Here is a 70,899-nt window from a genome sequence, read left to right as displayed (position 1 = left end):
CAAACTGACCCAGTATCTAAAAGAACACAGGCCAATTCCATTTCCGCACATGCGCACTGTGTTCAGATTTGGTATGTACCAAAAGCGCACGGTGTTGGTATAGAGCTGTCCTTCGCCTTATCGCTCCTTTCTGAGCAGTTCCAGTGTATCACATATCTCATATTATTGATCAGAAGACACTCGACCCACCTGCGAACCTCTTCCGCATGATTACTCCAAATTCACAAAAGCATCTAATATAGCGGCAGGCACTGGCATCCTTAATAACAGGTCAGCAGGCGTGTGCGCCGGAGCCGCGATTCAATATCTGCCGCATCGGGAACCGCTCTCGGGAGCTGACTACATTGGAGTGCAGTTGTCCGTGCACGGATGCCACGGAACGATTGTTTTTATTTCCTAGTAGTTCGTGGCTGGTGGGTGTTGAATACCGTCCTTCGTCTGCCTTCTTGGCTGTGTGGTCCGTAGAATGTCATGACTCAGCAGTCGGCACCTGTCGGCGTCTCGTGCAACTGTTGCATTTCAGGAATGTTTCGTGAGCTGGTCCCTCCCATGGTGTGGGAGCTCTGTGGACAGCTAATTATGAACAGGGATGCGATATACGGGCGGCGGTCAGCCAACGTGCCGTGTGTGCAGAGGACGAGGTGGCCCGGGGAGCCACACATGCCCCGCGCAGCCGCTGACATGACTGACACATGGATGACGCTTTCTGACGTACGGGTGACACATGGGTGACACTCGGCTGACACGCTCGCTGTCACAATGGACGCACTGGGATATGCCGTTTGACACGATAACATGTCGCGTGGCAGAAAACGTGAGCAAAGCTTTCATATAAATATTGAAAGCAGGGATGCGGAGCCGTGGAAATTTCAGACGGCTCCGGCTCCGGCTGCGACTCCGGAGAAAAAACAGCTCCGGCTCCGGCTCCGGATGAAATGCCATGGCGGCTCCGGCTCCTGCTCCGGCTCCGAGTAAAATAGTCTGGGTCCGGCGGCTGCTCCGGCTCCGACTCAGTACATCCCTATGCGATCAATTAAATACGGGTGGAAGAAAAAGGTGATTGGATTGATACACGTTGCTTCTGTATTTGCATAACAAGGCTATATTCGCAACAGCACAAGCAATCAGCGAACAGGGTATATAAGCACGTGGCGGAATATAATGTATAGGTATCTTTTTCAGAAAGAAACACTCGCAGTCCACTGCTTTGGGTTCAAAACGATGGCCGTCACCTGATGACCGGTCCTCCGGTTCTGGGGATGTGCAGTATGTAGACGTTGGGATGGAGGAGCAGACAGGAGGTGGATTACGTACTGTGGGACACTGGGAACACGTATTCAGCTTTTTCACTCACGTGTGGCGTACCACATGGTTTACTGCCTTGTACTGTCAAACCGAACTATAGTAGGTCAATAAATTTTTCCTCTTAAAAAACCATGTCGCCCCCTTTGACGGCTCCGGCTTCGGACTACATATATTGTTTCACGGCTCCGGCTCCGGCGCCGGCTTCGAGCAAAATGTGCCGGCTCCGGCAGCTCCGGCTCCAGCTCCGGCTCCGGCTCCGCACCTCTGAATTTGAAAGTGTTTTTATCCAAGTATTCGTCATTGGATAAAAAAAAGCTCGAGCCTCTCCGTTCGTCCGTCCGCGGTAGTTCGGTTTGTTCGTCATGTTCCCTCTGGTCCCCCGGCGCCTCAAACAGGTGTGAGCCGCCGCGCACCGCCGCTGATCGGTGCTGGCTACTGGCAGCTCGACTGGCAGCTCGTGCGTCATAGAGCTTTAGGATCCGTCAGGCAGAAACTGAGAGGAAACTGCCGGATTGGTTACTGGTGGTTGGTGCGGGAGATTTAAATAAGGAATAAAGTCGCGTATTTGAAGACATGTCAAAGTTTTTTAAGCCAAAAAGTTATCCCTTTAGTAAATGGCATGTTGGGCATGTTGAAAAAAACAGGCATTTAATTAGCAAACCTCATACAATACACCAACACTATTCAATGTTTGACACCGTAAATCAGCCGATTCAAGCTCCATCATGCTAAAACACTGCTTCGGACTGTATTTTGCAGTCATGCAGCGAGACATATCGTTTCTATGTGCATCTGACCATGAGACAGGCATGTGCCTTGCTTACAAATAGAGCTATAGCGTGCGTGAAACTGCAGGTTACATCCCAAGACCACCAGCATGAGCACAGGAATCTGAGGAAAAACATGCAACATGACCCACTATAGGGTGACCAGGGCGTTTCTGATTTCGCGGAAGTTAGTCCGCCGCCAACACGTGAGCTTTCAGACGCAGTGATTGTTCATCTCTCTGTCCGTGTATCTGTCTGTCTGTCTGTCTTACTGTGTGTCTGTCTGTCTGTCTGTCTCTTTGTCTATCTGTCTGTCTGTCTGTCTGTCTGTCTGTCTGTCTGTTCGTCTCTCTGTCTGTCTGTCTGTCTTCCCGCCTGTTCTGTCTTTCCGCCTGTTCTGTCAATCTACCTGTACGTCTGTCTGCCATAGCGTATGTTCAGCGTGGACGGGAAGAAGCAGCACCTGATCACACTTCCCACTCTTCTATCCATCAGCCCGTGACGATGAATCGGCGCTCGCACGCGGATAGACCATAGACTGAGGATGTGAATTGTGAGCGGGATGCACCATACAGTGAGCATTTACCACTGCTCTTTTAATTATAACACTGAGCTCGCCGAGCCGCCATGTTGGCGAGCTCTCGTGCGCCGGCTGTGGAGATTTCCCGGCACTGCCGGCCCTATACCGGTCTCATTGGCCAGTTGCGCCGCACGAGGGCCAGATCATCCAGCTCCCGGGAATCAGGCCGGTGCGCCGCGCTGGCACGTGGGGTGACGGGTCCGCGGGAGCAGAGGGGGCTGCATGACTGGCCCGCATACACTGGCTCCCAGTGCCGAGCATTTACAGAGCACACGAAGTATTGCACGTAGCTTTAAACATGCAATTCACATTTAATTACATCATAAACTTTTGAGTCGACGCGATACTGCAGATTTTTGCTCTCATTACATTCAGCGTTTTCCATTGACTTCATATTTATCCCGAAATCCCCGTGTTTCGAACCGGATGTCTGCTTTGATTGTTCTGAAGGATTTAAGATAATAAACATAGCGTGATTATGGATGCGAACAGTCGTTTCAACCATGAGTGCAAAATGCATTATGCTAGACCTTACCATGCTTAAACATATGGGTCTAAACTCTAACGAAAAGCTGCGATCTCAACAAATTGAAAGAAACATAGAGGCGGCATGAAAACCAATATCTGCTGATTGAATGGACATTTTTGCACATGGCCCACTTGTTATCTTCCGGGGGCTTACAAACATACCAGATAAGGCAAGGATCTTTTTCTGCTGGCAGGTATAGGTATGTATTGATTGTGATTAAGGCCAGGAATGAAAGCAGGGATAGTTTGCCATATAATGGTGCCGTTGAACTTGAGCTGTATTCAGTTGAAGCAAATAACTTATGCCACCATTTCCTTTGCCGCTTTTCACGCCTCCATTTGCGAGGAGAAATTGTTTGTGTCCTAACGACAGGCTGTTGATAAGCTGTCAGAGTTAAATCTCTTCTATAAACTCGGCAGACTAAGCACATTAAGTTGATTGTGTTGATCTGCAAAGTCAAATTAAATGAAGCAACTGGATATGGTATTGGCCAATAGGCGAAAATTATTGCATTCTATTGTACGAATATGCGGGTCACATCGGCTGGGGGATCCGCTAGCTTCGTCGGTCAAAAGAAGATCGTGTATGCACTGCCTGCACAGTGCACTTGGTTTGGAGTCAGTCTTGGAGGCTGCTGGCAAACTCAAGCTGGCCTTGAAATATGTCCCTGTTTGATGGACCCTTTCGTTCATATGGTCTGGTGAAAGATTTTGCGAACATTTAATTTAGCTTATCTTTTATCTTCCTTATCACTTAATTCTTTATTCGTTTTTCTTGTAAAATACGCTTAACTCATATGTGTTCGCATTTCATTGTTTTAATTTAATCCAATTTGTTTCACCAAAAAAATAGAGGTAACATAGGCCAATTTTTCTTCCACTTACTCCGATGGTCCCGCTGCCATGACTCGAGGTTAGCAGCACTCGCGGTCTGCCTGCCCCTTTGAGAGGGTGCCGGTGGCAGGGACTTTTAGCCAGCATCGCTGCCGCGCTTTTTATAACAGCCCGACCTGCCATCGCCAACGGGTGATAAATACAAACGATCGTCCGGCGCCGACAAAAAATCGCGCTTATTTGTATTTAGCTATTTCGGATATTTTAAAGAAATTTCGGTTCATTGTTTTGATTGGAAGGATTCGCGAGGTCAGAGTCTGCGCTGAACAGACCTTGTTGCACAGGCCCTGACATCCACGGTCCGATCGAAATTCCGGTTTGTGATAATTCAGAATTGGCAAAGTTCAGGGTGGTTACCTAGTCGGATACGTCTGTGTCAGTCGCTGGTCATATAAGCTGGTATTTTAGCTGATATTTGCGCCAGTATGAACCCCCGGCCGTCCGACGACACGCCGAAGGGTCGCCGGCCACCCACCGACTGTGCCGCCTCAGTCACCTGTGGCGCACCGCTCGGAAAGGAGCCGACAGAGAGCGGGCGGGGAGCGGGCGGAGAACGGACGGAGAGCGGTCCAGGTCGCAGTTAGTGGCTTGGAGCAACTGGAGCTGGAGCAGGACCGACCAGAGCACACAGGTCAGTGCGCCGTTTGGTTAAAGGTAGTGTGCCAGCTTTCCTGGACCGTATGGAGTTAATGGCCCAGATAAGGAGAACCGGATTTTTAGAACTTATCCATACCTTCAAAACTCATGGAAACGTCTTAAATTCTTCAAATTTTGAGTACCCTAGTGCGAAATTCGCCCCGACGGGTTGTCGGTCGTACCCCAACCACATTTCACACCACTATGAACAGTAAATGCACACACTGAAATCGCTATTACCGATAGGCTCATCCAATCAAGTTTCGATAAACCCGTTCATCATCATCTCCTGCGGTTTCGAACACGCCTGTTAGGTGGTGCGGTAGACCGCGCCCAAAGCCAGGGCCCCGGTAACGTGAGGTAGCCGAGTCGGGGCAGCGTGCGCTGACCCAAGCCGGGGCCGCGCGTCCTCCCGGTGTCATGTGATAGCCCGGGGCTGCCCGCGGGGATGCGGTAGACCGCGCCCAAAGCCGCGGCCCCGGCTTGGGTCAGCGCACGCTGCCCCGACTCGGCTACCTCACGTTACCGGGGCCCTGGCTTTGGGCGCGGCTTCTGCTCATACTTTGTGGTGCGGTGGTGGTGCGTCGGGCCGCGCGCTCTGACTTCGGCCAAGAAAAATGCGTCAGCTGATCATTGTCATTTCTGCCACTTTCATGTGGTGAGATGGGGTCATAACTTTAGAGACGGCTGTTTCATATCAATTATTTTACATAAAATAATATTTCAAACCATAAATTAATGTTTGACAGCCAAATTAAAGAAACAATACCAATACAGGCTTACAGTTTGAATTCGACATTGTGTTGTCTACGATTAGACAGCTGATAACTCATTCCCGTACGTCTTAAGTCTATAATAACCTTTGCTTATTGTCTCATGTGCGCCGCATTCGTGATTGTTGCCGACGCCTGTTTGCAGGTCAGCCCACTACAGTTGTTATACATATCGAAAAACCGATAAACTTTTAGGCGAAAAAAAGCACTATTTTAGGCCCATTTTTGATTTTTTTGCGATATTAGGTAAAAACAGAAGCTTCTTATCCTAGGAAAAATAAAATTGGAAATCATTCGAAGGTGGCACACTACCTTTAAGGACTGATGAACATAAACGGTGTGACAGAGAAAGATATAGCGCATGATTAGGTGTTAATCAACTAACCCGCATGGCGGTCGCAACGGGAGTTTGTTGGCGACAGGTTACCAGGGGTATCGAAAATAGCAGTCTTGCGAGAAGCAAATAGCAAACGCATTGGTAAGTATAGCAAACGCATTGGTAAGTCACAAGAGAGCCGATTAATATTGCTTCGGCCATGTTACCGATACCTAAGCTTCAAACACCACCACAGATCGCGGAGAAGGTTCAAACATTGCTATTTCACATAGATTAAGGCTCCTCAGCAAAATGAGCTAGAAGGGCTCCAAAAGTACGTAGTCGGTAGCACATAAACGACTTTCGCACTAAGTATGTCAACATAGTTGACCTCTGGCAAAACCTTTGTTCTTCCCATTTCATGAAAACAATAAATTATATTTTTACTGGCGCTTTTTACAATAGCTTTTTCATCAGAAAGTTACGAGAAAAATTAACCAGGATCGCAATTCTTACGACAACAAAAAAAAACGTATCGAATGTAGCAAAACCATGTTTGCAGAGCCATACGTTACCTATTGAAAATAGCAAGGCGTTGAACGATAATTCTAAGCGGCTCATAGTTTTTTTTTTTAACGTGAGCTGCTCGAGGCAATCTGCGCGACAATAGTCGGTGTCCCAGGTTCATTGGTTTCAATTGAAAAGGTGTCATCATCAATTGAATGATATTAATCATCAATCATGATATCAATCATGAAAATGTTGATGTAAGTTTTTCATGAATGCTATCCTCCAATTCTCGTCACGTCAAATAGGCATGATATTGGCTATTGCGTAAAACTACATAGACAGATTTCAGCTTGTTTCACCCTCGTTCACTGCACCTATAGGACTATGCGACTCCCCGACTGTCACCTCGGCGACTTTGGCCGTGAGACGACGCGGCTCCAGCGCGCTCAAATCCATGTGTTTGTTGGCCGGGCTCAGTGGGCCGGGGGACGGGTGCGCCGTCTGAACAGCCCGCGGCGACTGTGGGCGGCGCTGTGCCTCTCCGACCGGCTCCGCTCTGAAGTGACAGGTCAGCAGCGATGTCCTCGACTGGCCCGGGGGCGTGGTGACGTGTCAGCTGTCTCTGGACAGCCGGAAATGACACCCTGCTGGGACGCAGAAAAAGACAGAGAAAACAACTCAGACGGCGACAGGGCAGACATCGGGGAGCAGAGATAGAGTAATATGTATACGCGTTTGTGTTTTGAGAGAGAGAGAGAGAGAGAGAGAGAGAGAGAGAGAGAGAGAGAGAGAGAGAGAGAGAGAGAGAGAGAGAGAGAGAGAGAGAGAGAGAGAGAGAGAGAGAGAGAGAGAGAGAGAGAGAGAGAGAGAGAGAGAGAGAGAGAGAGAAGGAGAGGAAGAGGGGGAGCACTCATTCACACGCATATCCATTATTGATACAAGTAAATATACCCTAGAATCAATACCCTCTAGCAAATCACGTACAACTCCTCACGGGGGGGGGGGGGGGAGAATATGCTTGATTGTCTCATCCGTTCGCACACGATACAGGTAATCTGCTTACGATTATTGGCAGAAAAGCTATTAATGTGGCTGGACTTACTTCTCCCGCGACTCATGGTGCTAGGCTGCAAGGTAACTCCCGTGTGCGGCTTTGGAGCAGGTACCCAGCCGAAAGAAGAGCACCAGGAAGGGGCTTATATTGCACACCTGACTAGTTTGTGAACAGCAATGCATGTGTAGTCAGCAAACGTGTTCGGTTTTGAACTGGTCGGTAACTTTTTGCATAACTTTCAAAGAGCACCCAACACGGTTCATTTGTTGACCGTGTCGATTAGCATATAGTAACAACCGATAGAAATGATGGAGATGCTGAGCTAAAGACATGCAAGAACATTGGAAACATGCTTTTCCCTGTTTCATCAAAATCGCAGCCAACTGTTCAGCTACCGCTGCTGTAAGTGCCTCACCAAACCACGTGTTTCACATCTGAATTGAAAAGTCGCTGTTGAATTCACTCACTTTGAGTTGCAAAGTATGCTTTCATCATTACACATATTTTGTTCCTTTAAATATTTGCCTGCTTGTATCATGGTACAAAACCGTTAATATCTATAGAGGTTATTCTTTTGTAAATGTCACTTAGAGAAATCGTTTGGATATAACTATGATCCGTTATCTCATATAATCCAGAGAAGGCAAGCAGTCAAAGATGAGGTGCTTCATTGTTATGCTGATCATTGCTCTATCAGGGAATATTGTACAGGGTATTTCTCTAATGAACAGCTCGGCTGCATACGGATTTCTTCAAGGTCGATCAATTTTTCAAGACGATGATTCAAAGGCAAAATTTGATGGCCTTATTCTAACGCCGAGAGATTATATGAAGCGGCGAAGACCAACGTTGCACGACGCCAGAATTCACCTGCGTGCTCCTAAAGTGCCAAAGATATTCAACTGCAAGGAGGGACTGCCGCCACCGACTAAGGTTCAGTTATCTGTTCACGTTTCTGAAATAAGCTTGGTAACGAATGGCGCTGTGACAATGTCTGCATATTTACGCTACTCCTGGGAAGACTACCGCCTCGCACCGCCGGAGCAAAATATGCGCGGAGAATTCATAGAAATTGCTCCAACCGTAAAGGATTCTTTGTGGCTTCCAGACTTGTACATTCCCAATGCAGCAAGCGTTATAAGTCCCGTGATATTTGTGCCATCAACAAGTTTCAGAATGTACAGAAACTATACACTGTTTGCGAATCAGTACCTTCTTCTGAAGTTGTCATGTCCATTCAATTATGCCTTGTTCCCGATGGATGTGCAAATTTGTGATGTTGCCTTGCAAAGTTTTGGAAGAAACCCGTGCGAACTAAATCTAACGTGGGCAGACAATAATCCATTGTCTTACTCCACATCGACACTATCCCAGTTCTCTTACGAAATTCACCGTGCCTCCGCGAGAGCGCACAGCAGAACCTTCCACTCGGGCAGCAAGAGTCCGCTGGAGCGCGCGCAGGTGCACATGTACGTCATCCTGAAGCGGCAGATTATGTTCTACATGATGCAGATCTACATCCCGTCCATCCTGTTCGTGGTGGTGTCATGGGTGTCGTTCCTGATCCCGGCCGAGATGGCGCAGGGCCGCATGCTGCTCACCATCACCACCATGCTCACCATGGTGTCGCTGTTCGCCGCCGGCAGCGAGTACGTCCCCAAGGCCAGCTACGTCAAGGCCATCGACGTCTGGATGTGCGTCTGCACCTTCCTCTCCTTCTTCGCCGTCGTCAACTGTCTAGTGGACGTTCGCATGGAGAGCATGATCATGGGCAACATGAGGAAGAGGGCGGCGCCCACGTTTGTCCTCACCGGCCAGGCCCGCCGGCAGACGGTAGTCGAGATCTTCCGCAAGTACGCCATCGGAGCCAAAGCCAGGGCGCCCGGGGACGGTGAGCCTCAGCACTCGGCTGAGGACGAGGATGATCTCATGGGCAAGATCCTGCGGTTCTGTCACAAGATGCAGCGAGGCGCGCTGTACGTTTACCCGATCGTGTTTATTTTGTTCAACATTGTCTACTGGACGGTGTGTTTCTCGCACATGGAAGGACCAACAGACTCGATCCACAAGGACGCGTTGGATAGTGGGATCAAAGGCACTGAGGTACCCAGATAATTACGTCATAAAGGAAGCGCTCCCATATGCCAACTGCCAACAGATTCAAGAGTCAGATAGCTTGCGTTCAAAGCGTACCTCATATCTGTTCAGATGTGTCGGCGTGGCGAAATATATGCAGAAAACAAGAATAATGCATGTGCAGCTAATAGATACTGGAGACGAATTTGTGGGTGCATGTATGTTTTGCAAACCATCAAACGGAGACTCCTAAGGATACCATTAAAGTTTTCAGATTCTTAGCGATAGTGGCACTTGCAGGTGGCACAGGAATTATCTGCATTCCGACTGTTCCTATGGGTAGTTTGCGTCAGTGCTGTGCGTCGTGATCCGTTGAAAATCACGTTCCATTCAAATGATACAGTTGTAGTGATACATCAGACGTTGGTTGCTGACTATTCACCCAACAGCCTTTCAGAGGCTTTTGATAAATGCTCACAAGGGTCGATAAGCCCAACATGTCGGTGGCAAAAATGACGCTTCATTTTTCAAATGCCGTTTTACCGGCAGCCGGTGTATTCACGGATGCGGTAAAGCCCTTATCGAACTGTTTTGGCGGTCGGGTGTTTGGCCTGGTTGCTATGCTGCCGGCCCACATTTCGTGGATAATCGCTGCCCGTTCTGTGTGACGCTGGAGCAGCTGTCCTGTCGCTGTCCGCTCGGGTATTTCTGGCCAGTGCCTTAAGCTTTCAAACCACCAGGGCGTTGGCACCGTGTTCCACCTGCCTCCAGCGAGCGCGCCTTATCTGGGCTGGTGCGAACCTGCGCGAAAACATGCTCAAGATAATGCACCTGCCGCTCTGTCTTACTAAAAAGCTCCGCCGTCCGCTTGTTTGCATAAGTAAGCGCCGTCGGCCGATCGACGCATCGGTGGCCGATCGGCGCCGGACTGGTGCCGGCAGCGACGGTATACGACCTGTGGCTGCGCCGCCGGCGGGCAGTGTGGAACGCCGGGTACAGGGCGCTTACATACTTCATCGGACTGGCTTTACCACTTGGCACTTAGAGTAATTTCTTTTCAAGCCTGGCACAGGTAGTGCAGCATTGAAACCGATGAAAACGCTGAGGACGTACACGCATCACGAACGCTCATGTTTCAAGCAAAGCCTCAGTCACATCAATTCTGCTGCATCTGCCTGTGCGACATCGACCGCAAAGGTTTTAAAGTTATGTAAAAAGTAGCAGTCTATCGATTTTATATCGATCGCTCTGCGACCCCCAAAAGCCCAGATTTGGTGAGCCCAAACGCATTACTAGACATTGGGCATTAATAGTGCAAATAGAATTCTTAGAATTCCAGAGAATGTCACCGCTTTTGCACAGCACGTCTGCTAATCTGTATCTAAATGCAAACTCAGTGTTTTATTTCAGGCCATTACAAACTTCGACATAGTCCTTAACGAAAAAAAAGAGAGAAGTAATCCAGTCCTCGTCGGCAGTCCACATAGGTATGCATATTGCATAACTCTGCTGTCCTGTTGAACTTCCCGTCTGCCCCAATAGAGTGATATATTATTGCGTTACCCAAGTTACGTTGAGCTAAGCTCCCAAAACCGGCAAGCATCGCTCAGTTGGGCCCTCGGCCGAATGGAGTTCCTCTGTCGCCTCTGTCGACGGCACAAGTGCATTACGCGTCGAGCCATTCATTCGTTAGTCGTGTAGAGCGCCCTCCTCCCATTGCACATCGTGAGTCCATCTGTCAGCCGGGATGGCCGTCCGTGCTGCCCTGCCGGCCGGCCGGCCGTCCCCGGGGACCGCTGACCCCGTCCCCGTCCCCCGGCCCTTCCCCGTCCCCTCCCCGCCGCCGCGCCGGCCGCTGCTAATGCGGCGCCGGGAAGCCGGACAGTGGCGGGCGCGCTCCGTTCATCATCCGACACAGCGCCTTCAGCGGCCGGTGCAGCTCGGCACTGACGGCTCGGCCTTAATGAGCCGGCCATACGCCGCCCTCCTCACCCCTGCCCCCACCGCCGCGCCGCCTCCTCTTCCAGTTCGTTTTTTTCCTCCGCTTCCCCCAGCCAGCGGCCATCATTCTCCTGCCTCATTCCACCGCCTTCCACCAGCGGCAAACAACTAATTCAGGGCCCCTAAACTCCGGACACAAAGCAAGCTCGTGTTCACGTGTACCGCTATTCACAGCGCGCTCTCAGTCCACCCCATAGCTCGGTACTCTTCTCACATACGGCACACCAGCAATCGGCCGAGCCCGGAAGATATACCCGCGCCGTCACCTCCCTACTCGCTCGGTGGTGTTACATTCCCATTAGCCGGTCGATCTGCTCGCGGCGTGACCGCCGCTCGATTACCATACCAATCGGTGGTCAGTTATGGATGATATCGGTCCGTACGCGGAGCCCGGCCCCGCTGAGATGGCTGGAATGCCACAGATGACAGCTTAGTCAGGGTGGTCGTGTCGCACCGATCTTCACACGGGTGCACGACTCAATGTGGCTCTTGATAACGCAACGGACAACGTTTTACGAGGGTGTGAACTTCCAATTAGAACGACGCTAAGTGCTGGACCTTAACCGAGAAATGCACAGCTTCTCACAGGTGCAGAAAGCAAAATCACTCGTCATTGTACGGAGACCTTCTGTCGCACGGAGTCCTTCCGCAGTACGGAGTCCTTCCTTCGTTCGGAGTCCTCCCGTCACCACGCAGAGTCCTCCCGCCACGGTGGGAACTATGCGGCGGTCTACTTGTGTGCCGAACGAGCGGCGGTACCCAACGGCTCACCCGCCGCTGAGCGTCATATGATCACGCTGTCTTGTACTGAAGAGAGGTCAGTTACGGGTGACCAGTAAATTGGTCACGTCAGGGAGCACAGGCACTTAACCCGCGCCGTGCTGGTGGCCTGAACTTTCCGCCGAGTGCTGGGGGGGGGGGGCGTTTTCACGCCCCCCCGTCTAACTCGGCTCCTGGGCCACGTAGCGACACGCGGTAAGCGGCAATCGAAAGAGCGTCAAAAATAAGGACGAAAACACTTCGGTCATTTTTTGGGTCAGGTCAAAGGTCAGGTCACCAGAGGTCACCAAAGGTAAAATGTTGACTATTTCAACATTTTGGAAACTGCCAACGGCTATCTCGGGAACCGATAGAGCTACAGCGCCGCGGAAAAGCGCATTCGATAGCCCTTTTACAGACCTTTCTGAGTAATGTTCTCAGATTTGACCTCAGGTCAACGGTTTAGCCTCCAGAGGGCAAAAACTCCAAAAATAGCCGTTTTTACGAAAAACGTTTTTTCGTCAATAACTTTTGACTCATAAGCGCCATTACATTACTTTTGCCAGCATCGTGTTCCTCTCGTCGAGACGCGTCGAATGAACTATTCGTTGACCTTGAAAGGTCATTTTGAAAATTTGACCTCAGGTCAAGGTCATGACCTGACCGAAAAGGGTCATGTTGCATATCAGTCGATCCGTATCGTCGAGCTGAACACATCTGACGTGTTTTCACCGCTCTAGCACGTCTCTATCAAAAGTTATAGCCAAAAAACTGCTGGCGACCAATCATGACCTGAGATGACCTCAGGGGCACACAGAGGGGTCACTGGTGCATTTTTCCTATTCAGTGTGTCATGTTTACCTATGAACCGATGTTTGAGAGCGTTTTGAACGATATTCGTCCAAAAGAGGCGCATTTCAATTTTCTCCCATTGACTTATAATGGAGATGTCGCAAAATTGACCTGACCTTAGGTCACATATATCAAAAATCCGAGATATACATTTTATACATACTGTTACTCATATCAATCGCTGAAAGTTTCAAAGTGATCGTTCAGTCGGTGTAGCTATAGCGAGCCTTTGAACTTTTTCTGAGGTAAGGTCACTTGACGTGACCTGGTGACCTGACCTTGAACGGCCTAGGTCTGAAATTTTCACAACATGTGCGGAAATGATGTAGGAACACGTGTACCAAAAACGGCGGCGCTGCGCGCCGCCGTTTTTGAGATATTCGCGAAAAACCTGAGGGGGGGGGCGTAAAAACGCCCCCCCCCCCAGCACGGCGCGGGTTAATGAGGTGTCGTTAAATGACATATGCTAGCTAGGGAAACATAATATTTCAGGGGAGCCTTTGTAAATGTCAAAAGGATATATGTGTTAGGTTTATCATTTTATGAGCGTATCCAACATTTGCCAAGTCACAAGCGATTTATATCTGTTTCAAAACGCTGAAGCCACCTATTTAACATCTAAGAAGAATTAAAAATGAACATTATTCAGGTGGCTGTCGAGCGACTCAATCAGCAGCATTAGCCGCAGCCATGTGACCTGGGCCTAAAGCTTCAGGGTCTGATTTAGTAGGGCCTTTGGGCCTTTTTTCGCTTAGTGTGGGGTAGCCTAATTGAAATCTTAAATCATGAATCACATCACCAACGCGTCCCAAAGTGGGCTTCCGTTCTTTCCTTCCCATGCCCGAGCTAAAGATGTGCCGCCGCCTAATAAACGCTGGCATCCTACGCTTTGGTCGCCTCCGCCACATTAATAAGCACAAAAATATACATACTGGTGCATATTCCGTGAAGTAGACTGCTGGCGATATGAGCAGCACGTGACGCAAGCTGGCCGTTTTTATAACTGAGGAAACGGGTGACGTAAATTATTGCCTCACAAACAGCGTTGGTTCAAAGCTCTCTCCCTAGAACGCAATATACTACTGCGCCTGAAAGTATGCTGCACCGCTAGACTCGAGAGCCAGGAGTGGTACCAAGTTCTCTCCCTAGAGGACAGTAGTGTACCACGCCTGAAGGTATGCTGCAACGCCTGGCAGCGGTGGTTCATAGTCTTCTCCCTAGATGGCAGCGTTGTACTACGCCTGAAGGTATGCTGCACCGCCTTACTCGGTAACCATGGAATAGTTCACATTTTCTCCCTAGAGGGCAGTAGTATTCCGCGCCTGAATGTATACTGCACCGCCTGACTCGAGAGAAGACAATGCGTTGCGACTTGCGAATGCACTTTCTGCGTGGTTTTCTGCGTTGGTTTTACGGCATATCATGTATTACTTGTTTTGCTTATGCAATTGAACTAATTAATGTGTTTAGCCTTCACTGCACAACGCCGCATGCACATACCTACCTGCATTTCAGTTGTGTGAGTTCATGTGAATAGCGTACCTTCCAACATTGTATGACACCAATGGCTCATGTTCCTCATAGCGGAGCTACCGCGCTCCGAAAGCCATTATTTCCATAATGATTTTGCCGAATTGGTCCGGTCTACACTTGGTCAGATGCTGTTCTCAGTTCGTATCAGGTATCATGTAGCCAGTAGCTGTAAGTCGGCCTATTGCGCGTATACGGGCGGTAGATGTAGTTAGTAGTACCCATGTGTAAGTGTCTGTGTGTACGTCGGTGTGCATTGTGCAGCGTGCCTCTAGCCCATGCTCACAAAGCTATTGTAACTGAGATGACGTCATCATTTTTTGTCTTTGTTCTGGAAGCCATACCTATACTCGTATATCATTCCTACAATATTATGGTACCTACTCTGATGATGACTGGGGAAGTTTAAAGGTAGCATTGGGTTTAAGTGTTGTAGGTATAGCATCCATTGGCGAAATAATGCGATAAACTTATTGGACCGAATAGGAGGATACCTTTATCACTGAAAACAACAGAAATGCTTTAGCCGGATGTATTAACTTGACTGTGGACTAATGAGTATACCATGCATTATTACTAACATAGATATAGTAGTAGTAGTAGTTTATTGACACAGTCTTAGGTACTAGATGGATAAAACCCAGAAGACAAGTGTCCATCAAAACAGATCATATACAAAACATATTAAAACCGTCAAACATTTCATACAGAGAACCAGCGTCCATTAAAACTATACCTAAACACCACGTTAAAATCCGTCGCGTCATACGTTCTCACATGCCAGCAAAACTCTCTGAGAGTATATGGCCAAATCCTTTGGACTACTTTTCATCAAGCTTGCCAAACTATCAAAGCTCAGCATTGTAAAATTTCTCCTAAGTGGCTCAGTGATTGGGCAGTCTAAAAGTACATGCGCCTCTGTTTGCACACCGAGCCGACAGGAGCATAGCCTCTCTTCTGTTGGGATTCTAGCCCACCTCCCTGTCTCTATTCTAAGGCGGTGTGAGCATAGCCTTAGTCGTGTAAGTGCTGTACGAGCCCGTTCTGAAACATTGTTAGTATATATCGGGTGAACCGTAAAATCAGCATTAAAATCGATGTATGTTTTTCTCCTGGAAGATTCAGACCCTGTTATTTTCATGTGTATGTTTTGAAGGCTCCGCTCGCGAATGGACCCTGGTGTTTCTTTCATAATATTACCGATATATGAGCTCGCGGCTGTGTTTGCCTGCCTGTTCAGTTGCATGGCAAAGTGAGCTGGGCTGCCTACAAAATTAGATCGGCTTGTGAGCTTCCTCAGAAAGGAAATTTGAATTTCTTGGACCACTGCTTTGCCGTCTGGGGAAGCTAACTCTGCATGTACTAAATCGTTGCAGGTTTGGCTTCTTACAGATAATAACATAGACATAGACATATGCAATATACATACGGATTAAATAAGTATGGTCACCATGGCCAGACTGGTAAAAAGATACACATTTACAGTGCGTAGCAAATAAATAACCATGTAAGACCTTACTCGCAAAAAATATCCCCAGCCGCATAGTTAGCTTTTAATCAATGCATAGCCTGACTCTCGCGGGATTGGACAACGCATGCGCTCAGCGTTTCCTGTCGGTGTTGTGCGTAGTGATGTGTCGAAAATGCGCCTGTGTACCCAACTCGCCTGTTTTGTGGACGTCGTGTCAATCTGTCACGCCTGAGTAAGAGTACCTCCCTGGACAGAGCATAGGGGGTGTTACTGAGCGGGGAGGGGAGGGGGAGGGTCGTTTGAAATTCACCACCTCATCACGGCCGCGCCTCCGAGTAGCGCGCTGATCAGGCCTGGCTCTGATGTCGGCACAGTTTGTCAACACACTTTCCGTTTCATTACTTCGTCATCTCATCTCCGTAGGCGAACTGTGAACGACGAGCGGACACATATGCAATATGCAAATGGCCGCTCCCAGGGCCACCATCTGTGGTAACCGCCCCCATTGGGCGTTCAGAGTGACTTACCGGGTGGGTGAAGGTCAAAAGGTAGACATTCATCAAATGTATGTATTTGTGTTACATGAGCTCTGTTGAACAATTTCAACAATGACTGATGACTGATATTGGCTACTTATTTAGCGTATACGTCAACATGTATCAACAGCATACAGATTTGAAATAATCAAGGGAATTTAATTGGTATCTTTAACTGGAGACCTTGTCCAAAGTGTGCCTAATTGGGAGCTTTGGCTGTCTTTTCAGAACGCTAATCCTTGACAATATCCTTTCAGAAATAAGTTATCAAGAAGGCAACGGAAGTGAATGATTTGATATGCACTGTTACGTAAGCATTAGTACATTATTCTACGGTACTCGGAGGATATTTTCGGCGAAACCCGATGCTTTTTTTCGCCGGTCACTGTGACAGACGCGTGTGTCTGTCTGTGACGCTGTTTCCGCCAGCGCCGGCGGAATCCTTACAGTGCGACTGAACCCGGCACGCGACAACAGCGCACCGCAGCCTCACGCCTACTATACCTTCCTGTCCTATAGCCCACACAGAGTACACGGCCAGCTGACAGTAACGCAGGGCAGCCCCACATCTATCACTGGCCACACAGATCACACAGCCAAAGCGACAGCAGCACACCGCAGCTCTAGACCCTCCGGATCATCTCCACACAGACCAGACTTTCTCTATTCTCTATACTGTAACAACGGAACAGCTGAACATATTCCTCCAGCCCTGCTGGTTATATTGGCGGGGGCACCACAGTTCCATCATGGAAATAGCACCAGGGGCATATATTCTCCGCTGCGTCCACAAGTACGGGTATTTCTGAGGCCGTGTGAAAAGGCGGGAAACTGGGAGATGAGCGAGTCAACATTCGACTGAACCTATGTTAAGTTGTAATACATACCTGCCTTCATCGATTAAAGAGCTTGATGTCTTTCAGAATACCCACTAATTGGTTCCATAACTCGAGAAATGTTTCACTTTGAGAAACAGATTACGTCAGGCTTTCCATCACAGAGGTGTTACGGCTTACGAACTCTTCCTAGAAGTGTTTTTGATTTAGATCAAGAATACGCTCACTTCCCGAACATGCTCACTTCTTAAGTGAGTCGTATGATCCCTTGCATTTTTTCTGAAACATTACAGCATACTAGCAGCTACTTTGATTGGAAGTGTCACTATGCGGCTGCTCAATTTCAGTTTGTTAAATGACGGTAGTAATACGAATTGGATAACAGCTAATGCTCTTGGTTCGCCCCCTCGATCTCTCCCTCTCTCTTTCCTTAGCCAGGTGGCTGACACTCTTTTGGCTCCGTTGACAGACGACTGAACTCTACCTATACCGGTGCTGGAAGAGATGGCTCACACCATCGTCCAAGCGCATAGGTCAGCGGCGCTGAGCACAGGCCGGAGCTACGTTATGACATCACAGATGACGTCACCAGGCGGCCTCTGACGTCTACTGCGTGATTTACGTGTTTGAACTGTAACAGTTTGAACTGTTTGAACTGTAACTTAGAGCGTCACTCATGCAGAACTATAAAATAGCCATAAAGAGCACAGCTGAGTGATAGTTCAGCTGTGGCAGCTTCCCGTCTAACTAAAATCCGGCCGAAAAAGTTCAGCCAGGTGGAGGGTTAGGCGTAGGAAAAGAAAGTACCCCAATTCATAACTACATATCGAGTGTAGACATGTTCGCGAACGGTATATGATTGGTGAGTATATGCAGACAGAAGTTAAAACAGAAGTGGATCCTATGTTTAAGCGTGTGGCAGCCCGACTAAAATACGGTTTATGTCAAACAGAGCTCTGTTCGGATCCCGAGCACGGCTTCCGTGACACAGCTCGGAATTGTCACCCGCTGATCGAATCAGCCACTTAAAGAACATAAATTCTGTGCTGGTTCCCGTTCGGTGCCTCCTCTCGTTCCATTAAAGTTGGAAAGCCCGAAACATCATTAAATATTTCGTTTGTTTGCAATAAATTGACGGCAGCAGACGGGCGTTCGCAACCAGCCGACCTGGCCAGAATATCAATGAAACCGTTTGCCTTGTGCCTCTGTTTTCGGATCTACCGAGAAAAGCGTTTTCGAAACAACACTAAAGAAATACATTGGACCTGATAGCAATGGGGTATTGCTGGCATCATAGACTACTGCATATCAGTAAATGAGTAATACAGTAGTCTATGCCGCCGTATATATATACTCTCCACGTGTGACCTGACCTGCTGACCCTAGCTGATCTGTGGCTTCTCTGCGTCACAGAGTCGTCCGTCGATGTGAGGTCGGCCAGCCAGTCAGTCCCGTCCCTGCATCATGGCCACCGCCGCCAACGACTCGCTCTCCGCACCGGCGCTGGAGCCGCCTCTGGAGGACGTGGCCTCGCTGAGTCTGGGCGCCCAGGTGTTCATCGGCACCTTCCTCTCGGCCATCATCATCCTGGCCGTGTCGGGCAACATCCTCGTCTGTGTGGCGGTGCTGACCGACCGCAACCTGCGCAAGATCGGCAACCTCTACATCGTGTCGCTGAGCTTCGCCGACATGACGCTGGCCTGCCTGGTGATGACGTTCGCGCTCACCAACGACCTGCTGGAGTACTGGCCGTTCGGGCCGCAGTACTGCGACACCTGGATTGCGTTCGACGTCATGTGCAGCACGGCCAGCATCCTGAACCTGTGCGCCATCTCGCTGGACCGCTACATCCACATCAAGGACCCGCTGCGCTACGGCCGGTGGATGACCAAACGTGTGGTCACGCTGAGTATCGTGGGCATCTGGCTGATGGCGGCACTGGTCTCGTTCCTGCCCATCTCCCTGGACCTGCACCGGCCGCCGGGGCGCAGCGCCGAGCCGGTGGACGAGCGCGGCCTGCCGCAGTGCGCGCTGGACCTGACGCCGCTGTACGCGGTCGTCAGCAGCTGTATCAGCTTCTACATGCCGTGTATGGTGATGTTGGCCATCTACAGCCAGCTGTACCTGTACGCCAAGCGACACGTAGAGAGCATCAAGGCGCTCACCAAGCCGGTGATGTTCGGCACGATAGACGGCGTGGCGCCGCCGCCGGCCTGTAACCGGTGCCACGTCTCCGAGAGCAAGGCGGCCACCACGGTCGGCTTCATCGTGGGCGTGTTCCTCGTCTGCTACGTGCCCTTCTTCTGCGTCAACATCCTGGCCGCCTTCTGCAAGACGTGCGTACCGCGACTCGTCTTCCAGACGCTGACCTGGTTCGGCTACAGCAACAGCAGCTTCAACCCCATCATCTACTCCATCTTCAACGTCGAGTTCCGCGAGGCGTTCGCGCGCATCCTGGCCAAGGTGCGCCGTTCGTGCGTGCGGTTCTGCCAGGCGCGGCTGCGGCCGAGTCGCGCCTGCGGCAGCAAGTCCTTCTCCTCGGACACGCGTCTGTCGCCGGTGCCGGGCGCGGACGTCGACGGCCGCCGCTCGCCGTACGTGGAGCGGGTGACGGCCATCTGACCACCGCTGCTGCCGGCGGGCCGCGCCGCCGACGAGCCGGCACCGTCCGCGCCCTCCTCCGCGCCCCCTCAGCCGCAGACCAGCTGCGCGCGGCGGACGGCAGAGGTGGCTGCGCTGCCGCCGCCGCCGCGACAGGAACTGATGATCTAGCGGGACCCGCAGTCGACCTGCCAAGTGCCGGCGGTCGTATGGGATCGGCGCCGTCTATGGGCGCGATCGGGACGTGCTTGGACTTGGTGGGACGTGGTAGGACGCGGTGGGACTATAGGGACGTGCGCCGTAATTTGTGATCTCACTGTGCTAGACTGGGCACAAGAGACCGTAGCAGATTGACGTGCCTGCTATGGCGGCGGTACATGAACAAACAGCGAGCAGCTGCGACCTCCGTGCTGCAGTGAACGCCTGGACCGTCCTGTGATGCCCCCAGCCAAATGGGTCGGTGTCTGGTGTGTAGAAATTTCCAACAAGTGCAGTATCAAGGATCTGGATCCAGATTTTGGATGACATTGCGATTCTTTATGTACAATCGGTGTTTTTGTTATTTGTGGATCGAAAAAGGAGAAGGAGAGAGCGAGAGAGAGAGAGAGAGAGAGAGAGAGAGAGAGAGAGAGAGAGAGAGAGAGAGAGAGGGTTGGAAGAAGGGAGTGAAAGAGAAAAGAGAGGGGGGCATTAATGTGTTTTCGACATGAAAACATACCGCGCATTGCTAGTTGACTTGAGTCCGTCTTTTGTTTACCTGAAGCGGGTTGAATTCTCATCGTGTCGCTCTTTTTTCGCCAATCGTTGCGTGTGCCGACTGCCCCTGTGTTGAGCCCGTCCATAGTGGCTTTCTTCGCCGTCTACTGATCTGGGGTGACCTCCAATGAGGGCCCAGCCAGTCACCTGCCACCGCCGGTCCGCCGACCAGGCGATGTCGGCGGCTCCGTCCCTATGCCCACTGTCCAGCCTCTGGGACCACCCATCGTCCCAGTCATCACTTCACCACAGATCTGTCTCATCTGCCGCTCATCTGACCTGACCTGACCTGACCTGAGTCCGCGCTGTGTGTTTGTACGGGCATTGGGGCGACGAATTCAGCTGCTTCGGTGTGGACGATCGCTCGGAGCAGCCGAAACGCCGGTATGGAGAGGTTGTCGTTCGTCCAGTGTTGTACCCAGTTCATGTTCCGTGCCATAACGACCCCGATGCCCTTTGTTCGCTCGTGTCATTCGCCGCTGTGCGCCGCCATGTCTCCATATGATCGTGTCTGTGCTGAACCTGTCGACAGGCTCTTCATACGCGGCGCCGACTGTGTGTCGCCTCTGTGACTGCGACTGTGACTGCTGCCGTGACTGACTGTGACTGTGACTGAGCCGGCAGTCACGGCAGACTCACGGGCCGATGTGAACTGAGCCGAATACACGGCAGTGGCAGAGCTGCTGCCAAACAGGGAGAGTTTCGATCCGGCGTTCTGGAGATGACGTGTATGTGTGGAACGGTGCCCACATGAATGGTGTACGCATTACACTGTCAGTGCATTTCGGTGCAATGATAGATACCGCATTAAAGGTACCTTGCACCAACTATTCTTTTAATACTCTTTACTGGAGTTATATTTAGCTGCTTGGCGCCAAAACAATCAATACGCTTCCTCATCAAGCTATGCAATGGGCCACTAGGTCATCGTCATGCCCCAGCTTATTCAGAGACATCCTTTAAATTCTGTAGACCACACACAGACGTGTTGATGTGGTTTCAGAGACACTAACTTTTCCGATTAACCCTGGGTGGCGCACAAAGAAATCTTTTGGCCAGCTGAAAGCGGAGCACTTCCCCCCGATTGTGCGCTTCCAACAAAGCATTGCCTGCATTTGCATGCGCAGCGGCCTTCTGTGTATGGCTCCACGAGAAACATTGGTTTTCTGCGGCGAAAACAGGCAAAAACAAAGCGGGCCCGCAGTCGTCTTAGTGAGGCGCTGAATAAGTGTTACAATTCTGGGAGTTAGGACGGTTTTTAGTACCTACATGTCACTCCATGTTGGGACATTTCTGGTAGTTTGGACATTGTTTTACTACATGGGGTGGACCCATGCCTACCTGAGCGCAGTATTATTTGTTGATGTAGGCGGTAATTGAACACTGGACGGTGTGTCGTTTGTTTTGTAGCTTGAGCTGCGCCTGTGCCGATGAATGCCGTTGATGAGCATAGTCGGTGTTGGATCTAAGAGAGACATTGGGACATTTTCTTGATACGCTAGTCAAAATTAGGTATTAAAAAATGACATGTCAAATTAGTACCTACCTATGCATGAACAAACCAAACAAAACAGCAACCTCTAGGAAAATTTAACGTCAGACTCAATAATAGAATCGCCGTAATTTTGCGTCCTTTCTATATTGACGATTGTAACGTGTCTATTTCAATAGCGATCTTTTTCGGTCATTTTGGTTTATTGCTTTTGAAAGATATCGATTTTATCTCTCTGCATAAGCATAAACATTTGACAATGACGTCGAAGCTAAGTTAAATTTTCATCAGTCCTTTCCATAAAAGTTGACTAAGAGCTACATACCTATAATAGGCTATAGGTGATATTTTTCCGATTATTCCATTTTACAATCCCTTTTATTACATTTTATGCAATGTTCAATTAGCATTTTTTGTTTAGTTATTCGATATATATATATATAGGTACCTAAATGCTTGAAATAGAAATGCATATGCTTCTTACAATTGTGAGTATCAATTACACGACATGTTTATATAGATACCACTATATTATATTTTGATTTTCAGGCCCGAGGCCTTACGGCGTCTAACGAAAACTACGTGATGAGACGAAAATTCCGTAATAACATCGCTAACTGCAGTACAAAAGTGTCGATAATAATTCTAAGGTATAGGTATGAAAAATGAACGTCCCACATAACGACTCCAAGTGCTGGTACTCTTGCTTTACCGACTTGCGTTTTTTTTCTCCCTTTCGATGGCTAGAACTCATTGTCCACTTCGAACGAGCGCCTTTCTCTGCCCGATCATGAAGCCTTGGGGAAAAATGATACGCAAGTGAGAATGCCAGAAGCCCAGAAGTTTGCTTTGTCTCTCATTTGCCTATATCGAGATTCTCCATTCAGATAGTTCCTTATTTTTGTTACTTCGTTCTGTATTTATTGTAATGTGCAATGACGTATGTACAGCCAGTCACCTGTAGCCGTGTCTCTGGAGTCCGATCAGTCTCGGTTACCGGGCCCAGCATTGATCTCTGAAGATCAAGTTCTCCGACGGACCGCGGTCTCAGTCTTCGTTTCTGATGGACCAGTCTGTCTCAGACGGACCGATCTCGGTCTCCGGAGACAGGTCGGCCTCGGTCTCCGATGGACCAGTCTCTGTCTTCGACGGACCGATCTCGGTCTCCGATGGACCACTGTCGGTCTCAGACGGACCGATCTCGGTCTCCCGGGGGACGGTGTCGGTCTCTGTGCCACCGCCGCCGGCCGCGCGGCTCCGTTTCATTTCGGTCACCGGCGGCCGCTCAGCCGGAACAGCTCGCTGCCGGCGCCCGCACAATATCGCCCCGGGAGAGGCGCCGCCGCCGGCGCAATAAGGCCGACAGAGCCGGCGCGGATGTGCCGGTGAGTGGCGCAATCTGGACGGAGCCGCACTACGGCGGGATTGTCGCCGACAGGTGCCGTCTGGACTGAGACCAATACGGCGGCCGGCTGAGGGGAGATGATCGTGGATGAGGAGGATGAGCGGCAGGGGAGGAGGAGGGTAGGAGATGCCAAAGTCGACATAACCGCCGACAACTTTGTCTTCAGGTGTCAAACGCTTTCATATATCATGACGAATCACTTCACCAGCTTTATCGTCACTTAGTTCAAACAATGAGGCAGGTAAATAGGTATAGTTATGTTACTTTCAAATATCTGATCACGAATTGTTACGCGATTCGCTCACTTATCAAAGCGTCAGTGCAGTTGCTACTTACCTTTGCCTGTTTGAGTTTCTAGACTGATTTTGGTGCACTTTTTCCCTGCTCATACTGACCTCGCATTATATCTATCGTTGAGTTCAATTGAAAACACGGAAAAGTCACACCTAAATGCATACCTTCGTATAATGATGTTCAACGGTTTTTCGAAAACCTGTTATATTTTGTCGAAAAGTGGCCCAAGAGTCAGTCTAGTTACACATGGGACGTTTATCGTAGGGATGTACATGACTAAGGACTTTTTTACGCTTCTCAACAACCTGGGCAATGCCAATGGGCATGCCATGCTTGGATCACCTGGCATGGTTAGGTATGTAAATATATGTTAGTATTAACGTAAAATATTCACATTAACCCGAGCTGAGCTATGGAGGGCGTTTTTACGCCCCCCACCCTCAGGTTTTTCGCGAATATCTCATGAACAGCGGTGCTGCGCGCCGCCATTTTGGTACATCTGTTCATACATCTTTTCCGCACATGTTAAAATTTCAGACCCAGGTCGGTCACCACGTCACGTCGAGTGACCTTAGCTCAGAAAAAGTTCAAAGGCTTGCTATAGCTGCACCGACTCAACGACCACTTTGAAACTCTCGGCGATTGATAAGAATAACATTACCTATGAATAACATGTAGGTATTTCGTTTTTTTATATCTGTGACCTAAGGTCAGGTCAATTTTGCGACCTCTCCATTATAAGTCAATGGGAGAAAATCGAAATGCACGTCGTTTGGACGAATGTCGTTCTGAACCCTCTCAAACATCAGTGCAATAGGTGAACATGTTACACTGAATCGGAAAAATGCACCTCTGACCCCTTTGTGTGAACCTGAGGTCATCTCAGGTTATAGCCAGTAGCGGTGGAACACCTTCAATTAAAGGAGGGGGGGGGGGCACTGCCGACTTTTGGTCCCATTTTTTTCCATGCAACGCCCATAGGGCTAATGTTAAAATGCCAAAATCAAAGGGGGGCACGGTGCCTCGATGCCCTCCCCGTTCCGCCGCCTATATGATGAAACGTCACCAACATTTTTTTTTATATTAACTATCACTTTTGATAGAGACGTGCTAGAGCGGTGAAAACACGTCAGATGTGTTCAGCTCGACGATACAGAGCGAGCGATATGCAACATGACCCTTTCCGATCAGGTCATGACTTTGACCTGAGGCTAAATTTTCAAAATGACCTTTGGAGCTCAACGTAGGTATAGTTCATTCGACGCGTTTCGACGAGAGGAATACGATGTTGTCAAAATTAATATCATGGCTCTTTTGAGTCAAAAGTTATTACCTAACAACATTTTTCGTGAAAACGGCTATTTTTAGAGTTTTTGCCCTATGGATGCTCCGCCGTTGACCTGAGGTAGAATCTGAACTGAGGTCAAATCTGAGAACAATACCCAGAAAGGTCTGTAAAAGGGCTATCGAATGCGCTTTTCCGCGGCGCTGTAGCTCTGTTGGTCCCCGAGTTAGCCGTTGGCAGTTTCCAAAATTGTTGAAATCATGGGCTAAATTTGACCTTTGATGACCTCTGGCAATCTGACCTTTAACCTGATCTAAAAAATGACAAAAAATGTTTTTCGTCATTACTTTTGGCACTCTTTCGATTGCCGCTTACCGCTTGTCGCTACGTGGCCCAGAAGCTGAGTTAGACGGGGCCGGGGGGGGGGGCGGAAAACGCCCCCCCCCCCCCCACTAGCATGACACGGAAAACTTAGGCCACCAGCACGGCGCGGGTTAAACGTCAACTACTAAAACGTCTTCACGCAAGCCTCCTTGTCCTTGCCTGCTTAGTTCATGATGGAAAAATGGTTTCTAAAATCGTTGTTGAGTGAGGCGTGCATTGGTTTCATGGAAACAATTGAAAACCAAAGCAGAGGTGTTTAAAGGCTGAATGAAATCAAGTCGGTACAGTACAGAGCAGCGCTGTTCGCTGACGACCGGCCACCCTTGTGCCTTGCACGATCCTCCCGACATCTATATGAAGGGCTAGCGAGTACTGTGGCGACACCTCTCGAATTCAGTAGCCCCCAAACCGCCAGAAGCAGGCGGGCACCAGTTAGCTACCGAACACCGTACAGAAGTGAAACACCGGAGTAAAATTCACGATCGGGCACGCTGCTGGTCACTCGCACAATGCTTATTGCTTATATCACTGCGAGTATTTTTTTCTGCGAGTGTCGTTTATTTGTTTAGTGTGCCGGCTGCCTATATCGTCTATCATCCGGCCGCTGACATGCTTCCTTTTTCGCGAGATGCCTGGTTCCCGAGATGCACATTGCACATTTAGTTAGAATATCGGATACGTCCGGCGAGAGTTTAAATCGACAAAGGACAGCTGATTTCTTGCACGACATTCAAGTATTTCAAATTCATTTATTGGTGAAGTGTGTTGCAATGGCACATTTGCAGTCATGTTTGGTACTGGTTGCATCAGTGCACGGCAGGCGATGCTGTAACATTCCATGCCGACGTCTCAACCGCGCGTGCACGAGCCGCGGCACAACAACTCGTGCACCGGTATCGGCTGTCGGGGCGGGCTTCTGAAGGGTGATCCGGCCGCCACTCGAGATGGCTGCGCAGCGGAGAGGCCGGCCGGGGGACCCCCGTGGACCCCTGACCCCCTGCACTGTCCCGCGATACCGCCGTCCCCACAATCGCCGCCCAGTGGCCGGTGAGAGGCGGCGGGGGCCGCCGCACAGCCCGCCGGCTATCTGCGGGTCACCGGCGGTCATCGGCGGAGACGGCCGTGTCGGCTCAGCATCTGACTACACAAAGGTGAGTGAGAAGGCGCCAAGGCTCAACAATCGAGCCACATATGTAACTATATCCGTGAGTTCATATGTAGACCAATGCAGTATGAGTGTATTCTAGGAAAATACTTTAAAAAGTGGAAAATAAAATTTGCAGAAAGACACAAAAATAAGTGGCTATGATGATACATCATGCAGATCTACATTAATACATTAGATAACGTAAGCCGCGCCTGGATATCATAAGCTACATGAAGGCTCGATCGTCCTCTTTCAGCGATGGGTGTGGGCGGCCTGACTCAGTTTCTGAAGCGTCGCGGCCTGCTGCGCGAGGAGCCAATCTCACGGTGTCGTCTGGTCATTGACGGCCACAACCTGTTCTGGGTGCTGTTCGGACGACTTGCAAATGTCCCCGGAGGAGGCGTCTGCCAGGAGTTCACCCGACAACTGAAAACATTCTTCCACGATTTGAGGAGGTCTGGCATTATCAACCTGGTTTCGAAGCAGTGATGGTGTTATATAAAGATTTTCCATCATCCTTTACCTGTGTACATTTTCCGAATAATATCGGAGGGCAGACACCTAGTTTTTTTTTTTTACGTGCGTCAAAGTGAAAGGTTATGACGTAATTTTCAGTTATTATCTCCTACCTCTAAGGCCAGTCTAATGCACTTGCAATGTAAAAGTCTGTCAGTCATTAAAATCTACTGATATGCAGGGTTGTGCTTGACTCATGAGTCAAGTCAGAAATTTGACTCAACTCTGACTCAAATGAGTCAGATTTGAGTCGAGTCGGATAAAATGTTGAGCTGTTGAGTTGAGTCAGAGTTGAGTCGGACAAAAATATTAACCCGCGCCCCAGTGGCGGTCTCCGCCAACTTCGCCCTAGTGAGGGGGGTATATGTTACCACCCACCTTTAACTCAAAAACTAAGAGGGCTAGAAAGACGCGGTAAAAAGTAGTCGATAGCTCTCAATGCGTACGTTTGAAAGTATTTCGGTCATTTTTCACCTTAGAGCAATATTGGGGTCACCAGAGGTCATCAAAGGTCAAAATTTGCCAATTGTCATGATATTTTTCAGAAAACATGCCGCTATCTCAGGAACTATGATAGCTAGGAAAACGCATGGAACAGCAATCGGTAGCTTTTGAACTTTTCTTTTGAAAAGGTCATTATCAATATTGACCTCAGGTCAACGGTTTAGCCTCCAGAGGGCAAAAACTCCAAAAATAGCCGTTTTTACGAAAAGTGTTTTTCGACAATAACTTTCGACTACAAAAAGCCACGACATTTCTATTGCCAGAATCGTGTTCCCCTCGCCGAGACGCGTCGAATGAACTATAATTTGACCTTGAAAGGTCAACTTGAAAATTTGACCTCAGGTCAAGGTCATGATCTGACCGGAAAAGGTCATGTTGCATATCAGTCGATGCGTCTTAACAAGACAAACACAATGAAACCATCCCCAGCGTTCTATCTCTTTCCAATCGCGAGTTATTGGCAAAAAACTGTTTGTAGCCTCAAATGACCTCGGATGACCTTTCTAGAGGCTATCAGCAAAAATGACCCCTTGGTCGTCACGAGTGGACTAAATCGTTGTGATTCTGAAATATTTGGACTGTTCGTATGCGTACACACGGATCTAGAGGCATTTTCATTTTTCTCCATTGACTTGTAATGGAAAGGTCACGCCACTGACCTGACCTTAGGTCACGGATATAAAAAATCCGAGATATACAAATTGTAGGCGTCCATAACAGCATGCAATCCACCAAGTTTAAAACCTTTCTGACAGACATTGCAGGCTGGACATGATTGCAAACTTTTTTTAGGCTTGGTCAGTTACTTGATCTGGTGACCTGACCTGACATGACCTGGGGTCAAAAATTTCACACATTGTCCAAAATTGATGTACCAAAATCTACCATAAGCGGCGCGGCGCTACGCGCCGAGGTTTTTTATTCACACGCAAAAAACGCGACAGGGTGGTAACATATGCCCCCCCCCCCCCCACTGGGGCGAAGGTTAAGGTGTTGAGTTGAGTCAGAGTTGAGTCAGTAAAAAAAAACTTTTGACATTGAGTTGAGTCAAGAACATTTAGGAACATGAGTCAGCTGACTCAACTTTTTAGAAACAATATATTGTATAAGTTTTTCATTCTCCCCCCGCTTAACAACTTAGGCCTGGCCCTGCTGCCGGATATTTTCACCCCCCCCCCCCCCGCTCAACAACTTTTTTATCTGAGTCAATTTTAAGTCAACACACTTGACTCAACAAAAAAATTGAGTCAAGTTTGAGTCAACTCATATTTTCATTGAGCCGTTTGAGTCATGAGTCGAGTCAAGGGAAAAAATAAGCTCCTTGTTTGAGTCAGAGTTGAGTCAGGGTATTCTGAAGTTGAATGATGAGTCGAGTCGGCAATTTTTTTTGAGTCGAGCACAACCCTGCTGACATGTTAGCAGGCGCATAACTAGGAGCTACATAAATAGTAAACGGTAATTTGAAGCGCTGACCAGAAGCGCGTGACCCGCCTGTCATTATATTGCAGGTGTGACATCTACCCTTTGGTGTTTCTGGATGGCACCTCAGACTGTGACTGTCATAAGCTTCCCAGCATACTACAACGCATGAAGTCAGAGATAGAACGGCCAGTGCAGGGCAACATTACTGCGGAGACTGCGGAGAAGAAGTCTTGCCCGCTGCTACTGAAAACGTTATTCACTCAGGTAACAAATTATGTAGGTACTTCTTCGTGATTTCTTTTAAAAAACTTTAAATATGGCTGGTGCAGAGGTGAATCCCCGGTCCGAAACGCCGTGGCCAACACGCCACATTTCCGTTTATTTCGGTAGGTTCTCAGAAATTTGGGGATACCGTTCGCCGAGTGTCTGTTTGAGGCCGACCTGCCGTGCGCCGCCATGGCGCGGAGACTCGGCTGTGCGGTGATGAGCAACGACTCCGACTTCTTTACGCTGGGAGTCACCTGTGTCCGGGTTCCGGTCCGGAGGGTGTCGATCAAGCTCGGGGACCCGGACTCGGATCACTCGTCCTCTTTCATGACCTGCACGGTGTTTCGCCCGCAGAGGTAAGCACTGAAACCAAGTTCAAACTTCACAAATTTCAGCCCTTTTTAGTTTGTAAGGGAGTTTATAGCTTCGACAGAGCGAGCAAAAAATAAATAAGTAATTAAATAAACTCTTGCCATAATGCATTTATCGGTACGGGGTGGTATCGATTGATACAGCTCCCGTCAGGCTTCGTTCTTAATTGAGATGAAACTTCGAGGCAAAATAAAAGTGTTTGAGCCTCTGGTACTAGGATTCCGTTAAATAGTGTCGGACGCGAGGGAGGGATAATTTTCATGTCCCTTATCAGATTTTTGAGAATGTCTACAACATTTGGTTTTGACACCCATTATGATACTTTCTTTCCGCACATGTGCAAGTTAAGACCCAGGTCGTTTGAGGTCGGTCACCAGTCACCAGATCAAACGACCTAACCTCAATAAAAGTTACTAGATATTTGCCACAGTTACACCGAGTGAATGATAGATGAGAATTATAGATACCTATAATTATAATTATAGGTGTAAAGAAAAAACGAGCGTGTGCGCCGTTACGAGACGCAGAGATTGGTACCCGATTTTAAGGTCTTAAGTCAACCGGTGACCTCTGAGGTGGTCAAGTGACTCAAGGTACGGTTCAGTTTTGGTGAATAACTTCGCAAAAAACGGCCGCAGAGCCGCGATTTTGGCAGCATCGTGTTCGCCTCGCTCAGGCGCGTCGAATGATATACTTTTTGTTTGGCTCAGGTCAACTTAGGGTGTTGACCTCAGGTCACGGTCAGGTCAGCGCCCCCAGCCCAGGTCACGAAGCTGGTCGAAAGAGGTCATGTCGCATATCATTCGATTCGGCAGGTCTTCCTAAATCCACTGGCGGCTTTCCCGACTCGCTAGCTCAATTTGATCGGGAGTTATTGACGAAAAACTAATATGACCTTGATGACGTCATAAATGACGTCACGCAAGGTCAACATGGCAAAAGTAACGCATCTTGTATTGCAAGGAGTGCATCAAATCACGATTCTGTGTGCTTGAGATAGTTGGAGATCGTTCCCGGCGCCAGAAAAGCAGTTTTCATTTTTCCCCATTGACTTAGTTATAATGGTGAGGTCACGAAAATGACCTGACTTCATATGACCTTTAGAAAAAAATCCGAGATATACAAGTTGTTAGAATCGTAATGGATACTAGTTCCTGCAATTCTCAGTTCCCTGTGAAAACTCCTCTGGCAGCGAGGGCGTTGCGAAGTTGCAACATCTGAAGACCGTGCAGAGGTTCACTTATGACGTCATAGGTCAGTGACCTGACCTGACCCGAAAATGCAGTTGGTGTCAAAAGATCAGGCTTGAATCAAAGGTCAGGTATGCTAAGTTTCAGCTCTCTATCTCCAGCGTGTTTGGAGCTATCGCGAAAAAAAAAACTAGGAGGGGGGTGGCGGCACCCGCCCGCCCCCCTCGGCCGGCGAGGGTTTAACCCTCGCCGCGAGGGTTTCTTAGCGAGGGTTTCTTATAGGTATCTTGGGTTTAACTTTATTTTGGCAGCTATTTGAAGTTCACGTCTGTGACGCCGAAATCTGCCGTGCAGGGGTCTAAAAAATCGACCCTGTGACGTAATCAAGAGGGCTAGGTCCAATTTTTTACCTCAGAAGATGTCAAATTGATGGAAGAAAAGGTACTAAAGGTTTCGCTTTCCTACTCCTAAGCGTATGGGAGCTATCGTAAATATTCGCCAGGGGGGAGGAGGGCGAAAAACGCCCCTCCCCGGGCCCGCGAGGGTTAAACATTGGCCTTCTATCAACTCCGAGCACACGGCATGTCTTACGTGTCCCAGGAGCCCAGTCACTATAAAGAAAAAAAGAGTAATATATAGGACTCTGTGATTGAGTTTAACATATTTACAGGCTTCTCGATGCATATCACATCACCCAAGACATGATGTCGTTGGTGGCAGTGGTACCTGGCAATGACCGGTTTCCGCGCTGGCTCTTTGACGACTTCTTCGAGGAGCTGCGCGGAGAGTGCAATCCTCCTGAGGGGGAGAGGCAGCTGCAGCACCTGGAGATGCTCGTGCACTGGCTGGGCAGTCAGCCGTCACTGGCGGCAGCTCTGGAGAAGGTCCGTCTTTTGGGTATCGTGCATTGTATTTGTAAGTTCGCTACGCGTATAAGGCTTCCTTTCGAACCTTTGGAAAGCATATCATGCATCATTAATGTCGGCGATCAGTATCACTCACGTTTCTAGTCACGTTTCTTTTTTCATCACGGCAAATCTTCCGAAATTATCTTACGGTTTGTATTATGTGATGGTGGTGCAAGTAGCCAAAACTTGATCGGTGATCACCATCGGTTCTGATAAGACTTTCTTGTGTCACGGTCGAATGATGCTTACCGACAATATGTACTTATAATGCGTCGATGAAAAAAAAAACGTTGATGGTTTACTATTTCAAAACAAAGAAAATAGCCCGAAAGAAAAAAATCCTTAGCAATAAACATTATACCAGATACAATCCAATTACCTACATGTAATTGGCATCCAACGTTTTAAGGATTAACTGCAGTGCGGCACTTTGGTTTTAGGTTCTGCAAAGTATTAATGAAAACGAACGGGAAAACCTAAGAAGCTTCGTTCTCAGTTTCTCCACCTCACTGGATCAGGTCAGCTTCGACTTCCTGCGCGCCGCTGAATTCGGAGTACCGCTGGCCGACGAGCCGCCGGCACGAGACGGTGTCGCGTCCCCCGAGCCCTCTGCCGCACAGAGCGGTGACGCGTCCCGCGGGCCCTCCGGCGCCGGGCTGGTGCAGCCGCCGGCGCTGCTGCGGTCCGTGGCGCGCGGCGCCGTGCCCGGCAGCTGCATCAGCGCCGTGTTCGGCCTGCCGTGGCGGCTGTGGCCGGCTGTCGAGGAGCCCTCCCTGCCGTGCAGCTCGCGGGCGGCCGTGCCGCTGCTGACCAGGCTCGCGGCGCTGCTGGGCGCCCCCGTCGGGCCGCTGGTGCTCTTCACGCGGCACCAGAGGCAGCTGCGGCAGCTGCTGGCCAGCTGCTGGTGGCGCGCGCCGCTGCTGGAGCGGGTGCTGCTGGGCGGCGCCGAGAGCCGCCGGGCTGCGGCGCTGGCCGCGCTGCGGCTGCGGCCGGGCGCGCTGGCCGCGCTGCCGGCGCTGCTGCGGCTGCCGGCCGCCGCGCTGGTCGAGTGGCGCCGCGTCACGGCTGCCCGCAGCGGGCGGCACCAGGTGCGCGCCGTGCTGCTGACCCTGCTGGCGATGACGCCGGCCGGCACGCCGCCCTCGGCGCTGGGTCTGAGCGGTGCTGCGGTGGCCGCGTGGCGCGCTCGGACGGCGCCGCTGCGCGCCCAGGCTCAGCGGCCGTCCCAGTTCAGTCTGTCCGCCATGCACCTGTACTGCGAGCTACTGGGCGTCTATGTGGCGGCGTGTGTGGTGAACGAGGTGCTGGAGCGGCCGCTGGAGCAGCTGGATGTCGAGCACACCCTGCACGCCTCCCTGGCCATGCGGCTCGGATTCAGCAGCGCCCATCAAGGTGCGCCGGACGTCCTAGTTTGTATATGACGGGAGACGATAAATGAGAAATGGAGAAACAGAATAGGTACTGCCATTAAATGGCTCAGCTGGCATATACTCGTACATACATACGGCTATAGATTATTTTATTGGACTTTCTACAATACCGATGTCTTTGCGCTTAGCATCAACGGAACATCTTACTTAACTGACTATGCCAATGTATACCGTACTGTTGACAGTCGGCTAAATGCCATTTATGATTGATCAATTAATTATGTAATTTACTTCGACTGTCTCGTCGGTGACTTCTTCGAACGTAAACGTAATTGTTTTATAAATTGATACTGGTTATTTCATGTCATTTATCGGTTTGTTTTCAGCAGGCAAATTGTATGGGGATGTTGATTGTTGACATTTATACATTTGCGCCGTGTCATAGTTTTTTTTTTACGAAATGAACCATATCAGTTCACATAACCACGCGTTATGTGCCCAGGTGAAAAAGGAAATGGCGAGGTTCAGCCAGGCGCCGAGCTAGAAGAGCTGGTCAGATCAGTGACAGACGCAATCGAAGACGAAGCTACCACTGATGGTGATGATACACGAGCCATAGGTAGGAATACTGCCGTTAGTACTTTCCCTCTCTGCACAAATTGCCTACAGTGATGTGCACTTGTGAAAAGAAACGAAATTGAGAAACGACAAAACACTTATACCCCAATTTGAGCGCCTGTTTAGAAAGCTGAATTTCCTTATTCGCTGGCAGTGCCCGCCTGGAAGCCCACCAGGGGACGTGACGTCGTCAGTGAGCACCCAGACCTGCGATCTGTCAGAGCCCTCACCGGCATCTTGAACAAACTGACGGACGCCAGCCAGGCTCGGCTGACGGAGAAGCTGCGTGGCCTCTCCGCGCAAACCGAGGACGGTCTGTACGCCTTGGTGGACGCCGTGGTGCGGAGGGTGCTCGCAGATCCCAACGAGAGCTCAAAATGTGCCAACGTGTGCGTCATCCTTCAGGATTTGGAGGTAAGCTGCTGTGTTAATCAGTTACGGAACTCGAGTGCCGCATCCTCATTGTCGGTCTTCATCGCTGCTTATTTATCCATGGTGCAACATATGTAGGAGGTGCAATAAATGACTAAATTGTTTTCCTTTTCACTCCATCTTCTGCCACTACTTATGTCCACTGCTGACCGGACGTTTGCCTCAGGTGAAGTCGGCGGGGGCCCGCGGCGGGACGGTGCGTTTCGGTGACCTGCTGCTCACCCGTCTGGTGCTGGGGGTCAGTCCGGCCTGTCTGGGTCTGCCGCGCTGTGACGGAGGCAGCTGGCGCCGCGCGCCCCTCGGCCGCGCGGACCTGCTCGCCCACCTGGCCACGGTGCCGGAGCGGGAGGAGCGGCTGCGCCAGTTCCGCCGGCTGGCGGCCGTGTGGCGCGAGGCGGAGCGCCGCCAGCGCGCCACTCTGCGGCTGCTGGCGGCCTCCAGCCGGCGCCGCCTGGTGCCTGTGTGGGCTGCGCGCCGCTGCCTGGAGCGGCTGCTCGGCGGGGACGGCGTGACCCGGCCGCCGGCCGCCGGGCCCGCTGAGCTCGGTTCCCTCGACCTCCACGTAGAGTGGATCTCGCCGAGCCCAGCCGAGCGGGACGACCTGCAGCTGCTGGTCGACTGGTGCGGCGGCGCGCAGAACGGGCCCGCCCCGGCCCAGCCGCCGCGGTAGCGCTGTCGGGATAGGACAGTGAGCACCGTCCTGAGACGACAGAACGAGAAGGGGACCAAGTCAGCTCCGTTCTGAGAATAGTTCGTTTGGTCTAGTCTGCTTCAGCTGTTGGCGGAAGTGAAGAAATAACGTTTTTATATTGGTGACCGATAGCTAGGTAAGTAGGTACAGCTGTTTTATGTGCTCCGGGAAACTACCGGCTGTGTCGTGGTCTTGAGTAACCGTTACCGTGATGGAATATTCGAGCACAGCCCACAGGTTGATGTATAAGGTCTCCATCCCCCGTTTATCAATATAAAATCACAATTGTAACGAAAAGTGTTTGTCTATTTCAAACAACCTGCGGGTACCCAGGACCCACGCCTCAGCATTGCTGGCAGCCGCGTGGTACTGGTAGACTGTGCCGCTTGACTTGAGTGTTAGGCGGCGCAGCCTACCCACCTCGTAAGTCAGTGCCACCGGCCCGTGTCGACGGATGGAAATCGGCAGTGACGTCAGCGCAGCGGTGAGTATGTACCAGTACCTATCACCACCACCTGTGTACTTGTATCAGCTTATCCCAACCGTATGTACCGTAATGCGATTATCTAGGGAATCAAACGTATTCTATTCAACGCCTTCGGGCAAATGGCAAGTGCCGCGGCACTAGTTTAAGTGGCGTTTTTTGAATTTTGAATTGTTTTGTTGAATTTTGAAGTCTTTTTAAGAATTCTATCCAAGGCTGACGAAGGAAGCTGTAACGCTTCCGAAAGCTCCCAATAAAAACTTACAGCTGGTGTTTGAACAATATTTACCAAATAAATCATAATCACTTAGAGCCGTGGTTGTTCATTTTACCGTGCTGTGGATGACTTTTCACAATATAATTACACTATACCTGCAGAGTGCATACTCGTAAATCAGTAATCGATGTCCGTCGTCCAGCCATTTTTAAACATGTTTTAAAGAGTTAGCAGGAATCGTAACAACATGAGTTGACCGAACCAATTGCACCTATGCTGGATGGACGCTCTGAGAGGGACTAGCTTTTAACCGAAACACTGAGGCAGTGTTCAATATGAGGCTATAAGTCACTCGTTCACTGCGACTGCGGCTTGTATATGTTCGTGGAGTTCGTCTGACGACCAGACCAATATGAATATATTGACGGACGTTATTGGCAACCTTTATTGGCCCTGCAGTGTCACTATCCGACAAATCGCAATCCATATCACTTCATATTGGCGGATACAGAAGACGGCGACACCACAGAGCCACCTGGAAACGTTAAACGTGAAAATCTTATGAGCTCTGAGGTGCCCTCTTCTGCCACCCTAAGCCTTTGTGGTTGTGCATGCATAATAAACAATTTGACTTCATATCTGTTGGCATTCAACAGCTTAACCCTCGCCGGACCTATTGGTTTTCTACATACGCGCCGGCCGAGGGGGGGGGGGGGCGGGTACGACCCCCCCCCCTCGCCGTTTCGCCCCTGGTGGAGCTAGCGCGTCGCGGAAAAAACGAGCGTGTGCGCCGTTACGAGACGCAGAGATTGGTACCCGATTTTAAGGTCCTAGGTCAACCGGTGACCTCTGAGGTCAGGTCAAGTGCCCCAAGGTACGGTTCAGTTTTTGGTGAATAACTTCGCAAAAAACGGCCGCAGAGCGCCGATTTTGGCAGCATCGTGTTCGTCTCGCTCAGGCGCGTCGAATGATATACTTTTTGTCCGGGTCAGGTCAACTTGGGGTGTTGACCTCAGGTCAAGGTCAGGTCAGCACCCCCAGGTCACGAAGTTGGTCGAAAGAGGTCATGTCGCATATCATTCGATTCGGCAGGTCTTCCTGAGTCCATTGGTGGCTTTCCCGACTCGCTAGCACAATTTGATCAAGAGTTATTGACGAAAAACTAATATGACCTTGATGACGTCATAAATGACGTCACGCAAGGTCAACATTGTAAAAGTGACGCATCTAACATTGCAAGGAGTGCATAAAATCACGATTCTGTGTGCTTGAGATAGTTGGAGATCGTTCCCGGCGCCAGAATAGCAGTTTTCATTTTTCCCCATTGACTTATAATGGTGAGGTCACGAAAATGACCTGACCTCATATGACCTTTAGGAAAAATCCGAGATATACAGGCTGTGGGACTCATAATGGATACTAGATCCTGCAAGTTTCATTTCCCTGTGACATCTCCTCTGGCAGTGAGGGCGTTGCGAAGTTGCGACATCTGAAGACCGTGCAGAGGTTCACTTATGACGTCATAGGTCAGTGACCTGACCTGACCCAAAAATGCGGTTGGTGTCAAAAGATGCGGCTTGGATCAAAGGTCAGGTATGCCAAGTTTCAGCTCTCTATCGCCAGTGTGTTCGGAGCTATCGCGAAAAAACCCTATGGGGGGGCGGCACCCGCCCCCCCCCCCCTCGGCCGGCGAGGGTTAACCCTCGCATGTGTAGGGGGGGGGGGGTCGGATGGACCCCCCCCCATGGTTTTTCGCGAATAACTCGCGTAAAAAGCGGCCGATCGCGACGAAACTTTCAGTACCCTCGCATTGATCAATTTTACAACTACCCTGAAAATTTCATGACCCTGACCCAAATGACCTTTGACCTGTGACCTCTTTTCCGAGACCATGTTTGGCCGGAATCGCGATTTCGCGTACGTCGGCTCGCACTAGCCGCGTGTTTGCAAGCTTTTCGTGGTTTCAAACGTTCAAACATGTGATTTGATGTTACTCCCGTGTGTGTCAAGGTCACCTGAAGGTCAGGTCAGGTCATTGACCTTTGGTGACCTCGGGTGACCTCGGGTCACTTTTTCGAGTTTTACATGTTTCTAGGCTAGTTTTTGGAGCTGAATTCGAATTTAGCAACCATTTGAACATTTACTAAGTAGTTTTGGTGACTTCGTAACATGTTACGAAGCTGTCAGAGGCGGTTGACACGTACTACGAATACCCGTCACGACGCCTACTGGTTGACCTGACCTGACCTGACCCGACCTGGTCTAAATGCTTCAAGACATCATCTGTGATCAAAACTAACACGATATTCGTGATCAGCACCCCGAAAAACCCCTTAGCAGCCACACTTTACGACTTTCTAAAAGGTCCCGATTTTCCCGACTTTGGGTCATTGACCTGACCTGGAAGGTCAACCAATGACCTAGGACCTTAAAATTGGGTATCATCGGCTTCCTCTCGTCACGGGCAACACGCTCGTTTTTTCCGCGAAGCTCTAGCTCGATCAGGGGCCAAACGGCAAGGGGGGGGTCCAACCGACCCCCCCCCCCCTACACATTAGAAGCTGGCAAACGCCGCACACATGCGAGGGTTAAAGGGACACTCCCACCTTAACCCTCGCCCGTAAACGGCGATCTGCCACCTTCGCCCATGCAGGGGGGGGGGGTTGGTGCGACCCCCCCCTTGGCGTTTGAAAACGGAGCGTCGTAGAGCTTAGCGGAAAAAACCAACGGATTGCTCTCGCCGAGATCTCGCGATTGGTGGTATATTTTTTGGTCCTAGGTCAACATTTGACCTACTTTTGACCGGTCAAAGGTCAAATTTCGGAAAAATAGACTTTTTTCAACTTTCCGCGGCGATTGCGGCAAAACGGTGGGAGATATCGACTTGAAACCTTCACTATCGTGTTCCTTGATCAATTCTCTATCGTTTGGTATGTATTTCGTTTCCCTAGCTCTAAAAATGGCGCGTTGGGAGCGCCGGAAGTCGGCAAGGTCACAGTCGGCGGCAGAAATTCGAAAAATCAAAATTTAAATTTTTGAAATCTGATTGTATTTTTGGATTTGGAAGGTCCATTTGCTCCCTATAGAAGCTAATATTGCTGCATATTCCCATTGAGGTGACAAGAATTAGCAAAATAGTGGTTCGGGCGCTTTTCAAAAATAGTACCGGACGCTGTTCCTCTTGTGACGTCATAGCTCCGTGACCTGACCTGACCCGGTCAAGTTTCTTATACCATATGATAGCCAATACTTGCCCCAACATGCATGGGAAGTTTCATCACGATCCATCAACCGATGTCCGTACCACCGGCAGGAAACCTCGGGCGTTGGCACTCAGTTTGTGAAAATCCGGCCGGAGGCTGTTCCCTTTGTGACGTCATAACTCCGTGACCTGACATGACCCGGTCAAATTTTTTTTATCAAAAGATGCGCAAGGTTTGCCCCATAAGGTACCCAAAATTTGGCGGCGCTGCGCGCCGCCGTTTTTGCACTATTTCCGAAAAACCTCAGGGGGGGGGGTTGCACCAACATACATGGGCGAGGGTTAACATTAGTTTTGAGTTGAGATAGCCAAATTGGTGGCCATGGCCTGCAAATACCGGTTTGGGCACTCACAACATCGACAAATGCTTTAATTCGGAGATATGGAATTTCAAACTTGCAGTTTTCGGATTCTAAGGGGCTAGTGCATTGGTATGCCCCCTTAGAATTTGTGACGTCAGCGGAGATCTAACGATTTTTAAATCTTTTACTAAAACGTTTGGTAGCACGCGGTGGTATATGCTGCTTTGCGCGCAACAAATGCCGCACTTTCAAATAAAGTCGCTAGGAACAGCGGAGATCCCAAAAAGTAAACAAAAGTAAAAGTCTAATATCTTGAAAACCGGTGAATATTTTTCGATGAAATTTGGTAGATATTCGTTTTCGCTCTTTCTGAACCGAGCGACATCACTTTCGTGCCAATTCATTAACTTTTTTGAAGGTGGGAGGGTCCCTTTAACCCTATTAGTGGCAGGGGGTATTTTCATCCACCCCTCAGGTTTTTCGGGAATATCTTCAAAACGGCTAGAGCTAGGAAGTTGAAATTTTCTGCCTTTTCTTAAAACTAAACTGGCCACATTCTCTGAAAATTTCAAGTTGATATCTTTATCAGGGGTGGTTCCAGGGGCATGGGGAAATGGGAGGTCCTATTCGTGAAGCGAGTCATCTGGGTGAAGATGACGATGCTAATGCATTATAACCCGCGACCGCCTGGGGGGGGGGGGGGGGTCGGATCCGACCCCCCTCCGTTTTTCTTGAATAACTCATGAACCACTTTCGCTATCTACTTGAAACTTGGCATACCTTCTCCCCCATCAATTTGACGTCTCCTGTGCAATTTTTAAGAAAAAATTTCCATTTTTTTAGATATATCGATTTTAGTGATGTAACTACATGGCGTTTTTAGTCAAAAAGTGGTAAATGTTTAAAAATCGCCAAAAATCAGGCTTTGAAGCATATTGCAAATTAAGGACATGAAAAGACGCAGCTCAACGAGTTCTTTAAAATGGCTATCTCGGATTTTCAATAAAATGCGTTTTTCACCCCTAAAAATTCAAAAAACTATATTTTTTTGGAAAACAGCTAATAAAATCAAAAATTTTGGAAATTTCCAAAAAAAACGGAATATATGTTGTAGAGCTCTATTAGAACAATAGATGCCCCAAATTTCAACTTTCTATCTTGATTTTTGACCCTCAAATTATAAAAATAGCTCCAACATGTATAGGGCATGGTGACGTCATAAGCATTTTCGTGAATTAGAGGCACTTCTGAACATCGCTGTGAAAACAAATGGCACCACTAGATTCCTGGGACAAAGCTCGTCTAGAAAAGTGCATTTTTATGTCAAAAATAAAAAGTTGAAAAATTGACTTTTTTTCTTAGCCCTCGTTTAGTTATATATAGTATAAACAATTTTTATGCTTTCAATGCACACTTATCACCAGCACAGTGACTTGGGGTCACATATAACCATTACCATCGGATTCGGCGTGAACAATACCTAAGCCATAAAACATGTGTCGCACGCCCATGTAGCAGAAAGTGAAAACCGTGACCTTTCATGACCTGACCTGACCTTGACCTGTACTTAGTATGACCCCTATACGCACATGGTACCTTCACTAGGCCTTTGAGGTCATTTTTGGTGAGTTTCGAGCAGCAGCTATCGATTCCGCTGTCCGTAAGCCGATTCATGCAAAACCCCTGAATTTGACCTTTGACCTGACCTTGACCCGAAAGTTGACCTCAATCTTAAAATCTTAAGAGTGCTTTGGGAAGGTCTCGTAGAGACCTTTCGAACGCCGCCTCGCGGGGCTCGATACGACCATTGGTTCTCGAGATAACAGGGGGGGGGGGTCGGATCCGACCCCCCCCCCCCAGGCTGTCGTGGGTACGGAAATAGCCCAGGCGGTGCCGGGATAACTCTAGTTATTCATTCATTCAGGTATATAAACATTTTTGTAGGCATTACAAGTTCACAAGTGAACAAGGGGTGGATCATAGGCGGTTCCAGGAAAAAGAAAGGGAGGTCGATTCTACCTCCCAACAAAGCATCTAAAAGTTGCCGTTTTTTACCCCTTTCTTCCCCCCCCCCCCCAATACGTTTTTGGGAGTTTTATTTTTCTCGTAGTGTAGTAAGTGTATATCTCGTTGACTGGAATCGAATGCCGTTCGAATTTTGAAAATCGGCGGGTTAGATCTCGAGATATCAAGGGGGACAGCCCCCCTTGCCACTAATAGGGGTAGCCGGGAGCCTGCCACTAATAGGGTTAACGCTTCGCCACATTAATCATTGGCTAAAACATTTCGACTCCTAGTGTTGCACGGCGCGTTTTAGGTATATGTTGAATCCACACATCCACCAGTTCCCAACTGTGAATGAATTGAATGATTTTCTAAGTTCTAACTTCTAAACGATTATATAAAGTTAGGTACCGTGTCTCTATATATAGATACCGACACGAAGTTTACCGAATTCATTTGAAATGTTGCATCTCTTGCTTGCTTGGGACGGCGGACGTGCGATTGGCCGACAGGCCTTGCCAAGAACAAGCCAGCTCATTGGACAAGCTGTGCTATGACGATTGACGAGGCCTTTATCGGTGACGATGACAACGTGCCATTTAAATCGGGTGGACGATAATCAGTCGCGGGTGTGTGATAAGCGCGCTGTGACGCTTATGTAGGTACAGACCCCTTAGTCAACGTATACACGATAGTTTTGTTATCATTCAAGGGCATTCAGTGAAGTGCCTTCCTTCACATAGTTGCCAGTTTGACGAGTTGAAGTTACCAGTTGGAGTCGGAGTTTTTGAGTTTAAGTGTGTATCTAAAATTCTAAATAACTACTACCGACAAATACAAAAATAACTAGTCAACGTGTAAGCGCCAATATCTTATCATTCAAGGGCATTAGTTAAAGTGCCTACCAAGGCCGTATGTATACGACGTGGGTGGCGCCTCAGCAGCCTTCTTTGTGAGCAAGACGTGACGCTATGCGCGATCTGTTACGGACTGTTTCACTGTGACCGATTGCGCGCGCGGTCTCTGATTATTTTTGTTATAAAGATTTACCGGGCAAAAATAATGTCACCCTGTTTATTAGTACTTTTTAGTACATTAGCCGTTTTCACGACGGGCTATCTGGGGAATGCACCTAATTTGACCAAATCTGTACCAAATCTCTTTCACAGCAAATATCTTTAAATTATTAATTCATTTCAGTGTTTTAGTCGATGATAATATTTGATAGTAGGTTTGACTAGGAAGGCATACAAGCAATTAGCGCAACCGTAGCTAATAGCTACGATGAAACACATCGAACCTAATTTGACCAAAGCTGCACCAAATCTGACCAAATGTATACCAAATGTGTACCAGATGGCCGTCGTGAAAACGGCTATTGTCAGCATAGGCGACACGGTGTATTTGCAAAATTAGGGTGCATTACAGGGCTCAAATCTGCAGTTCATTGCAATTTGGAGCTCGAGTCTTTTCAATCAGTCTGAGGCAAATTGACATTTTTATGTTCCTTGCTAAGGGTGTTCGACAAATTTCTTATGAAGACCGTGCATCACGATAGCGCGACCATTGGCCAGCCTGCCCTAACGTGCCAACCTGTCCACCAGGTCACTCAGGCCTGTCGCAACTTAGGACCAATGACTCGCCTATGTAGGTCTAGTTCCTGGAACTTTTCGTGATAAAACTCGCGTTGGCTTCCCTTAGCCCCGCTGCAAGTGCATTAGGTCCCCGATCGGCGATGGTAGCGTTATACCACTCGACTCCAATATACCTTCAATACTAAACCGTAGTGGTGTCAGTAAGCATACTGTGCACTTAGGAATCTCTTGAATTACGTCCGGAGAGGTTCGCTGTAACTATCTTGTAAATAATGATAGCTCTCCAGTAAGACGTTAATGAGGATAACCACCGTACGGTCCGCGGCAGTGCCCTGGCAAAAGGGCGGTGTTCCGCGGCTCACAGTCGCTGGCTGTCCCTACGTCGGGCAAGTCGACATTGCACGCCGTATCCTCCCACCAACCTCGAGCTCGCCAAAGTTTCAACGGACCGGAGCTTTTTTCAACGACACCCGCACTCCTCCCATGGCAAAAGCACGCCGCTGTCCCAGCCCGATGAAGCTGCCTCCGCTGGCGCTGCTGCTCCTGCTGTCACTGGCGTCAGCTCGAGGCGCCGTGGAAACCTTCCACTACCTTGCTTACATTGTGGAGCACGCCCGCGAGCCACTGGCAGAGGAGTTCGGGTCGCTGGTGCAGTGCGCCCGGCGCTGCCTGCACACGCCCGCCTGCGTCAAGTTCAGCCGGGACCACGGCTCGGGCCTGTGCCGACTGTGGCCGCTCCACTCGGCCCATAACCCGCTGACGGCGGACATGGAGCCGCTCTACCAGCCGCCGCTGCCGGCCGGCTTCGTCCGCAGCAAGGACCCCACGGTCGCCTACCGGGCGCGGCTCTTGGACCTGCAGGGCGGCAAGGAGGCCATCGTGGCCAGCTGCCGGGAGTACGACCCGGAGGCGCTGCCGGCCAGTCCGCGCTCGGCCGCCCAGTTCAGAGACCTGCGGACGGGCGTCCTGAGGCACATCTCTGCCTACCTGGTCATCGGCATCTGGGACATCGAGGAGGAGCGGGTCTACCGAGACATTGTCACCGGCGAGGTGGTGACTCTGCCTGTGACCGCTTACGGCTCTGCCAATGAAGACAACGACTGCCTCGGTATGAACAATTCACATTATTTCCTCAGAGCCATCCCTTGTGGCGCGTTTAAAGGCCACGTCTGCGAATACCACCCTATTTGGTAAGTGCTGGTCTCAGCAGCGTCTGCCGCGAGGCACCGGTCAGGAATAATAGTGCAGCAATGCTGACAATGCGTTGCTTTCTAGGGGCACGGTCGATCGGGTGCCGGTGAGCGGTGATATGCACGACATGCTAAGCCGGTTGCAGATGACTATTTGTGTGTCTTAGTGGCATTTGCCTTAGCTGGCGAAAAATTGTAGACTTAACAGTTAATTGAGTTTTGCATGAGGTTTTATCATTGTGGTCATTCTTCATTTTTCATTGCATTACAGTGTTACAGCCTGAACCCTTTTGCGGCGTGCGGGAGTAGGTGCCACCCCTGAGTTTTTTGCAATCGCTCGCAGCGCAGCGAACGTTTCAGGTGGATCTGAGGCGTCCCGAATCTGGGCAGAGCCCGGGCTAAATCTGCGTACATGGACTGTGGTGACGAACACCTCTCTCGTGGTCTCCCTTCATGTAACGTTCTGTTTGCTCCGATACAACACTGGGGACAGTCTGTTCACAAACATGTTATAGCATAGCATCAGTGGCTGTGTATTAAGTTATGCCAAAATAAATACAGATCCAGTGTTGACTGCTGGCCGCAGCCGCATAGTCTCGACTGTGTGTCAAAGACTGAAACAGATTCGCGTGGCGACCTTCTCACACTCTCACCGGCACTGGGGTCAGATCTCGGCACGGAAGGTGTCAGCGGGGCGGGCGACCGGACACAGCGGGGCCAGTACACCTGCTCTGCGACCGGGCACAGCGGGGCCGGTACCTGCTCTGTGACCGGACACAGCGGGGCCGGTACCTGCTCTGTGACCGGGCACAGCGGGGCCGGTACCTGCTCTGCGACCGGGCACAGCGGGGCCGGTACCTGCTCTGTGACCGGACACAGCGGGGCGGCATGGTGCTACACCGGGGTCGACACAGTGCTACCGGGGCACAGCGGGGCCGACACAGTGTCTCAGGACACACCGGGTCGACATGATGTTACACCGGACAGACACAGCTGTGTTACACCGGGGCACAGCGGAGAGCACAAGGCATCGGTCGTTTTCTCGCATTCAAATAGCGTTGTTCGTATTCTCGCAAACATAAGAGTATGCACTAACTTCAACGGTTGTACGCACTTACGCATTGAGACGCAGAGAGCTTCACACATTAATTACATTAACTAATCAGACTAAAAAATTATCGTCAATAACTTAGCATTTGATCGACCTTACCTGATATTAGTGCATAACAGTCAAAACATCAGAATTCTTATTTTCAAATTCAGCTCGTAGAAATTCAGTTGTAATAAAACGTCCAAACAGCGAGGTCGCAGATAATTATAAAACAGTGAGCGCCCCTTCAGAAATGTCAAAGTCCGTGATAAATAAATAAATAATAGCATAGCTGCGCGGTGTGGTTTCCATCACATCTCACATGTAAAATGGCGCACTACCCTTAACAATAAAACACATCAAAACCAAAACTAGCTCTGCTCAATAAGCCAGCCAACATCCTCTAATATCTTACGTGAAAACCGTACATTGAGGAAGGCAGCCATACCGGTACAGCATACACCAAACCCACGAAAACCACGAAAATAAAGCTACGAACGCTAAGACTAAGAAATACCTCTACTTCCGACCTGGATCTCGATCATCTCACACATACCGCTTTGGAACTAACGGGATGAAAGACACTCCCGAGCCTGAGCAGGCGCCACTACTGCCGCCGGCCGGTGCTCCGAGGGACCCGCCCCGCCGCCACGGCCGACACGACCTGACCTGACCTGACCGGCGGTTACACAGGCACTGGCGGCCTCCCCACAGACGCAGACAGGCAGAGGAAGGCTGACCCGCGGCGCGCGCACCGCCCGCCGGCCAGCGGTCAGGCGGGCACGCACGCACGCACACACACACGCACACACACAGCGCACTCCCTGGCCAGAGTCTGGCAAACATATTCTCCCCGGAGTCCTCTTTCCCCGCTAAAACCCGTTCTTCACTCGTGCTCTCACACGGAGTCTGTGACGTACACCCGAAACTGTCACAGGCACACACCGGCGAGTGGTCACCGTCCGTCCAGCGTTTACACCCGCGGGGTCATGGTCGTTCCCTGACACTGACACGCACCTGCACGACCTGGGGCGTCCTGCGGGCACAGTGGAGTCTGCTCCCGCCCCACCGGCCCGAGATTCCGTCCATCGGAGGGACGGCCTGTCGTCCCAGCACTCCTGCGCTGAACTCAGGTGCTGGAAGCCCGTCATTGGCGATCCGTTCCGCGGCCGTCGGCAGGTGCAGAGGTCTTACCGGGGCCCGGCGGCTGCGACCAGAAGCGGCGCTCCTCCTGGAGGGCGATGGGCGTCCGTTTGGCCGGCGCACAGTATTCGGCTAGCCAATGGTGCATCGTTCGGCTAGCGGTTGAGCGCCTCCTGGCGGCTGGTGCGCGGAGTCGCGTTCCTGGAACGCACGGGCAGGCGCAGCACGTGAGCACAGACGATAGGTACCGGATGCGTATGCAGAGTGAGCTAAAAAAGTCGAACATGTTTCCTACTTGTCCCTTTTCAAGGACGCATCAGTTTCATGCGTCAATCGTGCAAATGGAAAACGTAGCGAATATAGGTACACCAGATTAGACATATGCCACATTCTACACACGACAGCATAAAAAAACGGAGAAAGAGTAGTGGTGTTATTCTGACAATCGGATGGATGTTAAATTAAACGTGCAAGTAATTCTGCCGTAGCATCGTCACTGAAGACGACCAAGAGGGGATGAGGAGAAACGACCTGATATACGTTTTATACGGGACCAAACCTCGGAGATTGGCGTGAATCTGTTAAGCTGGCTGATGTATTCCACCCAGGATTCGTGTTTAGCTTTCTTGACCGTCCACCTAGCGAACGCTCTGGCTTTTCTAAACGCGATCATGTTTGCGGTGGTGCAGTTATGCCTGAAAGCGCGCAGCGCTCGTTTCCGCGCTCTGATGGCGTCTCGACACGCATCGGACCACCATGGGACCGGCCGGCGAGAAGGCGCCCCCGATGTACGAGGAATGGATGCCTTGGCTGCTTCAATGAGTAAGGAGGTGAAATCGGTTACTGACAGATCATCTGTAGGGTCAGATGAGAGAGCATCCTCCAAGCACGTTTGAAATTTCTCCCAGTCTGCCCTCCGCAGGTTCCATCTCGGTGGCCGGCAGCCAACCGAGGGCCGCTCACGCAGTTCAAGCCATATGGGGAAATGGTCACTACCAAAAGAGTCCGCGTCCACTCGCCACGTAAAAAGCGGCACAAGGTGTGGACTGACAAGGCTGAGATCTAGAACTGATGAATGTCCCGACGGCATGGTGAAATGGGTAGCAGCACCAGTGTTTAAAACACAAAGGCCCTCCTCGTCTATTAAGGACGCTAAAAGTCGACCGCGTGTACACACAGAATCACATCCCCATGCAGAGTGGTGAGAGTTAAAATCACCCAGAAGCATCACAGGTGGAGGGAGCTCGGCAATTAGCCGGCGTAGTTCCAGAAGAGGAAGAGCTGCGCCAGGGGGACAGTAAAGTGAGCACACAGTGATGTCACGCTGGCCTAGATGAATGCGGACCGCTACCGCCTGAAGGGGCGAGCTTAAATCAATACATCTCGCAGGCACGGCGTTATGGACCAGAACCATAACACCTCCGTGCGCGACGGTTTCAGTAGCAAGGTCCCTGCGAAAAACCGAAAATCCTTTCATGGGGAACCTGGACTCAGATCTGAGTTTGGTTTCTTGGATGCAAGCAACCAAAGGTCGCTGAGAGCGGATTAGTGCTTGCAGTTCTGGGGTGCTAGAACGCAAGCCTCTGCAGTTCCACTGCAGGATAAAACGTGTTATTGCTGTAGTTTTGAGCGCTTGGGGTAAGCGAAAGGTGTCTAAAACTGGCGACTTTGACTTGAGTTAAAAAAAAAAGGCGGGGACTTAAAAATGCTCCTCGCCACCGGGGCCCGGGCCACCGCCAAAGGCTACCTTTGGATGGCCCTCGCGGAGCCGTCCATCGGCCGACCTAGGCCGGCCCGTAGCTCCCGGTTGAAACTTCAGCCGCGAGCGGGGGCTACCATCGTTTGACGGAGATAACTCCCACGGAAGTGTGCGCTTCGTGGGGCGGCCCGGGGCGGGCGGCGGCCCCGCCGGTCTCGGCTCCGATGGTGGTGTGCATGGCGGGGGTTGGGGTCCCGACCCCTCGCCCGAGGCGGGCACCGGAGGGGCACCAGAAGGACGCTGTGAATGGGGTGGAGGGAGTGGAGGAAGTGGAGGGGGTGGAGGGGGTGGTGGTGGCGGTGGGAGCGGGGGTGGGGGAGAAGGTGGAGGGGGCGGAGGAGGTGGAGGGGGCGGAGGTGGAGGAGGGGGTGGAGGGGTAGGGGGAGGTCCCATCAGAGGTGACGGGGCCGCCCCCGGCCCACCAGGACCTCCACGGACAGAGGACGCTCGACGCTCCTCAAGAGCCTGGGCCATCCTCCGCCCTAGTCTGGCGTCCTGCTCAAGCCGCTCCTCCCGACCGCGGCGCAGAGCCGCCATGACTGCAGTCTCCCTGGGCGGGGGTCGACGGATCTCCGGAGACGTGAACGGGGCCCGTTCGACAGAGCGCGGCGGTGGGGGCGGGCCCCGGCGACGACCCCGGGCGAGGGTCCACTCACCACCCCGCGGCGTGGCCGTATCCTCGGGGGCGGCTGAAGCCTCCACCCCCGCCCCAGTCTCATCCTCTCTTCCTCCCCCACGGGAGGGGGACGAGACTCCTCGCCTCCTGCTTGGCGACGTCTGCGTGGCGGAGCACGACAACGCTTTAGGGGGCTCCTGTTGAACTGATGAGTTGCTGTGACTGTTGGCATCTGGGACAAAGCAGAAGCCGAATGACTTCAGAATCGCTATTAACTGACCGATGCTGTTGTTGGTATCAGTTTCAGTGGGGCAGCGCTGTCTAGAACCGTTGGCCACACTAGCATAAGACCGCTTGGGATGGAGGGCAGCAAAGCGGTCTCGGGCCTGACGAAATGACAGCCTTTCGGTGACCTTCAGGGACATTATTTCTTTTTCTCTCTGGAGGGCCGGGCATCGCCCATCAAACGAGGAATGTGGAGTCTGAGAGTCGTCACAATTGACGCATCTCAACTCGGACGACGAACATTCGGCACTGCTATGGTCATTTGCCGCACAGCTCCCGCATGCTGGTCTGTTCCGACAGCTGTCTCGAGTGTGACCGAATCGGAGACACTGAAAACAACGCATGGGACTCGGGACATATGGTCGAACTTTCACGGACAGATATCCTATCATCACCTCCCTCGGCAGTTCCAGCGAGTTGAAAGTCAAAATGATACTGTGCGTGGGTGCGAGAGCGCCACTTCTCTTGGTGTAGATGCGGCGGGCGGCGGAGACCCCAAACTGTGACAGGCCTTCGGCGATCTCGTCGTTTTGCATGCCCTCCAGATCGTCGCAAAAAATGACCCCTCGGCTGGAATTTTTCGTGCGATGCGGCGAAACGCTGACCGAAAGGTTTACTTCCTTCCTGCCCTGCTGATCCTTAACTGTGTATGTGAAGTGAGTAGCTTTCAGGGCCCTTTCCGCCTCTCTATCGTCAACAAACTCTACTTCGATGCCTCCGTCTCTAAGTTTTTCACACCTCGCAATCTTACCAAATCTGTCACAGCCCTCTCGTCTCTGAAAGGGAGACAGCGACGCGAGTTTTCGTTCGTCGGATGTGAATATAAGAACTTTTGGTCGTGCTCCACCGACTGCACTAGGTGCAAGGGGTTCAGCCGAGGCTGTGGTCCGTGGGGGTGCCAAGTGAGAATCCGTGGAAAGTGTAATTGTTTCGGTCCCGCAGCCTCCCACCCACCTCGGAGCCCAACTGGGGGACGGCCACACTCCCCCGTAGGGTGGTGGTCCGCCAGGAGTACTGCAGGACTATACGGGGGCCGGGACGCCAAAAGCAGCAAGACGAAGCCGCCGGGTACGGGGCCGCGTGAGCCGCGGCCGCCGCAGAGCCATGCGGCACGGGACCGGACCTGATCCCGCGCGCGGACATGGATACGGTGGCGCTAATCCCCGCGCTGAAGGAATCAGGCGGCCCCTGCACCCGGCGGCAACCCCCCGCATACCCGTCGCCCAGCCCCCTTGACCCCGATTAGCCAGTGCTGCACAGGGCGACGCCTGACCGGCCGATTTCCCTCATGCGAGGCCAACATGGGGCATCCCGCAGATCCGGGGATTGGCGCCAAAGGCATGTGTTGGAAGGCTGCCCCGACTAACCCGCAGGGCAGCCCCCTCAACGCCCAGACATCCTCTCCCCGGTCTTTGGGCCGAAGGTACGGCTAGACCGATAAAACCAGGGGAACCAGAGAACAAAGAAGATGAGCGAGTGCAAAAAAAACTGGGGGAAGCGTGCGAAACCGATGAGGCAAGCAGCCTGCAAGACCGGTACAGCGTAGGAAAACTGAAAACGCAATCAACGCGAGTATCCGCAAAAAAAGGCAACAGACAGGTACAAAACAACCAAGAGCAATTCACGTGAAAAGAGTGCAATGCAGCAAACTGGCAATGGAATCGTGCACAAGGAAGATAAGCAAGTGTAAAAAAACAACAACAAAAAAACTGGGGAAGCGTGCGGAACCGGTGAGGCAAGCAGCCTGCAAGACCGGTACAGCGCAAGAAGACTGAAAACGCAGCCAATGCCAGTGACCGCAAAAGAAATATGGGCAACAAACGGGTACAAGACGACCAAGAGCAATTCACGTGAGAAGATGGCACGATTAGAGACTGGAATCGCATTATGCAATGGAATCGTGCACAGAGAAGATGAGCAAGTGTTAAAAAAAAACTGGGAAGCGTGCGAAACCGATGAGGTAAGCAACCAAATGAGTGCAAACCAGCCAGGTGAGAAGACGGCAACGAGGCCGACTGGCAATGGCATTGGGCAAACATCAAATCCAGCAAATGTGGGCAAAGTCAAGATCACACATATGGCAATCAACGCGAGTATCCGCAAAAAAAGGCAACAGACAGGTACAAAACAACCAAGAGCAATTCACGTGAAAAGAGTGCAGTGCAGCAAACTGGCAATGGAATCGTGCACAAGGAAAATAAGCAAGTGTAAAAAAAAAACTGGGGAAGCGTGCGGAACCGGTGAGGCAAGCAGCCTGCAAGACCGGTACAGCGCAAGAAGACTGAAAACGCAGCCAATGCCAGTGACCGCAAAAGAAATATGGGCAACAAACGGGTACAAGACGACCAAGAGCAATTCACGTGAGAAGATGGCACGATTAGAGACTGGAATCGCATTATGCAATGGAATCGTGCACAGAGAAGATGAGCAAGTGTTAAAAAAAAAAACTGGGAAGCGTGCGAAACCGATGAGGTAGGCAACCAAATGAGTGCAAACCAGCCAGGAGAAATTCGCGTGAGAAGACGGCAACGCGGCCGACTGGCAATGGCATTGTGCAAACATCAAATCCAGCAAATGTGGGCAAATTCAAGATTACACATATGTGTATCTAGGGCTGAGGGGGGGGGGGGCGCTATTCCACTTCACCCGAGTGTGTCCGTGCGGTGCGTGAGAATGCAGAAAAGGCAACCAATGAAAATGCTCGCAAGAAAGCTGGGCAACAGACAAGTGCAAAAACTTAGTGCAAACCACGTGAGAAGACGGCAAGGCAGTATAAGCTGGCAGTGAGAAGAAACACCCGGAAGGAGCGGAACCGGGCGCAAAAAAAGACACTCATCAGACACAAAGGGAAAAAAGAAACCAAGAAAGGTCTGACTTGTCGTCTATCAATCCAGGGTCGAGTCCGGTTGTAATCGAGCATGAGTCAAGCTGGGGCCGAGGGGGCGCTACTCCCCTTGCTGGCGGAGGTCAGAGCCGCCGCAGGACGCGGGCCCAAGGAACCCAGGCCACCGCCAGCCCCCTGCGGGGCCAATCTTGCAGAAAATCCATCCGACAATCAAATCAGAGCCGAGGTCAAACGCAAGTCAAGCTGGGGCCGAGGGGGCGCTACTCCCCTTACTGGCCGAAGTCACAGCCGCCGCGAGGCCAGAGCCCAATGGTCCCGGCCAAGCAACGGCTCTGACCACGGTCAGCCCCCTGCGGGGGAAGACGACCAATGCAACATATCAAACGTCAGTTTCGTTTTCATCACATGTGTGAATTATCAGACAAGTCGCAACCAGGGTGAAGGTATAGCAATCGCTACGGGAGAAGGATTGAAAACCTATGGAAAATATAATGAATGTGCAAACATTGCATACTGTGGGACTTTAATTAGTAGAGGTACGCCTCAACAACAAAACAAACACACGAAACACGAAACAAGAGCGTTTACGGCTCATTTTTTTGACTCACGTCACGAGCCCGCTGTCTGCGGAGGGAAGAGACCAAAACGTCCGATTTAGTGGGCACAGAGATCGCATTACACGAAACAGGTGACGCGTAAGATACACAGCAAGTCGCTGAACATTCAAACGTTTCTTTTCCCTTACAGACAACCATGTCTTTCATAAAATTACGTAACAACCCGTTTGATAATAAAGGTCACAACGGTTGATAACATATGTACACATGACAGGATAGTTAACTTATTCAGCTGACCATACACACCCGTTTTATGACACACTGACGGACGGACCCCAGTCGTCAGGACACGACCAGAGTGCGGCGGACACCCCGCCCCTGCCGCGTCTGTCAGTCGTTCGCGTCACTCACCTGTTGAGTGTCATGTGGCTCTTGACCAGGTGCCCGGCGCTCTGCGCGGCCATCAGGGACAGTTCACCGGCCAGCACCGTGGCACAGACGATACTGGCCAGCTGGCGGGCGTTCTGGCCGGGGCAATCCGTGTTGGCGCCTGTCGGAGGCGGAGCGGAGGGTTATACAGTATACACACGATACTGGCCAGCTGGCGGGCGTTCTGGCCGGGGCAATCCGTGTTGGCGCCTGTCGGAGGCGGAGCGGAGGGTTATACAGTATACACACGATACTGGCCAGCTGGCGGGCGTTCTGGCCGGGGCAATCCGTGTTGGCGCCTGTCGGAGGCGGAGCGGAGGGTTATACAATATACAGTATATACACGATACTGGGCATCTGACGGCTGTCCTTGACCCTTGTTCGCTCTTGTCGAGAGGGAAGGGGTTATAGTGATGGCAGCGATGGCTAATAAGGGTGGTGATGGATTATATTGGTAGGATTCGATGCAGCATGTTCAAAACGGTTCATGAAATTGTTGATTAGTTTGTTACGAACAATGTAACCACAGCCATACTCGGCCCCGCTGGCCTCTGAACTCACCCTGGCAGCCGAGCATCTTGAGGCAGGCCCTCTGCGCCTTGAGGATGGTCCCGCCGCCCACGGTGCCCACCTCGACACAGGGCATTGTGCACGTGACGTAGAGGTCCTCGCCCGTCTCTCCCCACGGCTCCAGCAGCGTCATGCAGTTGCTGCTACACACGTTCTGGGCCGGGTCCTGGCGGCCGGGAGGAGGGGGTGAGTGGGTGGAGGGGAGGGTGGCGGTGGTGGGAGGGGTGGGTTGGGTTATGGGTGACGAGTATGTGCGGAGGTCTGGGCAGCTAAATTTAAGCTTCATGACATCATTATTTGATTAATTGCCATCCATGACGAATTCACGCTTTATAATGAATAAATGTCTTCAAGGGAGATAATGGGCTTTCTTTTTTCTTAAATAAAAGTTATTCGACCTTCATGTTATTTTTACTGCAGTTTATTAAAAATATAAAAAATTCCTGGCACATTTTCGTATGTGAAAGCTGTTTTTATTTTTACAAAAAAAAAATACGCAATACTTGCGGTACTTGCAAAACTCACTGAAATACTTTGTCCTTCTCTTTCAAAAAGTCGCAGTGTACGGCGCTTTTGTTTCAAACAACGACGCCTTATTCCCATAGCCGTGCGTTATTGTGGCCATTCTAATCAGATGGAACGCAGCTACGAAATTTATGTCATCCGGTACAGATGTATTGCGACTCACTGATATTCTAAGAAAGGTAATGTATTTGTATCAATATATCAAAAGAATCTTTTGACATACTGACTAATTTTTAGTGGTACTAAAAATTTCAAATATTGATTTATTTTTACTCACCGATTTTACTTAAACCTGCAAGTACTTGCTCACCCATCACTACCAAGCGCGGAGCGCTTGAGCTACTTCAACTTAAAAAAACATGGTAATTTTGTGATTTCGGCAAAATGCAATGAATTTACATTATATTTATACATTTTCTACTAAAAAATGGTCCCAACTCCAATTAAGTGGGAAAAGGTCATAGTCTACCTTTAACATATGCAACAATATGAAAATTTATAAGCCTCCAAAAGCGGCACAGCTCCGTAAACGGTAGGACTGGGCTGACAGCCGCGGATCGCTACTGCCGTTACCTGTCCGGTGGCGATGTAGATGGCCGTGACGATGTTGGCCGCGTGCGCGTTATTGCCGCCGATGCTGCCGGCCACCGCCGAGCCGATGAGGTTCTTCCTGATGCACAGGTTCACCATGGCCGGCACCGACGTCTTGAGCACGCTGGTCACCACCTCCGCCGGGACGACGGCCTCGCAGATGACCGACTTACCGCGACCGCGCGTCCTGACGGTTGGAGGGAGAAAGGGTTAGTGAGTCACACACAGCCTATCGACCATACCGAAAACTCCGAAGTTACAGTGGAGTCGGGTCGGCCCGAAACGGACTCAATGCACTCCATTAGTACGTCGTAAAGCAACCGAACTACAGTAAACACTGCCCTGTTACTGTCATCAACTGACTTATTTAAACTCACACACAAAACCACCTAAGCCGGTGTCCCCTTCGGTGCCCTCCCGGTCATCCCCCCCCCCCCCCAGGTGCCGTCCCTCGGCTCACCAGTTGATGGCTGACGGCTTTTTGTCGGTGCACACGTTGCTGCTGACGCTCGTGACAAAGATGCCAGGGAATGTCTCCTGAAGGTGTTCCAGAGCCTTCTCCGTACCCTGCGGAGACACGGAGGGGGACTTGGTTACTATACGGTCGAGACTGGACGCTGGACGGCCGTACAACTAGTGGTTTATGAGTGCATTATATCATGGAGCACAACACAGAATGCCAATATACACGATGTTCCGTTATTTTCAGAAGACGAGAAGAAACGATGGTGCATGCGTCGTTAATAAAGTCACTCAACTGCTATTTTACAAACTCTGTTAATTGCGTTTCACTCGAAAACCAGCCAATCTTCTAAATCACACCCAAGAGCACTGCTCTCTCAGTGGGTGCTCACGATCCCTCCCTCTATCTCTACCTCACTCCCCTCTCTCCCCCCTCTCTCTCTCTATCTCTGCTTCCCTCCCTCTCTCTCACCTTGGAGACCATGTTCATGCCCATGGCGTCACCAGTCTTGGCCACGAAGCGCACAAACAGCTGCCGACCGAACATGTTCACCTCGACCTTGCTGAGCCGGGCGAACCGCGACGTCGAGTCGAAGGCCGCCTTCACAGCGTGGAAGCCGTCGGTCGTCTCCAGCCAGTACAGGATCTCACTGCCGGGTCAAGTGGCGAGGTGGTAAGCGATCTTAAGGCATCTCACTGCCGGGTCAAGTGGCGCGATGGTAAGCGATCTCACAGTGATATCAGTGTGGGGCAAAGTGGCGCGATGGTAAGCGACCTTAAGGGATCTCACTGCCGGGTCAAGTGGCGAGGTGGTAAGCGATCTTACAGCGATCTCACTGTGGGTCAGTGGCGCGATGGTAAGCGACCTTACAGCGATCTCACTGCCGGGCAAAGTGGCAGGCGGTAACACACGGAGCTGACATACATCTCAGCAATCGGCGATCTCACAGTGACAGACGCCGCTGGTCACAACCGTTGTACTGGGGATCGAGGGTATATGAAGGGTGTGGAAGAGGAGATGTTCCAGCTTGGAATGTTACCAGAATGATACATATGAACACTGTTCATTGTACAGTGCCTTAGTGAACAAATAATTGAAGAGTCTTGAGCACTATCAAGCCGACAACGGTCGATTAGATGTACGGGCTTCTGTGGATCATAAGTGACGTTTATGAATGAAAACGTCTTATCAAGCGGATGGGCGAACCCGATAGCAGAGCAGCGCAAATATAGTTGAAAGCGCGTGAATAATGAAAAATTATTGCCCTCACTTTGTTCCAAAACATTTTTACGAGAACCGAATATAATTTTCTAGAAAGCGTGCCATAAACGTCTTGAAAATATGGTCAAGTTCCGGTTGTCCGAAACGTTTTTCATACGGACGGCCCAAAATCCAATTTTACTGACTTTTATACGATACTTGATCGTCAATTATGATAAGGATGAAGGCTCCCAATTTCCACACACGTTTTCAAATAATATTCGCCGCTTGCATTATGTCAAAATACACGCCAGCGACTTCCCGACACATCATCCTGTTCACGACCCACATTATGAAATTACTCCCAGGGTTCGAAACTCCCAGCGATGAAAACACATTCGTCTGAGAGGCTGACGCTCGTCCTCACAGAGCCACCCACCCGCCCCGGACAGTTCCCGCAGTCCCGCGTCCGCGCGGCAGTCTGACCTGGCCTGTCTGGCGGACTGGCACTCGATGACGGGCGCCCGCGTCATCCCGTCACCCACGATGTAGCTGTTGACGCCGCACTTTCTGACGGCCACACAGCCGCGGTTGGTGCTCGCCACCAGCGCTCCTGAGGATCAGGAACACAATTGAGCATAGTATAGACAAGATAGCAGTGGGTAGTTGATGTACAACAAAGTACAAACAAATAACAAGATAAATAATCTTTTATCACCAGAAATAAGTGAGCATGACACCAACATTACAGTAGCAGTTTCAATCAAATCAAACGAGCGACACTGTTCCAATCTACACCGCTGTTTAAAGCTAAGTAAAAGCCACCGGGTCCTGCAGCTTGCTCCGGTTCTGTCACCCCTCCCCTCACGTACCCTCGGTGGTGGCCAGCGGCACGTAGTACTGGCGGCCGTCAAGCAGCAGGGGCCCGACCACGCCCAGCGGCAGCGGCATGTAGCCCACCACGTTCTCGCAGCAGGCGCCCATCACGCGCTCGTACTCGAAGCCCTGGTGCGGCAGTTCGTCCAGCGCGTCGGCCAGCCGGCCCGTCTCGGTGACGTGCTGTCGGCGCACGGCCACGGCCCGCTGCGCGTCGCCCAGGCGCGCCTCCAGCTGGTAGGCGCGCAGCTTGCGCGCGCGCAGCAGCACCAGCAGCTCGGCGTCTGAGAGCGCGTCCGGACCCTCGTCCTGACGGCGGTCAGGCAAGACAGGTGAGTGAGATATTACAGAGCAGTGTGTGTGTGGGGGGGGGGGGGGTGGCTGGCAGCTGGACTTGCATTGCAATCATAGCAGAGGGAGGAGAATGGCGAAACTGTGTATAATTGTAATTGTAGGTCGAGCTTTCACATCAATTTTCCAAATATTTTGACATAATTATAATTGCAGTACCTGAAAACCTGACAATCGTTCAAATATTTAGCTTTCCACATCAGCAGCCATCAGATTATCTAACCTTCGACTACCCATCCCTTCAGCCGTCTGCTCCCCCCCCCCCCCTCCCCCTCCACCCGGCCCACTCACCTCCAGTATCTGGACGCACTCGTCCAGAGTCCGGGGCGGCGCCGGCTCGGCTGGCTCCTCTCCCTCCGTCTCCCGCTCTCCGCCGGCCGCCGCCGCGGTACCCTCCTCCGCAGCGGACTCCGCAGCGGACTCCGCAGCGGACTCGGCGGTGGACTCGGCGCCGGTGAATGCGGGGGTCTGGCAACTGGCGTCGGTGGAGGCGGCCGGCGGCGGCAGCTCGTCCACCTTGACCTCGCCGTCAGAGTCCTCGGTGATGAGGACAGAGGTGCAGCGTCGGCGCAGCTGCGGACGCAGCGCGCGAACTGCAGGCACGGCAGGGAGAGGGGAGGTTACTGCCGACTGCAGGAGGGAAGATGATACATGAGCGGGTAAGACATCGCCAGACTGGATGGACAGCCGTACGTGGCAAAGTCCGATGGACAGTTTAAGAACAATCGACAGATGATCGACCGATCAATACACATCTCAGCATCTGAAGACAGCACATGATGCCACGGGGACATGGTATTACGACAGGACAAGACATATTGACGGATACAGTCGCACACACCGAAGGATGTTGAACTAACTACCTGAATATTCTATACAGACGGGTCATTCCACTCTTGTAAACACATTACGACACAACTTCGGTGAAGCGTCACCGTCAGCCTATTGTCCGCCGGCAGCCCGCTATTTCGGATCGGCAAAACGACAGTCACGCTAGCTGGCACTGGCAAACACATTCAAGCGCAGCTGCAACTGCTACTGACGTTGTACTTCATATAGTCGACTCAGACAAACCTTCAAACGGCGCAGTTTCGTCCTGCTAAACACAGCCAACCGAAAACCCCACTAGCTGCACAGCCCCCAGTAGCCGGTAGTCCGCGGTCGGCACATAGTCCGCACCACAGTCCGCAGTGTCCCGCGTCCCGGCACTCACGCATGGCCTGGTCCTCTGCCTGGACCTTGAGCTGAATCTGCTCCGCGTCTGGCGCCTCGAACAGCACGTATTTGACCACCAGCGCCACCACGATAATGAGCACCACCAGGTGCTCGGCGCTGACACTCATCCACCTGAACAAGCAGGGGAGGGGGTCAGAAAAGGGCAGAGTCAGAGAGGACAGAAAAGACAGCGAGGGCAGCTGGGGTCAGAGCGGGTCGGCGATAAGACCGAACGATAAATGCCTACATGGAAACAAGCAGCAAATACGAACTCAACCTTTATCCTAATATTAAAAAAAAACATTAAAACTTCTAATCTCCGTCAAACGCAACACGCGGGGAAGCTATTATTCACAACCACTGGTCCTCACAAATTCAGATTTGTGCAATAAACTTATGGTTGACGGCTACAGACTGAGTGCATTTCCAAATCAGCTTTGGACGAATGCAGAGATCTGGGAGACATAAGTGGGCACCATTCAAAGGATCGCTGTTATAGCTACCAGCCGCGGAGGGTGGCGAGTTACTGACCTGAGCAGCACACTGTACGGACTAGGGATGGGCGCGTCACAGCTACCGGGGCCGGCGGCGGCGCCGAACACAGAGTCCACTGCGTCAGTGGACACACTCGGCCACCGGCTGTGGACAGAGAGTGGACAGAACGGTCAGTGTCAGTGGACAGAGTCCACCGCGTCAGTGGACACGCTCGGCCACCGGCTGTGGACAGAGAGTGGACAGAACGGTCAGTGTCAGTGGACACATCCGGCCACCGGCTGTGGACAGGGTGGATACGGGTGGTCAGTAACTGTGGACAGTTTACAGGAGCGGTCAGTGGCTGTGGACAGGTTAACAAACGGCGGTTAGCGGCTGTGGCTTGACGGACCTAGTGTCTCGCGTCCAACGCGGGACGAGCCATAGCACAGGCTGCACAGAACACTGAACCGTGTTAGAAGGTGGGCACGGAAGCATGATCGCATATTTCAGGTGAAGTGGAGTATCTAACTATTTGGCTTGTTGAAAATTAGCGATACAACCATGACAGATACAAGTGCAGTAAAAGACATCATAATTACGAGCAAATTAAGAGGAGCGTTAACAAAACAGAGCCCAGGCTGTATTTAAAGGATGGGAAGCACGCATGACACACCCGAGAGCAAGAACACTTTCACTTCTTCGGAAACAGACAGACACATCAAATCGGCCGAGGCTGAATCGCTGACGAGATTAGTGAAGTTTCACCTAATAGCAGCCGCTGGGCGCTGACTCAGTCCACACTGAGGTAGCTGCTGCACTTCTGACAAATTACCCCAAATCCACTCAGTTTCCATCAGATATAGCCACCGGCACAGAGCTGAGGTGGGTCACTGTTCCGAAAGAGGGCATCACCATCCCTTGCTGGCACATGCAGACTCGCGGCACTGCTCACCGCACAGCACACGGCCCCCGGCGGTTACTGAATAACACCAGACTGTTATCGGACCGGAGCGGCCGCAGGGTCACCGCCCAGGTCGCCACCAGGCGGCAGCACCATCGACCCGCCCCCGGACATCGACCATCAGATACCAGTCGAACCCTTCACAGCCCGAGCGACCCAAACGGGACGGCCGCTGGCGTAACTCTGTACGGGAATAGCAACACCGCGCCTGCAGCACGCCGGTGACTGCACCGCCGGGCGGCTCTGAGGTCACTGACGTCAGCTCCGGGTCACCAGGGGTCAGCACCGGGTCACCGGGGGTCAACAGTTGGGTCACCCACCTGACAAAGTGGACGAACGTCAGGCCGATGGACATGATGATCTTGACGCGCTGGATGACGATGTTGGGCTTTTGTTCGTCCTCCTGCAGCAGGTTGGTCAGCGACTTGAGCTGCCACGGCTGCGTCTCCGAGCCGACGTCGCTGGACATCTGCGCGGACGGAACGAGCCGGGGTCAGCGGTGGGTGAAAACAAACCCAGTCAGTTTGGTGGAGCACCGGCAGGGTAACGGGGGTCGGCGGAGCATCAGATAGGTACAGGAATGAAATGTAGGATCGAAATGCGAATGTCGGCAGAGTGCTCGGCTTCTGATGGGTATGTTCGCATCAGTGACGATTTACACACGAGCTAGCAGGAGGCTTGATCGAGGTTCGATCGGTAGATGCACGAAAAAGACACGCGAGCAACAGATCACCATACTAAGGTGACGATTCATAACGGCTAGCGGCCAGCCGACCCCAGCGTCGCCAAATAGCCCCTCCGATCCCGATATAGTGGATCAGCCATCCGATAGCGCCCCCATGGCTGGGATCATGTGCCGGCAAACGTTCAATTCAACGGTCTGACGTCAGCAAGCGGCTATTTAAGGGAACCTAAGCCGGCAATCCAACAACCATGTAACCTATTGGGGGTGACTGAGTGGGCTGACAGCTATGAATAACACGTCAGATCACTCATATCGTATATGTCGTCATATCAACTGCTAAACATGCATTTCAGAAAATACTACTAACCCCCTGGCCGTATCTAACAGACTCAGGATGGTCAGCGTTTATGCCTGGTGACCATTCCATTGGATCTGGAGAGGGTAAACTAAAACTAAGAGAGCACCATTCAAAGGATCGCTACTAAAAATCTGCAGGAACCGCGCTACGAACAAGCGGTAGACGATGCGTACCTCGAGGACGAGCGAGAGGCAGGCCGGGTAGAAGGTCATGAACATGAGGTAGCTGATGACGGCAGACATACAGGCGTAGCAGCAGAGCACCTCCAGGCGGTACACACCTGCGGGTCAGAGAGCGGTGGACGCCACAGTCAGACGAGGGCAGTCAGACTGGCAACGGTCCAGTTAGGACCAATCGGCCTACTGACCCCACCACACCAATCGCGACGGTAATTAATATCACACCAGGCGGCTTTCTAATCGCGACTATTTGTTTATGACGTAATAAGTGTATAGGCTGAGTACAGCATTACGAGCATGTCGACTCAGAAGCACAGTTCAGCGCCAAAAAGTCAACGCTCGTCAACGCTCGAACTACGCCACTTTCATGCCGGCAGCGAGGGTAAACTTCGCTGACATTTGCATCCATGATATGGAAAAACTGCACATTTCATCATATCAATCGCCACACAAAAAGAATCATTCTCTAACCAGGCGACTTTTGGCGCCTGATCACAGCCGATATCGTTCGCAGCATGTCATCAACATGTTACGTAACGTCTAAAACTGTCACTGAAGGAGCTGCGTCTGCCAGCATCGCGCCGCCGCCGCCGTAACGCCGCCGTCCCTCCCACCCCACGTGCGTCACACTACTCGCTGGTGACGTCATCATGTCTCTGACGTTACCGGGACGCCGGGTCCAACCGGAGGCCGTGTCCGATGGCGCCAAACAGAAATCCGCTACGGTAATACCGCTCCACGGCGTATACCGATAACCACTATCCAGTGCGAAAAGAGCGTGATACCCGGCTTCTGCGGCTAGCCCCGGAGATACACATTACACTGACTGCGGTTTACGTCATCGGGCTCAGGACAGAGCGAGGAGAGGAGAGAGGAGGGGAGGAGACTACATCGGTACCTCTGTGGTAGGACTGGTTGTCACCGGGCAGACGGCGGCGGAAGTGGAGCGGTCACAGCGAGCTGCATTAGTTCGCTCCTAAAGCCGCGACCCGTCTGAGAAGGGTAGTGGTTCCCGGCCGAGATGGGGATCGAGTAACAGGGGTTATGTAAGGGGTGGTGACCGGAGCGGAGTGCAATCTACAGACGGCAGTCCAATCACATGTGAACGAGCGTAAGTGAACAGATCAATATCCTCATCTGGCACAATGAAAAACAATCACCGCCTAACTACCAAGCGATCCCGCGCGGCTATCCTGCACTGCCCCATCTCGGTCCCGTCTCCAAGCGGCCCAGTCCGTATCAGCGTCACAAATACCGCAACTACTGCACCAACCGCCCCACAGACCCCACTGCCCGCCCCTCCCACTCTGACCGACCTGAGAGGGTGCCGACACTGATGAGCAGCACCTCGACCAGCACGTCGAGCGTCATCTGAGGCCCCAGCACCTGCATCCCGCGCGCAATGTTGACCTCGACCTCGTCCAGGCGGCGCGAGGCGAGCGCGTACTGCGCCAGGCGCGTCACCTTGGAGAGGTCGATCAGCAGCAGGAAAAAGAACAGCGCGTCCCTGCGGCGGAGAGACGAGGGAGGAATGTTAAAGGTGATATGATATAAACAGGTCTACGGCATTTGCAATGCTTAAATTCTGTAGTAACGAGAAAACTAGCGAAAAACAGACTTGCTAAAACAAACAACCATACTTGTTTGTGCAGTAAATAAGCGACCATCCCCCTAAATCAGTACTTGACTGCCTGTCAAACTCACGCTGCCAGCCGTGCCATGCTGCGCAGCGTTCTCCACAAGCGCCGAGCGCATACTCACTTGAGGTCCGTCATGTCACTGTGCATGAAGTTGATGATGCTCGATGTGAACACGGCAGTGGAGATGACCGTGAAAAGTCCCGCCAGGCCTGTAACGGTGACCGATATCATCATATTTCAGTTCGTCCGGCGTCACTGGTGACTGCTTTGGGACCAGCAAACCACAGTGAAACACTAACGTTTGAACAATAAACCGCAGGACAACAACTTGATACGGTGATGAGGCGATGTTGGGAAGTACCGGGACTTCACCAGGATAAGAAAACATGGGATGTCTCATTCGGCTACAGCAAACAGCGAATGGTAAAGACCCTTCAGCGAGTCACAACTGGTAAAATAACACCCAACATTGACTACTGCATAAGTCAACATGATCTTGTTGTACTCCCCAAGCCTCAGCAATATTTTCACGCCACGACAAAAGGACCCGTTCACTTCCCTCTCACAGAATACTCTCTCCATCCCCCTCCCCCTAACAGTTGGGTACTAGAAGATATGAGCCCCGTTCGGCGTGTCTCACTCACCGAGGATGTACTTTGAGCCGAGCGCGCGCAGCTTCCGGAACTGGTGGTAGGTGTAGAGCAGGGCGATACAGCGTACGGCCGTCATCACCACGGCGTCAGCGCCGAAATACTCCTGCACAGAGGACCCAGGGTGTCAGCGCATGCACACGAACTGTGCGCATATGGTGAGGTAAGAAACAGTACGACGTTAGCTGGTGGTGACACGAGTGCGAGATTACTCAGTATAAGGAAACGAATAACACCGAGTACACCAGAGCTGTTAGTGCCGGAGGCTCATCCCTCACCTGTGGTATTTTGCAGGGCGCCCGGTCGGGCCAGTGCAGAGCCGCGCGCCGGTCGTTGACGGTCAGCATACACACGGTGAAGGTGATGATGCTGACAATCACCTCCCACTGGTGGGAGGCGCACATCTGACCGTGACGACGGAAATACGACGACAGCGCCATGGCTGATCACACCTGGGCGCCTGACGGACAGAAGAGGGGTGGTCAAAGCTTACATACAATTAACTGGGGCAAGTCAGAGGAGTTACAGTCCAAAACATGGAACAAAGTGAGGCTTTTGCTCTGTATGCGCCCAAATGAACCTCAGTTAGCACTGTGTGCCCTGTTTCAAATTTCATGCTTGATACAATTCATCCATATCTACTGTGAATGACAAAATAACTAAAATATAAATAGGGTATTAATGGCTCAGATTTTACAGGCATCAAATTATGTAAAGCATGCCGGATACCTTGGCTGCACTTATGAGTGGGAGTTAAAATTAAACAATTACTCTATAAAACTACACTCTCTTTGACTTGAGGTGAAACTGCATGTTACATCATATGCTGGATCAATTCGAGTGTTATTTATTACATTCAAGCATACAATTATACTATTTGAAACATCTGATAAAGCATGGGGTCAAACTGAATATTATACATTTTGCAGTAAACCTATGTAAGCAACATCTTCAATAACTATGCCTCTATCTAAGGCATGACAGAAAAAAAAATCATCATTGAAACATGTGTGAATGAGCTTTTCAGCAAAACAATTGCATTAACTCTAGACCAGAAAGAACTGTGGTACAAATGGAGTGCAGTCCTACCAATTTTTGTCTGAGATAAATTTCACTAAGCTTATTTTGGTTTTGGGCTATATAGATCAAAAGTGGCTATGGAAATTTAGCAAGTGAGAGCCAAGCTATGATTGATGTAGCTAAAGCCCACTGCCCAAGGACAAGAAATTCAGCAGTTCAGTCAGAATTTATATCAAAGATGTAAAGTTGATGCTTATGAATCAATTATATATCACAGCAGCAATTTTTGGATGGTTTAATTTACAATTTATTGATTACATAACCATCAGAAATAATTATAGTCATAAAGCAGGTATCACATTTCCGTTTTTGCAAGCAAGGAGAGGAACTACATTCAGAGATGTAGGTTGTAGGTTTGTAGGTTGAAGGTGGTACAGGTAGGCTGTCAGTTTCAGGTTGTAGGCTATATGTTGCAGATTGTATGTTTCAGTTTGTTTGGGTTAGGTTAGGTTAGGTTAGGGTTAGTTTTGGTTTCATTAGAAAGAAGCATCTTAGTTAGGGTATAGTGCCCCTGCTTGGTTGCAACAACAAGTAAGACGCCTGTTTTATAACTGCCTGAATAACTTTAAACAAATACCTAATGCATCATGATGAAAGAATGGCCAATAATGGTTAACCTTCTTATCAGGCCGAGTCGAGGTACCTAAAATGTATCATTTATCAACTTAAAATATTAAATAAATTATGATCAGATTTAAGACCAGCTTAACAAAATTTTGCAATGAAATACTACAATAAGGGTCAACTTTAAATTTCATGTCCCTTGCAATCAACCTGAACCATCAATGACAGTTTACAGTTACAAGTGCAATAACTGATGCAAAACAAAGACAAATACATGAAAATAATAGCTTGATATTCTGGTCTCTGACTCAAACATGAAACTTCAATATATTTTAAATGAGAGCTCAGCGCACTGCATACCTTTGAAGTTGGATCTTTGCGCTTTGGTTTGGCCAGGGCCTGGGGCTGGGCACTGGCTCAGTATAGCTAGTCAGGTGATTTCACAGCTAAGGTTAGAGCACCTTATGCTTTTCTTTGGTCCATATGAATATTATTTATCTTCGCCCAGCTTGATCTCCAGGTGAAGAGAAAATAATAATCACTAATAAATGGTTACATTCGACGGATTATGATGCAATCCCAGGTATGTCTCTAGCACGTAGTTTATGCCTCTTTTTACTGCTACCATATCATTTCATATGGTAGCAGAACCACAGCAAAGCAAAAATCTTTCGTATCTCCGAATATGAGTAAAGAAAATGTAATCGGGGCACAATTTCTGATTTCATTCCTATATCAAATTCAAGGACTTTTCCAGATTCACTGAAAATAAAACCATAACGTTATTTATCTAGTTCGTCCGGTACCTATTTATCGCCTTGGTTCGTCTCGTCCCGACTCGCGATCTCGGGACTCGGTCGAGCGTTGCCCGTCTATTCCTCAGGAGAAACCGCCTTCGAGTTGGACCAGGGCTGTTAGGGTACCCTACTACCGATATACCGTAGCTATACCGTATCAATGTACATGGCCTTGGATATAACTACGGAGACTCTTCACAGGGCCCTGGGTCATGGTGTGAAGTTGGTGAGGACAGTGAGTCGGCGAATAAGACAGACACTCGGTCTCGCTATGTCTATAAGACGGTTTTAAACGTGGATTTCTCGTTAAAAAACGGAATTTTCTCATTGGACAGAGGGCGCCCAAGGCATGTCACACAGGATCACCGTTTTAGTACACCAATTAGAGTTATAATGCTCAACCGGCTGCCCAAACAGGCGTAGTAGCCAGTAGGTAAGTACTTAAGGTTATAGGCGGCTACCGAGCAGCACCTGAACAAGCTGCAGAGGACAGAGACAGTTGATTCTAATGACCAAATTTCGAGGCACTTCATCCCTTTCAAAATAAATCCGACGACAAATCACTGAGCTCTTCCATTTGCCTTCCTACATAAAAACATTAAAATGCAGTCACAGTCACGTATGTCGCACCGTTCACGCTTCACAGGACCACGCAACAGTCGGCAGTCCGACTCGCACACACAGACACACACACATACGGTGACGGTCGCACAGCTCGCCTACAAGGTCACTGGAACAGGCACGCGCAGCTTGCACACCTGGCGTGCGCCGGTCGCCGCGCCGGCCGGGCCAGTTCACTTTCCATTCGGCCGCGTCTGGAGCCGCCGGCGGTGGGTGCTATCGGTGTTATTTAGCCGGCCGTCCTCCCCTGGCGCCCAGCCGCCGCGCCGTCCCGGATGTGCACGAGAGTTTCTCCCCAACGGAGGAGCCCGACCAGAGACACGTGACCAGCGCGTGCGCCTGCTGACAGCCGGGTCAAGGCTGAGTGTCCCATGGCGTCATGGCCCGCAACGCTGTGCCGCAGGCTTTGAACGCCTAAGCGGTAAATTAGGGCCTTGGGTCTGCGTGGCCCGGCCCGCGACTGCACGAGTAGGTAGGTATTAGGTATATGCGGCTCTACTCACGCTGTAGCGAGGTATTTCATCGTGCAAACAGATCTTACGTTCTCTTCTGGCACGCTGTTTGTCAGAATTCGCGTGCATTTTCTCCCGGTCGCATACCTACGCTGTACAGTAACGCTGTTTTCGCTCGCTGCATTTAAGCCACGCTACAAGTGTTCAACTTTAACGTTCTAAGCAAAAGATGGCTTTCTTTACGATCGTTTTCCATATAATGAACCTTTTGTAGCGATCTTTTTTCTGCGATACCTTTAGCCTGTGCAGCACCGCTTTTCCATACGCGAAAACGTCTCCAGTGCCACGAAGATGTTCTTAAAAATGTCGGAATGGTAGGGAAATGCTTTACCTAAAATTAGGTACATGTAGGTAACCAACTGAGAATGAAAACATTCAATATAGATGGATTAATCATGCAAGTCATTTAATTGTCATTATTCGAACTTTATACGTTGCTTGGCGATAAAATCAAACCGCAAGGCGCAAGATGAACACAGATTCAACTTCAATCCCCAAGTAAAAAAGATGAATGTATTGCGTAAGCCCTGGTCGATTTGTCCATATGCCATTGACGTCTTTTGTGTCCATTTTATAACGACCGTCTCGAGCTGTCCCGATGTGGCGAAGTGTTCATTGCTATTTGCTGCATGCGTAATGCAAGTGCCCACAATTACGAGGAATAACGATGGCCATTCTTAAAAGACTGGTGCGCCACGAATAATTATGGTACCTATCTATCTTGTTTGATATCTAACGATGGAACTGGATACTGAATCGTCATTGTCGACCGGCGACATACGTCATGTGAGTCATTCAATACTGTTTGTCGGAATATCGGCTCCTTTTACAGATGTAGAATTATTAAATGCAGACGACTACTTCTTCAGCAGGTCATACCGAATGGTGATTCTCCTTGAAGCGTTTACGATGGGTTAAAAGTCGGTCCCATGTATCCCCAATGCATCAAATGTAGGTAAATTGCGGTATCGCTCCGTCTCGGCTCTTAACTACGGGACCCGGTTGATGCTTACAGTTCGGAGCTCAGGGCTCCGGAAAACTGGAACCTACAGCCCATTGCCTGCGTACCAAATGGGGTCCAATCGCACGTCCCGGTTAGGTCAGCCCGTCTCCGGCGCGGTGAGATAGTCGGGTCTGACCGGCCAGATCACCGCTGCCGGCACATAAACCGGCACCTCGTACGTACCCACTCCACGCTCCGGCCTTGGCTGCGGGGGGCCCAGACAGGGGCGCCGCCGTTACGCCCGGTTATACGAGCGGACCCAATGAATGAAGGCAAGCGGCTGGTGGCCGTCGGATCACGAGGCGTTCCGGCTTCACAGTGTGAAGCCGGAACGCCGGAACGCCGGAACGCTGTGAAGTTCACACAGAAGGCCTTGATCTAATTCGGCTGGTTTTCTGAATTAGAAACGTTGTTGTTCCAAGGCGCTGTTCAGGGTATTGCACAGCCACAGCATCATGAGAACTACGAGTCTCGAGGCCTACAGTCTATGTAAGCCTCGAGACTCGAAAACTAGGACGTGTTAAATAGCCCGCCCGGGATGCCCAGTCGTTAGACATACACAGATAACAGACACCGCAACAAAAACACTCCAGCACAACATTCTCCACACTGTGCTATCCGGGGGTCGAAGGACGTGTCTGGACCAACAAACACACTTGTCCCGGCTGACCCCTGACGGCACCACACTGGCCATCGGCGGTCTGTTACCCGGGGGCGACACGGGGCAGCCCGCGGGGGCGGTCTAAAGCCGAGCGGCGACCACCGCCGGCCGGCAGCGCATGACGCAATCGGTACCCGTCAGCGGGTCGATCCCCGCGGCCGGACGGACGTTACAGGAACTGCGACACGCCGGCTGTTCCCGTCGGTCGCGGAGTTACGGAGGCGGAGACTCATACAGCGGAGGCTGAGTCAGATAAAGCGGAAGTGGCTATCACGAGCCAGCCGCTGCCGGAACTTGGAAACTACTCGAAATAGCGCCGCAGCTCGGACCAGCTGCGGTCACCGCTCTATCAGACCACGGGACTCGGTGTGGCCGTATAATGGCGGTTTGGCGGTTTTCAAGTGGTGCAGGCGGCGGCGGTGACCCGGCCTGGTTCCAGCGATTCGTTACGGTGGCCTACATTTCGTGCCGCTCAGCCCAGCGACACAAACACGCGTACGCACGGCCGAGAGGGTCTCGGACCGAACCGTTATCCGGTGCGAGCGGAGCCATCACCGCGGAGGCGGGCCGGCGAACATCAGCTGCGGTCCCGACCGGTTCCTAGAGGCCCTGGCTGCACGCTAAACACACTGGGCTGCAGTCTGCTAATGTGCCGGGAAATCGTCCCCGGCACCGTGTGAGCACATCAGTCGATCGTGGGAACGTTTCATCAGCCTTGCAGTGGGTTAAACCCACATGAAATTGAGGGTGGCCAGTAGAGCTAACACTGCAGCGATACCGACAGACGCCAGCCTATAAAAGCGGTCCCATCTTCATGCATGTTCGCGATACAATCGCAGCCGGGGTAGATCGTTACCAGTGACCCGACCTGATGCAATGCCCCCAAAATGTCTCAAACCACTTCCACATACCCTAACGACACAACCCCAACACAGCTCACCTCACTCGTCCTCACAACCCGACGTCCTTAGCACAAGCTCCCGACAGGACACCGCCAGCCTCACACCCTCACACCTCGCACCCTGCTCGGCACGTGGACCCCAATCCGGCGGCTCGCGGCCCGGCCGCGCCTCGGGCCCGGGCCACGCTCGCACACATGGACCGGGACGGCCCGACGCCACCGGCGCCGTTAGGCAACGCGGTGGCGCAGCTTACCTTTCACCGAGGTGGCTGGGACGAGCGGTGGGCACGGCTGGGCGGCCGGGTCGCCTCTCGAGCCGCGGACGGACGGACGGAGCGCCGGGGAGGCCGGACGCCGAGTGTTCTCGCCGCCGAGCGCCGCCGCTGTCGGGATAACTGTACCGAGCCGGTGCGCCGCTCCGTCGCCGCCGGCACCGCTGGCTTTCACCGACGAACTGCGGCGGCCGGCCCGCGGCGAGCGAGCGACGGACGGCGGGACGGACGGCGGACAGAGGGAGGCGGGACGGACGGAGGGAGGCAGGACGGGCGGCAGGGGAGCAGGGGAGCAGGGTCCAGGGTGGGAGGGTAGAGAAGTAACCAGAATACACCAGTTTGCGTGCGTAGTACAGACAGGGAAGTGTGGGTATTGTCCCCCCAGACTAAAAAGTCAGTAAAAACCATAATTAACTACTGAACGGTTTGTATTATTTTTTTTTTTTGGCGAAAAGCTGTTGCCAATCGATCGAAAAGGTAAAACAAAGTTACGCTGATGACGGTGACTAGAAAAGCTCGTTTTGTACAAATCAGCCGACGTGTATTGTTATAAACACATCCGAAGTGTTTTCATCACTTTTGCTTATCTTTATATTATAACGTTATTGTCGAAATAATTCTAATGTCAGTTCATAACTCAGGAACATAACGTTGGGTCGCGTGTATGATTTTCTAACTATGTATAGTAGATACGACACATACGAAGCGCCGATTGACGAGGAACCGTCGCAAGCAGCGAAGTTTGCTTTCATGTGCTCGCTTACAGCCGTCTATACCCTCGTGAAAGACAGCTTCTGTAAGAGAAGTTAAAATAAACGCTAAAGGGCACACGTCAACTGTCAGCGACGTCTCGATTTCTACACACATTTGACACATGTTACACAACTTGAACTG

The 70,899-nt window shown here is 51.0% G+C and overlaps 4 protein-coding genes across 8 annotated transcripts in view; 3 read left to right on the top strand and 1 right to left on the bottom strand.

Annotated features, from left to right (window-relative positions):
• LOC122379153 (dopamine receptor 1-like) overlaps positions 1 to 21,476 on the top strand; it is a 31,351-nt gene extending 9,875 nt beyond the window's left edge. The window contains exons 1-2 of one of the 2 annotated variants that reach the window (XM_043361107.1): positions 4,565 to 4,705; positions 18,838 to 21,476. In XM_043361107.1, the coding sequence (XP_043217042.1) occupies positions 18,889 to 20,046 (1,158 nt within the window). In that variant the 5' untranslated portion in view covers positions 4,565 to 4,705; positions 18,838 to 18,888 and the 3' untranslated portion in view covers positions 20,047 to 21,476. Of the gene's footprint in view, positions 1 to 4,564; positions 4,706 to 18,837 lie in introns of those variants that run through there. The other variant, XM_043361108.1, reaches the window with a different exon arrangement.
• On the top strand, positions 8,831 to 9,478 carry LOC122379137 (glycine receptor subunit alpha-2-like). The gene has a single exon (XM_043361083.1). The coding sequence runs from the start codon at positions 8,831 to 8,833 to the stop codon at positions 9,476 to 9,478; it is 648 nt and encodes a 215-aa protein (XP_043217018.1).
• Positions 21,477 to 31,763: 10,287 nt separating the features above from the next.
• Positions 31,764 to 35,473, top strand: LOC122379136. Its single transcript, XM_043361082.1, has 5 exons — positions 31,764 to 31,943; positions 33,017 to 33,359; positions 33,840 to 33,956; positions 34,110 to 34,369; positions 34,554 to 35,473. Exons 1-5 carry the CDS (start codon positions 31,764 to 31,766, stop codon positions 35,055 to 35,057), a joined length of 1,404 nt encoding a protein of 467 aa, XP_043217017.1. The 3' UTR covers positions 35,058 to 35,473.
• A 9,283-nt stretch (positions 35,474 to 44,756) lies between these two features.
• LOC122379126 (3-hydroxy-3-methylglutaryl-coenzyme A reductase-like) lies at positions 44,757 to 70,189 on the bottom strand. Of its 4 annotated transcripts, none has more exons than XM_043361070.1 (18): positions 69,988 to 70,189; positions 63,873 to 64,054; positions 63,589 to 63,700; positions 63,066 to 63,153; positions 62,621 to 62,811; positions 61,299 to 61,405; positions 60,403 to 60,551; positions 59,179 to 59,286; positions 58,646 to 58,779; positions 57,724 to 58,025; positions 57,078 to 57,390; positions 56,692 to 56,818; positions 55,477 to 55,654; positions 55,003 to 55,109; positions 54,525 to 54,729; positions 53,418 to 53,592; positions 52,839 to 52,977; positions 44,757 to 46,566 (listed from the first exon to the last, which is right to left on the bottom strand). In XM_043361070.1, exons 2-18 carry the CDS (start codon positions 64,032 to 64,034, stop codon positions 46,521 to 46,523), a joined length of 2,643 nt encoding a protein of 880 aa, XP_043217005.1. In that variant the 5' UTR covers positions 64,035 to 64,054; positions 69,988 to 70,189; the 3' UTR covers positions 44,757 to 46,520. The 4 variants fall into 4 exon arrangements, with proteins under 4 accessions (XP_043217005.1, XP_043217007.1, XP_043217004.1 ...); XM_043361072.1 differs by lacking the exon at positions 69,988 to 70,189 and adding an exon at positions 66,045 to 66,091; XM_043361069.1 differs by lacking the exon at positions 69,988 to 70,189 and adding an exon at positions 65,599 to 65,836.
• Positions 70,190 to 70,899: the final 710 nt, after the last annotated feature.

The sequence above is a fragment of the Amphibalanus amphitrite genome, unplaced genomic scaffold, assembly GCF_019059575.1.
Source record: "Amphibalanus amphitrite isolate SeventyFive unplaced genomic scaffold, NRLGWU_Aamphi_draft 000072F_arrow, whole genome shotgun sequence".
Lineage (NCBI taxonomy): Eukaryota > Metazoa > Arthropoda > Thecostraca > Balanomorpha > Balanidae > Amphibalanus > Amphibalanus amphitrite.
The sequence above is the reverse complement of the archived record's forward strand: the minus strand, read 5'-3'. Positions and strand labels throughout refer to the sequence as shown.

Coding starts and splice junctions, on each gene's coding strand:
- LOC122379136 (XM_043361082.1), top strand. CDS start 31,764: ATGTCGTTGGTGGCAGTGGTACCTGGCAATGACCGGTTTCCGCGCTGG. Junction 31,944..33,016: donor TGGCGGCAGCTCTGGAGAAG/GTCCGTCTTTTG, acceptor GCGCTGGTCGAG/TGGCGCCGCGTCACGGCTGC. Junction 33,957..34,109: donor TGATGATACACGAGCCATAG/GTAGGAATACTG, acceptor ATTCGCTGGCAG/TGCCCGCCTGGAAGCCCACC.
- LOC122379137 (XM_043361083.1), top strand. CDS start 8,831: ATGTACGTCATCCTGAAGCGGCAGATTATGTTCTACATGATGCAGATC.
- LOC122379126 (XM_043361070.1), bottom strand. CDS start 64,034: ATGGCGCTGTCGTCGTATTTCCGTCGTCACGGTCAGATGTGCGCCTCC. Junction 63,154..63,588: donor CGGCTCAAAGTACATCCTCG/GTGAGTGAGACA, acceptor TCACCGTTACAG/GCCTGGCGGGACTTTTCACG. Junction 56,819..57,077: donor GCCGCTGGCCACCACCGAGG/GTACGTGAGGGG, acceptor CCTGATCCTCAG/GAGCGCTGGTGGCGAGCACC.